Raw genomic sequence first — 72,089 nt, forward strand, 5'->3', positions numbered from 1 at the left:
CAGCACGAGCAAACCACCTGAGCAAATAAATATCCCGCCCCAGTGGGCGTATGCTCGAGAGTATTCTGGTACATGTAGTTAGCTCTGTATTAAACCACAGTGGGCGCCGTTCAGTCCTGCAAAATGTTAATATTTCCCCAGTGGGTATGTGCAATACAGTCAGGCAAGAAACGATAAATCCTCCTGAGAGCGGACACGCTGTTCATATATATATATATATATACATATATATATATATATATATATATATCAGCCAAGTTTTGCAGATTAAGCACCACACGCACTCAGAAGACGTACAGCTAGTTGCGTTTATTTTCCAAAATAACGCTACGCGTTTCAACACCGAAGTGCCTTGCTCACACGTTAACCTCAATTCGTGAGGAACACATTTAAGTATAGACTTCCCAATAGGTAATAGTAAACATAAAAGAAGTACATACACGTCATGTTACAACGGCGGCCATTAATAAATGTCAATACCTCCGTGTGTCTCTATGTAAACACAATATAGTACATGGAAACTGTATGTACCTATGTAGACAGGCTGGTCTATTGGTCATAATCTCTAAACATAAGTAAAATGAAAAGAAAAACCACAGTTAATTAGGCAGTGAATGTAAGAAATAATGAACAGTAAACATCATTGCTCGTATATGTCCGCCATTTTGGAACAGGGTATCACGATCAATTCCACGTAAGGAATGGACCAACCAGTAATCCAGTAAATTTAAATAAGGAAAACACAGGTGGGAAACCGGGATGAGAGTACATGTAACAATGCTTTTTCTTGATACATATTCCCGCGGAGAATTCAAAATTATTTACTCGGTCTAGTGCCCGACAGCGATGACCCACCCATAATCAGTCTTAGGGTGAAAAAACCAGTCTCTACAAAAGGTTTAAAGTAAAAGTAAAAATTCTAGGTCTGTCACAGATTGTTCCTACACAGAAAATAGAGTGCAGGGTGCAATACAAGAAAAGTTTTTTTGAGTCCCAATAGATCATTATCAAAAAAAGTGAAGGTGAGTATCTTATCTTAACGTGGTAGAGTGTTTCTCTTCATAAGATGGGAGCCTTGGGGGGTCAGTGCAGTGCTCAATTAATAAGTGACGTCCCTCAACTTGCTCCTAGAAGGGAAATTACAGAGATTACAAAAATTATTAATATGGTTTAAAAACATTCTAGAAACATAACACATTGCAAGGTTAACTCAATTATCATTTCTCCTTATGTAACACACAAGGGGGCACTAAATTACAGATTAACAAGAGTACAGTTGGCATTAGGACAAAACAGATTCTTTTAATCTATATGTAGATGGGTTGCAAGTTCTTCATCCCAGTTATGTCCCCCGGGGAATTTAGTTTCCAATTCTAATATCCATTTGGATTCTTTTTTCCTCAGAGCAAGCTCACGATTACCTCCCCTTCTGCCCACGTTAACCTGTTCAATCACATAGTATCTCAATAGATCATTATTGGATTGATGTTGGCTTTGAAAATGTCTGGCAATGGGGTACTTGGGATCTTTATTGGTAATGGCCCTCAAATGCTCTTGAACCCTTTTCTTTGCAGTGCAAGACGTACTCCCCACATACTTTTTATGACAAGGGCATTCCAAAACATAAATCACATAGGTAGAGCTGCAAGTTAAAAATTGTTTGATTTGCCATCTTTTGTCATTGCCTGGTATTCCAAGATCTTTAACCATGACACTTCTACGGCACGCCGTACAGTGGCCACAGGGAAAAAATCCCTGAAGTCCTTGAATGTGTTGGCTCTTTTTATCACTGATATCTCCTTTAACCAACATATCTCTCAAGTTACGCCCTCTTCTGTATGTTATACGGGGCCTATTAGTGAGTTTGGGACCTATGATGTTGTCTGCTTTAAGGATTTTCCAATTGTCAGCCATGATTTTTTGAACCTTATTAGATTTCTGATTAAATGTAGTGATGATTCTGGGGGATTCTAGATTGTCACTGGGTTTCTGCTTTGACACTAAAGTGTCTGGTCTCAGGACTGCCATTGCTTTGGTGACTGCCTTAGTGAGTACCCATTCAGGATAACCCCTTTCTCTAAAACGGCTGATGGTGTTGTTTTTTTCTTTTTCATAATCCTCCTCTCTTGTGCAATTTCTTTTAGCCCTGAGCAATTCCCCGTACGGAATACTCCATTTCCAGGGATCAGGGTGGGCACTGAGGGCATGTAGGAGGCTATTGCCTGATGTTTCCTTTCTATGTAACTTAGAAATCAATTTGCCTTCATGGACCTCAATGCTGGTGTCCAAGAATTCAACCCGACTTCTATTGATGTTATAAGTGAGTTGGATGTTATAGCTATTTTGATTAAGTTTGGCAATAAAATTCACCGCTTCTGTTTCAGTACCCAAAATCTTCCTTAAGGTCTTCATTTCTCATAATTTCTTCCTCCCACTTGCCCAAAAAGAGATTGGCAAAGTTGGGAGAAAAGGCTGAACCCATAGCTGCGCCGCGGATTTGTTTGAATAGAACTCCATCAAACATGAATATGTTATTCCGCAGGCATAATTTCATCATCTCGATGATCATAACAGTATGGTTGGTGAATCCTAGTTCTCTACTCTTCAAAAAGTGATAGCATGCTTCCATGCCTTGGGTGTGGTCAATGATAGTGTATAATGCACTGACATCCATGGTTATTAGTATGGAACCCTCTGTCCACACAATGGTGTCTATTTTACGTAAAAAATCTGTAGTGTCCTTTATGTAAGAAGGAAGTTGGATGACATAATCTCGAAGGAAGTGATCAATGTATACTGAAAGATTTTCATTGACACTTCCTATGGAGGATATGATCGGTCTCCCTGGCGGTTCCAAGAGATTTTTATGGATCTTGAGGAGTAAATAGAAAATGGGTAGTTTGGGGTAATCACGTTTGAGAAAACAGAATTCATGCCAAGAGAGGAGCCCCTCTATTTGCCAGTCATGAAGTCTGTTCCAAGTTTCCTCAATACTCTGGTGATATTCATTAGAGTTTGACTTGGTGTAAAAGATATCACCATCAAGTTGTCGTAGGGCTTCCTTAATGTATAGGTCCCTGCCCCATAAAACAATATTACCCCCTTTATCTGAAGGTCTTAACACAATAGACTCATCATTTGCTAGGGAAAATATAAAGTCTTGTTCTTGTTTTGATAGGTTCATGTCCCACGAATTTCTGTTATACTGTTTGTGTTTCAATTTAACCAGTTCTTTGGAAACAACTTCCTGGAAAGTATCAATTGGATCATGTGGCATGATAGGATAAAATATTGATTTAGGTTTAAAATTCGTGCCTGCTGGCCTATTCGTGTTGGTTTCCCTTACCCCCACGATTTGAACATCCTGCTCATTTTCAGCCCTTACTTCTCCCAAATCATATATATCCAATAACAGTTCCTGGTCATTGATGGCAAGTTCAGGAAGGCATATCTCCACCGCCGGTCTTTCCGCACATTGTCTAGGTTTAAGGAGATGCCATTTCTGTAACTTAAGTTTCCTCCCAAACTTGTAAATGTCTATGCGGGTCTCCGAATAGTTAAACAATTCACTGGGGCAAAAAGTCAATCCTAAACATAGAATGCGTTTTTCTTTAAGACTTAGTGTTCTAGAAGATAAGTTAATTATAGTTTTATTTACCATTGTGTCATCCATGATTAACGTCTTCTTTTGTAGCCGCCCCTTTTGGATCCCACCGGCTTTGTATTCTTTTTGTCTTCTCTGCTTGAACTTGAGTCGTCTCTTTTGTGCTCGGCTCTTCCTCTTGCTTGTCCTCGTGGTCTCCCCCGTGTTGGTGTCTTCTGGAAGGATTGTTGTTGTTGCATTTCCGCCTCCTTTTTCCTTCTTGTTCTGAGCACCCGAAACTCCTCTAAAAAAAAAGCCGGTTTCTTGGTAATTTCTATATCAGATGCTGTGCTAGTTGATTGTCGTGAGACATCTGAGTCGGGTTCACTTGCAACAATGGTAGGTGAGCTTTCTCTGTACTTAAATGTGTTCCTCACGAATTGAGGTTAACGTGTGAGCAAGGCACTTCGGTGTTGAAACGCGTAGCGTTATTTTGGAAAATAAACGCAACTAGCTGTACGTCTTCTGAGTGCGTGTGGTGCTTAATCTGCAAAACTTGGCTGATATTGAAATTTCTCGGCGGCGGGGGTGCCGAGATTTACACGCCACCTGACTACGGGAACCAGATCCCAGTAACCTACCCCGGTTCTGAACTTATATATATATATATTACCTACTGGCGGTCGCCAGTAGGTATATATAGTTAGGATTTTTTCTCTATGGGATTTTTGAAAATTCTATGTCTAATAACTTTGGCGTTTGTGGACGGAATTGGCTGAAATTTTCAGCAAAATGGAACATTTTGTTTCTGAGCAGCCACTGGAAATTTGGGGGGAGTTGGTCCAGGGGGGGCCGAGAAAAAAGGGGGGTCCCAAAACGTGTTTTTAACATTGAGTTTTCCATAGGGCGGTTAGCCTCATTTTTAGCCCGAACGGCTGAATGGATTTGCACGAAACTTGGCAAATTTGTAGGGACTGGTAGCCCGATGTGCCTTTTGTAGGTCTCAATATATGTGCTCCAGTGGATTTTGAGAAATTAACGTTCAAAAAAAGATATATATCTAGAGCCGCGCCTGGAGCGCTCCCACGTACGCGTACAGGGGAGCGCTCCAGGCGCGCCACGCGATCTGCGCACGGCAAGCTGATTGGTTCTCGGGTGTCTATAAACATTCGAAACAGTCCGCAGCGGCCGCCATCTTGTGTCTCGGTAGGATTGAGACACAAGAGGTGGCAAAAATCAAAGGGGGAAATGAGCAAGAGGGGGCAGGGTACACACCCCCTGACCCCCTAGGTTACATGTGGGGGCCATAAAAGGCTCCCGCGGGTGAAAAAAAAAATAAAAAAAAATTCGATTTTCGCGGGGGTGAGCGCCCGGTACGCGCACCGGGGAGCGTACGGGGGAGCGTACCATGGAGATTAAAAATGACAGACTTTAAAAAAAATAAAGCTTCTTTTTAAAAATTGGAGGTAGTTCTGAAAAGAACTTTTTTTTTCATTTTGTTGTTTTATATATATTTTTTTTTGTTTTTTTTGTTTTATATTTTTTTAGACTTTTTAAAACAATTTTATATTTTTTTTGTATTTTTTTCAAGGGAAAAACAAAAACAAGGATTCCAAAACTGCTCAACAGGAGCAAAAAAAATTGAAAATTTAGGGACTGGAAGAGCAGCGGTGTTGCTGTTTCTTTAGGGCAATCAGTTCAACACTCTGCTCCCCATAGCAGAGCAGTTCGTCACACTCTGCGCACAAAAATTTGATGCCCGCAAACACCGGCTGAATGTTAGGGATCATTCTTCCACGGGGTGGTCCCGAAGGTGTTGCTCCACCAGTGGAGGTGCTGCCGCCATCTGTTGGTACATTCCGTGCCAGCTCTCTGACACTCTCCCTGGCAAAGTTGTTAGGGTGTCTTCTTTTGACATGCCGGATCAAATTGGCATTGCCAAAACTATATTTTTTCAGAGGATTGCCTCTGGATAAACTACTCCCACATATTTTGCATGTTACTTTGGGAGCGTTCACTTTTTTCTGTCCTTCTGGGATGTCGTAAAATTTCCAAATGAAATGGGTTTTTTTCTTTTGCTGAGGAGGGTCCTCATCCAAAAATCCCTCTGAATCACTGCTGGATGACTCTCTTGCAGCCATTGCTGGAGATCAGAAAAGTAGGAGATAGAGTAGACACAACAGCTCTTGCTCTCTCCAAGTACAAAGCAATAGTGAGAGAAATGGGTGGGTTTCACACAATTTGGAAAAAAAAAAGTTCTGAACCAATGAAAAGTGTTATTTTAAAGTCACATGGTTTGACGCGCTTACGCTACGCGCCCGGGGCGCGTCCCGGGCGTGTATCGTAAGCGCATCGGGGCGCTTACGTTGCGCGATCGTATGCGCTTCCGGGTGCGCTTACGCGGTGCGTCATAAGACGCATCTCGCGGCTACGCGATACGTGTCTTATGACGCAAGGCGTGGCGGCTACGCGATACGTCACGATGTTGTTTTCGTTCTCGACAATAGCGCTTCCGGGACGCGCATTAGTACGCGCCTCGGGGCGCGCCGCCAGATTGCGCTTACCCGTGCGTTCACCTGTCCGCGCCCCGGGAGCGCACTAAAAATAATATTAAAAAAAAATAAAAAAATTATAAAATATAAAATTAGATTTAAAATGTATTATTTTTATAAAGATTTGCTATTAAAAAACCTATGAAATTCACTGAAAAAACCATAGGTTATAGACCATATATAGTTAGGAATTAGCATTTACAAAACCTTGAAAATTCACTGAAAAAACCATAGGTTATAGACCATATATAGTTAGGAATTAGCATTTAAAAAACCTTATTTTACTCACACAAAACCATTGAAATTCCATATATAGTTAGTTGCAGTAACTATATATCGCGCACCCGCAATCCACTGCTGATCATGTCACATATTACATCATTCATGACATGGTCAGTGACATCACTGATGACATCACTGATGACATCTCAAATGACATCACTGATGACATCACTGATGACATCTCAAATGACATCAGTGATGACATCATGACACACCAATACCAGTTACTACATACGCACTCACTGATTCCTACGTCTACACACACATTCACTCATTCACCCATACAATCACTCATAAATACAGTCACTCATTATTACAACACTATCATATGCACTCATACACCTAGTCAGTCCTGTGAAGAATCAATCACACTTCGATTTCCTCATCTATACAGTTAAACACAGAACACCATACTTTTCACACATAAACTAACACATACTTACTCTCTTATACAATCACTGATACAAGTACACATTGATATGCACAGTCACACACCTCCCAGCCAGCCACACACACACTCAGTCTTCCATACATCCACTCATTCTTCAATATGTAAAACATATTTAAACTTTACAAAAACACACAGACACTAGATGATGTCATCAGTGATGTCACTGACCATGTCATGAATGATGTAATATGTGACATGATCAGCAGTGGATTGCGGGTGCGCGATATATAGTTACTGCAACTAACTATATATGGAATTTCAATGGTTTTGTGTGAGTAAAATAAGGTTTTTTAAATGCTAATTCCTAACTATATATGGTCTATAACCTATGGTTTTTTCAGTGAATTTTCAAGGTTTTGTAAATGCTAATTCCTAACTATATATGGTCTATAACCTATGGTTTTTTCAGTGAATATATATATATATATATATATTCACTGAAAAAACCATAGGTTATAGACCATATATAGTTAGGAATTAGCATTTAAAAAACCTTATTTTACTCACACAAAACCATTGAAATTCCATATATAGTTAGTTGCACTAACTATATATCGCGCACCCGCAATCCACTGCTGATGATGTCACATATTACATCATTCATGACATGGTCAGTGACATCACTGATGACATCACTGATGGCATCTCAAATGACATCACTGATGACATCACTGATGACATCTCATTTGACATCAATGACCACATCACTGATGATATCATTCATGTGACAATACAATGCATCTCCTCACATTTTAATATAACCTCTGTTTCACCCAGTGTTAAATACAGAGTATAATTTTTGAAACCATTGACACACCAATACTAGTTACTACATATGTACTCACTGATTCCTACGTCTACACACACATTCACTCATTCACCCATACAATCATTCATACATACAATCACTCATCTTTACAACACTATCATATGCACTCATACACCTATACAGACACTCACACTCTGCCACTCATCCATGGAGTTACTCACACACCTAGTCAGTCCTGTAAAGAATCAATCACACTTCCATTTTCTTGTCTATACAGTTAAACATAGAGCACCTTACATTTTCAAACATATGCTAACACATACTTACTTTCTTATACAATCATTGATACAAGTACACATTGATCTGCACAGAGTCACACACCTCCCAGCCAGCCACACACACACTCAGTCTCCCATACAAATACTTGGACAATCAATCAATAACCCATATAGTTAATCATATAGCTACTGATCAACACATGCAGCAGTTTACAGAACAACAGACATAATGATGCACAAATTAAGACAGTTTAGTCACTAACCCATGCACTCAGTGAGACACATTTAATCACTCACTCATACATTCAGTCATGCACCTACTAAATCCTTCGTCCAGACACTTATACATCTACTCATTCTTCAATATGTAAAACATATTTAAACTTTACAGAAACACACAGTCACTGGATGATGTCATCAGTGATGTCATCAGTGATGTCATTTGAGATGTCATCAGTGATGTCATCAGTGATGTCACTGACCATGTCATGAATGATGTAATATGTGACATCATCAGCATTGGATTGCGGGTGCGCGATATATAGTTAGTGCAACTAACTATATATGGAATTTCAATGGTTTTGTGTGAGTAAAATAAGGTTTTTTAAATGCTAATTCCTAACTATATATGGTCTATAACCTATGGTTTTTTCAGTGAATTTTCAAGGTTTTGTAAATGCTAATTCCTAACTATATATGGTCTATAACCTATGGTTTTTTCAGTGAATTTCAATGGTTTTTTAATAGCAAATATCATAAGCTGTCGAATGTCAAGTACGTGGTAAGTAAAAACATTTTCGTGTTTATGCACACTGATCTGCTTTGAATGCTGCCCCCCACCCCTCATTTCTATTAGGAGTACTCTCTCTTTGCAGATAGTGAAGGGTAGTTAACGCAGCCCTTTGCCCCCTTTGTAATCCGTCGTGCCTGCTTCTCTCTCCATTTGATTGATTGTTCTCTTTGGTTCATTCTCTATTTACAAACAAGCACAGAGTCGCAATACTCTGTTTAGTCTTTGCAGATAGCGAAAAATCGTGTAAAAAAACAAAAGGAATCGAACAAAATCAGTAGGCCACTAATGGGATCTCTTTTTGACCTCGCTAAAATAGAAACATTAGGAACAACCTGTTGAAAATAGCAATGCGTATGTACATAAGCGGCGTTCATTTGTGTTCACAGTACCCCTTGTTGATTGTTTCAATCGAGCATTGAATTGTTCGAAGTTGGTTCTCTTAAGGATCTTCTCTGCCTGCAAACGAGGAAGAATAGGAATATTCTCTCTCCCTTTGCAGATAGTGAAGGGTAGGTAACGCAAGCCTTTAACACGTCGTACCTATTTCATTCCTCATTGATTGATTGATTGTCCGAACATTGACTGTTTGGGAATTAGTTCTTTTTGGAGGTATTCCCTGTTTGCAAATAAACGTAGGAAAATCTTTGCAAGTAGTGAAAGGGTACGTAATGCGGACCTTTCTCCCCCGTTGTAATCTGTCATGCCTATCTACTCCCCACTGATTGATGCACCTGTTTCACCCGGACCATTTACTAGAGATACGTTATCTGGCCCGACCAGAGAGCACCCCTAGTGAAAAGGACATATGCAATAATAATGAAGTGATCACTGTATCCTGTTAACAGAAACTTTAGCATGAAACAACCTGGAAAGAAAAGAATAGGAAAACGAAAATCAGTAGGCCACTGATGAACATGAACTTTTATTAAACAACGAACAAAGAAACGATAACATAACGTAATGATAAAACCTATTAATGTCCTAGAAACAAGAAAACGTTAAAATATGCCAGTGGTGAGAGACCAGAAAAACAGTAAGAGAAACCAAATCACCCCTCGCTGTCCCACCGCCTGCCACGCCAAAAAAATCGATAGACTAGGGAAAATGCAAGTCAGTAGAACATCCGCCCCCACTCTGGAAACTTCCAAGGTGGGGCAGGGTTGCGGCTACGCCCAGCCGGGAGCAGCCCATATAAGGCAGGTCCTGCTGCCACGCCTCGGCCAGGAGATCCTAACGTAGGGTGTAGCCGGAGGAGAGGCCGAGGCCAGCGGGACCCGGCCAGGGGATTGCCTTTACAACGCTGAACAGTTGCAGGGGGGGGGGAATGTCTCCTCGACCCTCCCGTCTCTCTCCCAGTCCGGCCGCGGTGGCCCTTGAGAGTTGCAGGTACTCCCGCCACATGCTCTTCCGGTCCGGCCACCAACGGTCGGGGGGCCGAGGACGACGGGATCCGGCTGCAGCCGATAAACCAAGAAACCCGTTCATGGGGCCAGAGCCAGGGGCGTCCGGCCGACATCTACCGGAAGCCCGGCCCGAAGACGGACGGGACACTTCTTCTTTCTTGAAGAATGGCTGCGACAACACTGGGGGGAGATTTCTTGCACATGCCTCCGACCCCCCCCCCCTCGTCCTCATCGCCTGGTCCGGCCATAACAAATCTCAAGCGAGACGCCGTGGGGTGCACTGGGAGGGAGAGACGGTGCGAACAGGCCTCTCCCGCCTCCCCAGGTGGAGGCTTCCCAGCTGCACCCTCAGCGCTCCAGGCGCCCGGAAAAGGGTTCTTCCACTGTGGCCATGCTGCAACGTCTCGCCCGGCAGGGTGGAGCCCGTCCGCTCATTTGACCCCGCGATCGCCAGTAGCTACCGAACTCTCAAAATGGCGGTCGACCTGGCAAGAGCGGGCCCAGCATAAAGAAATGGCCCGGTCACTGCTTGACTCCACCACCGTAGTCCTCCACGACCTTGAAGATTCTAGAGGAGCCGCGGGAGTCTCCGACCCCCGATGGGGAATGACTGCCATGATCGCCCGTGGAGTGACGAAACTGTATCCGCGGGACGTCGGCGCTCCCATGCTGGCGCCAGCCTCACTTTGAATTACTAGAATCCTGCAGACCTCAGTTCCGGTGAAAGCACAGTGTGACCCGGTAGGAAAAATTGTTGCACCCCCTCCCCTTTTTGACTGATAGTTCAAACCACCGATCCTTTCCTTTGCCCTTTTAACGGAACTTTGGACTGCCTCCCCCTCTTTTACATTTTCTAGAGAAAACAAAACATTAACCACTACATTAGCATAGCAGTTGACACCAGAACTGTTTTCAAATTGAAAACCAACAACATCTTCAACAGAATCCTTTTTGTTTCTGCTGTGACCCTGCTACAGCACAGGCATTGTCCCCAGCAGTAATTCTGCAATGCCGGTAAGAATAGCTGTGGTGCCTACTGGACTCACTCACCCCCGCGGCGCCCCACGCCGTTATTTGCTGGGCGGCAACTTACTAGACATCACTTTCGTGCCATCTAGATTTCAGCGCGTTCTGCTGCCTTGGAACTATTCGCACAACAGACCGCTACTTACAAGAATATTTCATTATTGGTGCTGTCAATTTCAATAAATCTATTGGATAATTCAAAAGAAATTGCCACGGTCTCTTCGTTGTTTAAATGTTTTTACTGTTTTTGTTTTGTTGTATATATTTATATGTTATTAAAGTTTTATATTCCTACTACTTTGTTGGAGTGCTACATATTTTTAATGTGACACATAATTGTAAAAACTTTGATGTACCAAGAGTCATTCCTGGAATCTTCCGCTTCAGGCTCGGTCCCCTCCCCAATCACAATACAGGATGGTTTTCAGATAGTAGGAACGCGTGTGGTGTGACGGATCTCATCGGGTGTGGGCCTTGATCTACTATAACTCCTTTGAAGAGGGGTGATTCTTTACAGCTGGGGCCATAAACTACATCTGCAGGGCTAGCTGATAGCCTGGACAATCGGACACAGAGGAAGAGGAGTGTCAGAGGGTGCGGTAGTGAATAGGGCGAAAGGGAGGTGTCGGGCGGGCACAGAGTGTGATTTTCAGGGAAGAGCAGCGCAGATGGGGGGAGGTTTATTGCCCATGCATAAGACAGAGAGCGGGGGTGACCAGTGCCTGGGGAAGATGCTTGCGAGGGTGAGGAGCCATGCTACGAATCGACAGCGTGCAGAGAGTGGGTCTGGTCAAGACATCTAAAATGGCTGCCGTGCACCACAAAAGTGTGGCATTTCAAAAAAGGCAAGATGGCGCAAACAATGTTTTTCAACACTTCCTCATTTCCTTCAAATCGAACGTTAACAGACGTTGGGGCATATTACCAAAGTTAAGCGATATTTATCGCTAACGATGCTTACCAACGAATTTTTTACCGCTAAGCATCGTCAGAAATTATCGAAGATAAACCTTGCTATTATCAAGGTTTATCGCAAATGCGATAATAAACGGCCGCAATGCATCAATATCGCTAAAAACTCAGCGATATTCATGCATTACCGAGCTAATGCTCTTAGCCATGTTATCCACCTCCCATTGGATAACATGGCTAAGAACTGCTCAGGGCAGGTGTTACTTTTTGGAGATATTCGCGCTTAGCACGAATATCTCCAAAAGGAGATAGATATCTTGCATGTTGTAATGCAAGTTATTGTGGTATATGGAACTCATACCATAATCTCTCAGGAAAGCAGAAACTGATCCTTTTGGGACCGCCTAAAAAGGCCTAGGGGGTAAGGAGTACTCTACTTTGCCCCCTTTTCACGTTCCAAACTATTTTATTTTACTCTCTTCTGTAATTACACAAAATAGCAGCGATAAGATGCATCGGAGACACAGTGAGAGAAAGGAGGCCGGAGATGAAGAAGAGATGTCAAATACACATTGGAGATAATATAGTGGCAGAAGGGAAGTAAATATGAGTAAACTTACCATGTAACATAAAAATGTTGCACTCTATACTATAAGTCTCATTTTATACTACAATCACTTCGCTACAACCTCATAAATTAAAAATAAAAATGAATAATGTCTCAAACAATTTTTGATTTCTAAATATAAATTTATTCTTCAGAATTTTCTAAATTTGAAAGAACTAGTAACATGTCCTCATCAGCAATGTCCTCATGAAAAGTCTGCAATGATGATTCTTGTACCTCTATGGTCTCCAAACATTCGATAAATTCGCCATCAAGAGATTGATCAAAAAAATCATTCAAGTCATCTCCTCCTTGTGACAATATTTCATTATTGGTGCTGTCAATTTCAATCAATGTAGTGGAATCATTCAAGTCATCTCCTCGTGACAATATTTCATTATTGGTGCTCTCAATTTCAATCAATGTAGTGGAATTATTCAAGTCATCTCCTCCTTGTGACAATATTTCATTATTGGTGCTGTCCATTTCAATCAATCTAATGGAATCATACAAGTCATCTCCTCCTTGTGACAATATTTCATTATTGGTGCTCTCAATTTCAATCAATGTAGTGGAATCATTCAAGTCATCTCCTTGTGCCAATATTTCATTATTGGTGCTGTCCATTTCAATCAATCTAATGGAATCATACAAGTCATCTCCTCCTTGTGACAATATTTCATTATTGGTGCTCTCAATTTCAATCAATGTAGTGGACAATTCAAAAGAAATTGCCACGGTCTCTTCATTGTGAGCCATTTTATTTTGAAATTGCTTGCTGTAAATTGCAGAAAAAAATAATCACTTTCATTTATCGTTTTTAGTAATACATAATATAAAACTAACTTTATCAAGTATTTAGTATAACAGAAGGACTGCAAATAAATAACAGAAAACATTTTTCAAATTATCTTCAAGTGTACAACATAGTTCCCCTTACAAATTAACAACTCACCTTTTTAAAAGTAGGAGAAGTGTTAGTACTGTGTAAATCAAACACCAGAAATTCACCACCAAAAATTCCTCACAAATGTACCTCAGACAGTAGTATCACAAAATGGCTGTGGTTTCCTCTCATTTGACATATATACATAACCAATTAACTTTCATCACACACAAATACAAAACCAAACTAACATTTTAATTGGTTCTAAATTTCAACACTTTCAAATGTGTTTTCCCCATGCAATTTTCCATAGGACATTTACATACGTCTACAGCCTGAATGGCTGAACGGAATTACACCAAACTTGGCAAAATGGTACATCAAACCTAAGAGGTCAGGAAGGATCTACTATGCCCCCTTATGGTCATTTCCCCCTTCGCTTTGGCCTCCTCTTGTCTCTCAATCCTACCGAGAGACAAGATGGCGGCCGCTACGGACTGTTTGGAATGTTGACAGACGCCGGAGAACCAATCAGCTTCGCAAAGCTCCGTAACGTGAAAAGTACGCGAAGCGGAGCGCTGTTACAGATATATATCTTTTTTTGAACGTTAATTTCTCAAAATCCACTGGAGCACATATATTGAGACCTAGCAAAGGCACATCGGGCTACCAGTCCCTAATATTTTGCCAAGTTTCGTGCAAATCCATTCAGCCGTTCGATTATTATTATTTTTTTTTTTTTTGCCCCGCGGGGCCCTTTTAAAGCCTCCACATCAAACGTAGGGGGTCAGCGAGGATCTACTATTCCCCCTTATGGTCATTTGCCCCTTCGCTTTGGCCTCCTCTTGTCTCTCGATCCTACCGAGAGACAAGATGGCGGCCGCTACGGACTGTTTGGAATGTTGACAGACGCCGGAGAACCAATCAGCTTCGCTTCACAAAGCTCCGTTGCGCGAAAAGTACGCGTCCTGGAGCGCTGCCCGGTCCGCTGTTACAGATATATATCTTTTTTTAAACGTTAATTTCTCAAAATCCACTGTAGCACATATATTGAGACCTACAAAAGGCACATCGGGCTACCAGTCCCTACAATTTTGCCAAGTTTCGTGCAAATCGATTCAGCCGTTCGGGCTAAAAGTGAGGCCAACCGCCCTATGGAAAACTCAATGTTAAAAACACGTTTTGGGCCCCCCCTTTTTTCTCAGCCCCCCTTGACGAACCCCCCCCAAATTTTCAAGGGCTGCTCAGAAACAAAATGTGCCATTTTCCTCAAAATTTCAGCCAATTCCGTCCACAAACGCCAAAGTTATTAGACTTAGAATTTTCAAAAAACCCATAGAGAAAAAATCCTAACTATATATACCTACTGGCGACCGCCAGTAGGTAATATATATATATATATATATATATATATATTCCCAAAAACTCCATTTGGCCAAGGAGAGATGAGTCGCACTCGGGAACAGCTGATTATCTTTAATAACGCAGGACATGGACTGCTGCGTGTCTCCCCTCAGTGGATTTTATCATATGAACTAACAGGACCATAATGCATTGTTTCTCTCTTTGCAGAGGGTGTCCACAGTGGGTGCGTGCAAAACCTGTGCTAATGTTTAAAAATAAAACCCCAGTGGGTTAGTGCAAAGTTACCGGGCGGGACCTGCCCTGCTTTGTGGGTGTCGATTCGAACTTGATGGAAGCGGCAGCCCTGTACTGCCGCTTACACTTCTTCCTCCCATGTCTTCCAGCTCACACCGGGGACAGAATGGGTCCGTCTTCTCACGGTGGGTTTTACTCACCGATTGTTCGACAAACCGGTAAAAAATCCAAAAATACAGGTAGCACCAAGATCGAGTGAAACCACCGGAAGCCAAATGAAGTTCAGAGGGATTTATTGATCGGCACCCTGCCAGCAGGTACCGCACTGGAAACAAGCACCAAACAAATGTTGCCAGATGCGTTTCAGGACTCCAGTCCTTTCTTCAGTGGCATTGTTGGACGAGTAAGCACACGTGCTGACAGGCAGACATTTAAATTCCAACACCCCGCCCCAAAACCTTGCAAATTCACTGGAAAAACCATAGGTTTCAAGCCTTATATAGTTAGGAATTAGCATTTAAAAAACCTTGCAAATTCACTAAAAAAAACATAGGTTTCAGGCCTTATATAGTTAGGAATTAGCATTTATAAAACCATTGAAATTGCTCCTATATAGTTAGTTGTACTAACTATATTTTGCGCACCCGCAATCCACTGCTGTTGATGTCACATATGACAGCGGGAAAAAAAAACACAATCTAAAAGATTGTGTTTTAAAAAAACCCTTAGAAACTTATAAATCACAAATGTACACTAATCCTTCATTCACTTACTTTTCCTTTAGGCCAAATAGTATATCATTAAGGTCCTTTTCGTTGGAAAGTACTCTGCTGTTCATTAATAAATCCATTTCATCGACTTTCTAGAAGAAAAGCTCCAAGAACATCTGAAACATTTTCATTATTTTCATATACTCCTTTTTTTCAGTCATGACTCTTTGATCATTCCTTTACTTTTCCTTAAGGCCAAATAGTGTCGGGTGTATGAGTATATTTTCAAATTAATTAAAAGAAACTGTGAATTTAATGTTTTTCCGATGTTCTGAAAGAAAGGCTTATACAACATATTCACAATATTTAAGTATTCGTAATTTCATCTCTGACTCACTCATGTTCATCATTTTGTATGATACTGATATCACTTACTATGAGATCCACTTACAGTACCTATATGACAAGTCAATTTTTTATATTATCTTGATCACTTTTACTCAGAATATAATTTTAAACAGCAAACTAACCTTTATTAACTGCTCCCATCTTCATAGGCCAATTACCTTTACTCAAATTTTGGTTCTAAAAACACCAGGTATGAATTTTTTAAGGCAAACATTGTTTGAAAGTCAAATGAGTGTCATTACAGTGGGTCCAACCTTTACAACTTTTTAAATAGCATGTGTAATGCCCTGATGTTGTAGAAGGACCGTCATGATAAATAATAGCTACAGTTGCAAAGGTTCTTCCTGAAATTGATAACTGAGAAGCCACAATATTTTTAATAGAAGTTGACAATTTACTTTCATCAGGTCTACATCGTTGGAACATTAAAATCACATATTTACCATAAGTTTGTAAAAATAATGTGGACAGCATTGCAGACTTACATTGGGTACACACCATATTGTGATCCGCTGCTTTAACTAGATTATTAAAAGGCACTGATTTGCAGTCTGGTAAACTCAAATATATAAATCTTTCAGTGTCTATTCTAGTACTACTTGATAAACTACAGTTGTCGCAGTCATGCTGCCATTGATAAGAAAGGCTAAAAAGATTTTTTATATCTACACCTTCATCTTCCAATACATCAAACATATACATTAAAAATTCCTGACAATCCTGCTGAATATTCTGTGAAAATTGATTTTGACCAGAACATAGAAGATTTCGAATTTCTGAAACACTTTCTATTTTTGCTCTATCACTGCTACATTTCTCAAACACAGAATTCAATAAACAGCAGAGTGTGTCATCCCGATTTTCAGCAATCTGTTCTTGTAAAGTTTGAAGAAAAAAAACAACATTAACCACTACATTAGCATAGCAGTTGACACCAGAACTGTTTTCAAACTGAAATCCAACAACATCTTCAACAGAATCCTTTTTCTTTCTGCTTACAATTACAGTTTCATCGACTTTTTGTCTTTTTGCTACTACCTCACTGCAATTATTCTCATTTCTTCTTTTTCGGCCTACCACACATTTTTCAAACAGAGGATATTGAGGCAAATGTGGAGCATACTCTCTTCTTAACCTATTGTATTCTTTAACACAATCTAGATCTGCACAAATCTTTGTTTCATCACACTCAATCAAGTACAATCCTGATAAAGTTCTGACTCGTGATAATGCCACATATGCCATACCCTCTTTAAACACAGAACTTCCAATGTTCACCAAAGCGCTATCTACACTTAAACCTTGAGATTTATGAATTGTCACCGCATATGCCAAACAAATAGGAAACTGTTTTCGGCGAACATATAAGTCTTTCACAAGCAAAAATCTAGCTGAACAACGACAAATTTGTTCTATTTCGTCAATGCCATCAAATTTATTTTTTTAAATTTCAATTCCATCTCTATTTTTGTAATTCACAAAACCAACAACATGACCCATTGCTCCATTTATCAGACCTCTTTCAACATTTAAATTCCTTCTCAAAATGATGCGACAATTTAAACACACATTCAGAGTCTTTTCAAAACAAGCAGTTTTAGATATAGTTTTCTCTAATGAATCCAATTTTGATTTCAAATTTTCAGACAAAATAATTGTTGCTCCCATATGTTCTATTTTATCTATAGCTTCCAGTTTTACTATCTCTTCATTTTCTAACTTTAACATTTTGTTGTTGAACATGGAACATACTTTCAGAGTTGGCATCAAACATATGCCAGATTTCTTCTCGTTGATTTTCTTAAAAATATTCTCTGGAAGAATGTTTTCATTTGGGTACATATTTGAAATTAATCGTCCATGTAAAGCTTCTTTCCCATGCTGACTTAATTTTCCGATTCTTACATCTTGTAGAATATTTTTATAATCTTCATCCTTTGCCTGCCGCATATTTTGAAGCAGTTCTGCATATTTGAAGTTTAACCATATATTAACGTTTCCAATGCTTCCTAGGCACTTCCTGGTATCTTCATGCGTGAGCATTTTGAACACAGGTTGTCCTTTCACTGGAGTCAACTGCAGTAGATCTCCAAAAACAAGAATGTGTTTTCCTCCAAATAAGACATCATAGTCTGTTCTAAGAATTTCTTGCATTCTCAAATGCACAAAAGCAAGCATTATATTTGAGACCATGCTTACTTCATCAATGATAAGAAGTTTCATTTTCATCAGGACTCTCGAAATTTCGGAACACGCATCTCCAGATAGCTTGTGGTATTGCAATTTGTTATCATGCTCCACTGGCAGCATCAGTAAACGATGTAAAGTAATCCCTTTAATATTATGTGCTGACAGCCCAGTTGGAGCGGTAACAACACAAGATAGCGGTGATTCAGTCCTTTTCTGCAGATAAGTTGCAATTGCTTTAATCAGAAAACTTTTTCCAGTTCCCGCTTCTCCACTCACGTACAGTTGGACAGGCTTAAATGATGTACATGAGCATTCTTTTTTCTCATGAGTGAATCCATGTTCAATCTGTTCTGTGACTTCATCATATATCTGCTTCTGCTCAAGGTTTAGTTGTTTCACCAAATCTTCTAAGTTAACTACATCATCTTGAGCTTGTTCCATAGCTCTTTCCACCTCATCCATGGCAGTGGCAGCTTCATTTTGGATAATTGGTCCTCCTAGTGGCTCCTGACTCAATGAAGTAGAACTCTGACTGTCTTGAGAACTGTCTCTTGCAATCTCTGCAGCAATTGTGGCTTCTTGCTCTATTTCTTCGTTCAACATTTGCAGATAATTTGGAAAAACAGGACATTCTATGGTATCCTTGGTTGCATTAAAAGAATCTTCGTAACAGAGAAAATCTCCAAGTAGTTCCTCTTCTGTACGCCATGGTTTAAAGAGTTGCAAAAGAGCCAAATAGTAAAATTCCCTTTTGTCTGGATTTTCGCAACTCAATTTTCAATGATTAATCAAATGACCGTTTCTCTTTTTCACTAGACATCCTTCACATCCAATGACAGCATATATTCCATTATTGATATCTTTTCTGATGTTCCTCTTATAAATATAGCTTTGCAGAACTTCATAGAGACAAGCGTTCTCAAGGTGAGGACTTCTATTTGGATAGTATGTATCCAACATGTTTGTCTTCAAAATATCTGTACTTTCTGATTCTTTCTCCGCCAAATGCTCTATTTCGTGTACAGATTTCAAAACTCGGTTTTGTGTTGCAGCAAGACCTAGACTCACCCAAATGATGGTTCTAGATTTGGCATAGAGACTTGCTGATGACAATCGATCAGAACATTCATATGCTCCAATTTCTCGATGCGACAACATCTTCAGACTGTAACTGTATAATTTCTTGCTTAGACTCTTTTCATGTGAAATGTCCTCCCACATTTCCTTCAGTTGCCTTTTCTTTTTTTGTGATGTAAGACGTCACATATCGAGCCACAGCAATAGAGTTGTCAGCAACGAACTGAATATCCATGTTAGCATTCCACATGGACAAAATCACTGGTTTGTAGTCGTTGATGTACTTGGACTCTTCGTTTCTTTTTAAATTGTATGTATTTTTTGGTGATTTCCTCGTCACAGTATGTCGCAGAGAAGACATCAAATTATTTACTCTTCCTTTAGAAATCACTGGTCGTGGAAACCCGAAACGACATTTTGTGTAAAACTTGTCCTTGTTTCTGAATTTTCGACGACAGTACTTTCCACAACGATGGGATTGAAAGCGTAAAACTTGTTGCCTTAAACTGTTTTCTTCTGTAGTTTTCGGAACAGCACATGTTGAATACTCTTCAATGAACCTCATCACTGTGTCATCCAAATCTGTTCCAAATTTGGGTGCATCTTTTAATCCACAACAACATATGTATGTGAGGAGCACCTCTCGCTTGATACTCCTTTCTCCAGAAGAAATCCAAAACCTCTCCAAGGGGAGGATTGTTTTTGTTGGTAATAAAAGACATCATAGCTTCAAATCTATGATTGAAATATCTGCATACATTCACTGGATCCAAAGAACACAGTTCTCCAGGTGTTTTGAATTCTATATTTTGTATATTTGCATTTGCCTCTCGTAGAAATTGAAGTAAGTCATCCCATGCATACTCAGCACAGCTAAGAGTGAGGAACCATGTAGGAGTTCCTAAGTTTCTCAGCATACATTTCAATTCCCCATGACGACGGTACCAATGCTCATTTGTACCACGCTGACATGCCATGAGATTCCAAAATATTATCTTGCAGATTCACTTTCTCCATAAAGTCCCTCGTCGAAACATTTTGCAGATGTGCTCCACTTTTCAGTATATGGTTTACTGCATAAGAAAGCCCAGACAAGTCACTTTCATACAGTAGATGAAACAAATAGGGAATGCATTGACGAAACCTTGGATCTTCAGCATATAATCTTACAGTTCGATATTCAGATGCAGGAATTTGAAGTGGTCGATCGTCATATCGTCCACCTCGACCTGTTGGAAATAGTCGTGGAAAACAACGAGCTTCCAAACTTTCTTCCCATACACTAATGGGACTTCCTTTTGCTGCTTTCATTTGAAACAATTCAATTGCATTCCCCATTACTTCTTTGGAATGCAAAGGATGAACAGTATAATGTTCATATATTTCTTCACTTCTAGACACATCAACTTTTTCAATTTGGCCGGCTGAACAATCACTGTCTTCTTCTGCAGCTATTTCCTCTGCTCCAACACATACATGTTTGTAATACTCATTGTTTTTGACTAAATACAACGTTGCCTTTTTGACTTTCCTAACATCCACTAAATCTTGCCAGATTTTCTTACTCTTTGTCGGAACCCCATTAACTAGAATAACTAAAGGTTCCTCTTCTACTTTTTCTATACCAATTGTATAAATATTTTTCTTGAAATCTAGAGGCAAATAAACAACTCTTCCCTTTAATACTCTCTGCAAATCTGAAGGAGGCAATTTCCCTATCTTAGGCTCCATGCGAACAATAGCCTGAAAAGGATGGACACATTGAATCAAAATAGATTCATATGTATTTAAATCCATCAATTCAGGGGGAATGTCTACCAACTCCAGATTATTATGAACAGCTCTAGCAGGCATTCTGTTTTGATTTAATTTATCATAACAATATTTACAAATACGCTGATCAGAACTCAATTCAAAACAATTCTCCACCCACAAATAAGTTGCAAAATCCTTCCACTCGTAATTATTTATCTTGTCACTTTTTACGTATAAATCAACTAATCTAGTTTGATGCTTATAATGAGTTCGTCGACAACACACACAAGTAAAATTCGGCCTTTCACTTGATTTCACCTTAAACCTGGTAATTTCCTGGTCAAACTTTTCTGTACTTGAAATCTGTACATTGTCTTCCACATTACCTTGAATTTCTGTGTCAATTTCTACACTGTCCTCTTTTTCACCAAAATAACAAATCTTAATTTCTTCACAAATCTTCTTCACATCTAATTCAGATCCATGCAAAAGAGCACTGTTTAATTGTTTAAGCTTAAGTACTGGACTTTTTGCATAATACAACGTTCTCACTAATTTCCTCATTTTGTTATGATGCACTGCTAACATCCTAAAATGATGAAAAACACTCTGACAGACTTTTCTAGAGAGACAAGCCAGTGAATGCCCTTGCAAACCTGTGTTTTCTCTCACTCTGCAAGGATCTAACGCTTGCAACATCTTCATTTTCTGTTTTAGACTTTTCTTACTATATGTACGTAAGAAATTACAAAACAAATCAATTGATTCCTGTCGCACACTACAAATACTACTACACTTCCAAGTGTACACTGGACCCTTAGTACTTCTCCCTAAAACTTCATCAGTTAACACCTCTTCTGGTTCTCTAGGCACAAGTTTCTCTTTTTCAATCGGACAACCGTCTTTCACCTCATATGCTCGACCACTGGTGTCAACTGCATGCACTAAATCATTCTCCTGGAAGTAACTCTCCTCATTAAAACATGTCTCACAACTTGAACTGTGCATCAATTCTCCTGAAAAAACTTTACAAAAATTAGTCCGATTAATTACTCTTTTCCATCTACTCTTTGATTTGAAAACAACAATTGTCTTGTTAAGTGTTCTAATTCTATTGATTATTAAAATAAATAATTTTTTCTTAACTTCAAAAGCCTGATCAACAATCTTCTCTACACTTTTCTTTTTCTTATAAAAAGCAGCTCTCTGTTTACCTTTCCTAATGTTTTTTAACAAATTTAAAACCACCCTATTGCGAAACATTCATTTACGAATGTCTCTAAACTGATTCTGCCTTCTATTCCTATACATATTATTCTCTCCTGCTCCAGTAATAACATTTTTTAAGGGCCTCTGCTTCCTTTTCAAATTTCCTCTCTCCTTTCTTTAGCCACATTTTCACCAACATTTTTTTTTTATCTACATATGTTCCGTAAGAAAGACTTAGATGTCTTACCAGGAGCTTTTTTCCTGTTTTTTGAAGTATTTGTTGTAGAGGAGTGCTGTAATTCCGTTGCTGTTTTTGATTTTTTCCACTGATCATCTTTCCTTCTTCTCTGCCTTGTGGGCATATTTCCTTACTCTTGAAATCTTGATTTCAATCTGTGATAAAGAAATAAATAGCACATTATAGACCACTATTACCAAACAACAAAGCAATGACAAAAAGCAAACGGTCTATTGAGGGTTACAGATCAGGTGAGGATTGTCCAGGGGTGCAGAAGAGGTGAGGCCTGTATTGAAGAGTGTAGTGGAAGAGAGGTCTGTCCAGGGGTACAAAGAAGGTGAGGCCTGTGTCTAAGAGTGCAGTGGGGGATAGGCTTCATGAAGCCTACTCCACTGCACTCTTAGACACAGGCCTCACCACCTATGCTCCCCAGGAAAGGCCTCTCTCCCACTACATTCTTGAACACAGACCTCACCTCCTCTGTCCCTCTGGACATGCCTCACCTTATCTGCACAATCTACTTCCTAATCTGAGGTAACACAGGTGACATTACTGTGAAAGGTTGAAATATATTTATTTAATCATACAGACACTATTTATTCCTTCTCAAAAATTTAAAAGTCATTGATTTGCACCAAAATCGTTTTTAAAATAACATTTTAGACACAAAGCGCAGGTCCTATGAACAAGCATTCAGTCTCCATGAGTACAGTGGAGAGGACTGACCTCTTCTGACCCTTGGACAAGCCTTACCTCATCTGTGTCCTCTGGACAGGCCTCAATATATTGGGTATAATTTATGGTAACTGGGTGCAGATGAGGTCACGCATGTCCAGGAGTATAAATAAGCTGAGGCCTGTCTAAGGATGCAGATCAGTTGAAGTCTATTCACGGTTGCAGATGAGGTGGTGATTGTCCAGGGGTGCAGAGGAGGTGACGCCTGTGTCTAAGAGTGCAGTGGGGGATAGGCTTCATGAAGCCTAGTCCACTGCACTCTTAGACACAGGCCTCACCACCTATGCTCCCCAGGAAAGGCCTCTCTCCCACTACAGTCTTGAACAAAGGCCTCACCTCCTCTGTACCTCTGGACATGCCTCACCTCATCTGCACAATCAACTTCCTAATCTGAGGTAACACAGGTGACATCATTGTGAAAAGGTCAAATTTTTTTCTTTAAGCATGCGAACACTATTTATTCCTTCTCAAAAATGTAAAAGCCATTCATTTTCCCCAAGAACGTTTTTGACATCACATTTAAGAAACACAGCACAGGTCCTATGTACCAGCATTCCATGTCACTACTGAAAACTCACTATTTTACAAAATACAATTCCTCTATGCAAAGAAACTCAATGTGCTTCCTACACTGAGTTAACACAGGTAACATCATTGTGAAAGAGTCAAATTGACGCCTGTGTCTAAGAGTGCAGTGGGGGATAGGCTTCATGAAGCCTAGTCCACTGCACTCTTAGACACAGGCCTCACCACCTATGTTCCCCTGGAAAGGCCTCTCTCCCACTACAGTCTTCAACAAAGGCCTCACCTCCTCTGTACCTCTGGACATGCCTCACCTCATCTGCACAATCTACTTCCTAATCTGAGGTAACACAGGTGACATCATTGTGAAAGGGTCAAATTTATTTCTTTAAGCATGCAGACACTATTTATTCCTTCTCAAAAATGTAAAAGCCATTCATTTTCCCCAAAATCTTTTTCACATCATATTTAAGAAACACAGCACAGGTCCTATGTACAAGCATTCCATATCACAACTGAAACTTCACAATTTTACAAAATACAATTCCTCTATGCAAAGAAACTCAATGTGCTTCCTACACTGAGTTAACACAGGTAACATCATTGTGAAAGGGTCAAATTTAATTCTTTAAGCATGCAAACACTATTTATTCCTTCTCAAAAATGTAAAAGCCATTCATTTTCCCCAAAATCGTTTTTGACATCACATTTAAGAAGCACAGCACAGGTCCTATGTACAAGCATTCCATGTCACTACTGAAACCTCACTATTTTACAAAATACAATTCCTCTATGCAAAGAAACTCAATGTGCTTCCTACAATGAGTTAACACAGGTAACATCATTGTGAAAGAGTCAAATTGACGCCTGTCTCTAAGAGTGCAGTGGGGGATAGGCTTCATGAAGCCTAGTCCACTGCACTCTTAGACACAGGCCTCACCACCTATGCTCCCCAGGAAAGGCCTCTCTCCCACTACAGTCTTGAACGAAGGCCTCACCTCCTCTGTACCTCTGGACATGCCTCACCTCATCTGCACAATCTACTTCCTAATCTGAGGTAACACAGGTGACATCATTGTGAAAGGGTCAAATGTATTTCTTTAAGCATGCAGACACTATTTATTCCTTCTCAAAAATGTAAAAGCCATTCATTTTCCCCAAAATCGTTTTTCACATCATATTTAAGAAACACAGCACAGGTCCTATGTACAAGCATTCCATATCACTACTGAAACTTCACAATTTTACAAAATACAATTCCTCTATGCAAAGAAACTCAATGTGCTTCCTACACCGAGTTAACACAGGTAACATCATTGTGAAAGGGTCAAATGTATTTCTTTAAGCATGCAGACACTATTTATTCCTTCTCAAAAATGTAAAAGCCATTCATTTTCCCCAAAATCGTTTTTGACATCACATTTAAGAAACACAGCACAGGTCCTATGTACAAGCATTCCATGTCACTACTGAAACCTCACTATTTTACAAAATACAATTCATCTATGCAAAGAAACTCAATGTGCTTCCTACACTGAGTTAACACAGGTAACATCATTGTGAAAGAGTCAAATTTATTTCTTTAAGCATGCAGACATTATTGATTCCTTCTAAAAAATGTAAAAGCCATTCATTTTCCCAAAAATCGTTTTTGACATCACATTTAAGAAACACAGCACAGGTCCTATGTACAAGCATTCAATTTCACTACTGAAATTCAACCATTATAAAAAAAAATGACACAAACCAACAGCAAAGAAACTCAATGTGCTTCCTACTCTGAGTTAACACAGGTAACATCATTGTGAAAGGGTCACATTTTTTTCTTTAAGCACGCAGACACTATTTATTCCTTCTCAAAAATGTAAAAGCCATTCATTTTCCCCAAAATCGTTTTTGACATCACATTTAAGAAACACAGCACAGGTCCTATGTACAAGCATTCCATGTCACTACTGAAACTTCACAATTTTACAAAATACAATTCCTCTATGCAAAGAAACTCAATGTGCTTCCTACACTGAGTTAACACAAGTAACATCATTGTGAAAGGGTCAAATGTATTTCTTTAAGCATGCAGACATTATTTATTCCTTCTAAAAAATGTAAAAGCCATTAATTTTCCCCAAAATCGTTTTTGACATCACATTTAAGAAACACAGCACAGGTCCTATGTACAAGCATTCCATGTCACTACTGAAACTTCACAATTTTACAAAATACAATTCCTCTATGCAGTAAAAACTTTTTACCAAGCATTATCAAAAAGCATGACACAAAGCAACATTAAAAAAACACAATTTGCTTCCAAATCTTCTCCATAGAGTATACAAATGAATCATTACTCACCTTTACAAATGCTTTAGGAGATTGAGAACAGTGTCAGACACACACACCAATATTTCTTTAGCAGAGCAAAAGGTATGTACTCCAGGCACTGCAACCATGAATGGCACAGAGAACCTCTAATTCTACACACATATTCCTCATAGTAACCAATCAAAACTCTTCCCTCTCTATTTTCAAATCAACACCCTTCCCCCCTCAGCCCTTTCTACCTGTTACCATAGCAACTCCCTCCTCACTGAGCTCTCAGGTTTAAAAGTTTATTCTACAATGTTGCAATTGAACTTAGCAAGGATGTTTGACCTCTCAATACCCCAGCTTATCCAGTGCAATGTTTCTTTAAATGACTTTTTCTTAACCATTCAAATTGCTTCTTTCACAAAAGAGAACCATGCACCCTAACTTTCAGTTTTCAACTATCTGAATCCACCAATCATTGCTTGTGATTCAAGAGCACTAAAAGTCCACAGGTTTTTTTTGCAAACTCCTACTGTTCCAACTGCCATTTCATTTCCACACTTCATCTGACTGTACCAGAACCTCCTCTTACCATGTATTCTGTCTGGATTATTGGACATAGCTACATCCACTGGGCTCAAAGGTATGCAGCTACCAGAAATTTTCACAACCTTGACTTACCAAATGTAGACATCAAATGGATTGGCCAGAGAGGATTGAGATGTCATCAATTGATACCATTGGTGAAAAACTTTTTGCATCTGCCACACCCTCACATCATAATTCTGCACTGTGGTGGATATGACTTAGGCACTTTGACTGGGGTAGGTCTGGAAATGCTTATAAAGGACACCTTTGAGCAATTGATGGCACTTTTTCCTCAAACTGCCTTGGTATTTTCCAATATATGCCAAAGACAGAAATGGAAGTGGTCCAACCAATTTTGTCCACAATTTGAGAAAGCACGGAAACATGTGAATAAATCTGTTTCTGCTTACATGAGAGACTATGGAATGGGTTCAATATACAACAATAACTTGCGTTACAACATGCAAGATATCTACAGAGGAGATGGTGTGCACTTCTCAGATGAGGGGAATAGAATATTCCTCCTGAATATAAGACTGTGCATTGGAACCTACTTGTAGGTACCTAAATCAGCCACAGAACCCAAAAGCTCTTTTCAGGGCTACCCTACCTCTGATCACTCAAAATGATTATTTTTCTCTAACTTTTTTCACTGTTTTTCACCGAAGTACGCTCCCCGGTGCGCGTACCGGGCGCTTCCCCCGCGAAAATTAAAAAAAAAAGGTTTTTTTGGGCCTATATGGGCCTCCTAAGCCCCCCTCAGAAAACCTAGGGGGTCAGGGAGTGTCTACCGTGCCCCCTTTTACCCATTCCCAACGTTGTTTGTCCTCCATCTTGTGTTTCAAATCTACCGAAACACAAGATGGAGGACTCCCGTAGCGCTGCCGGTACGCGTACCGGGGCGCGCACCGGTAAGCGCTCCCAACATTTTTTAAAAGTTCATTTACATAAAAACCACTGGAGAAACTTTCACCAAATATAGAATAGGCCATACTACATACCAGTCCCTACCATTTTCCCAAATTTGATGGAATTCCATTGAGCCCTTTCGCCTGTAGCCCTGTCTAAATATCCTGAGGTAAATTACATGACAAAAACACATCTGAAGTGTTAGAATTTACAACCAATTAAAATGTTACTTTCAATTTCTAGTATTATTTCCTGACATTTGATTGGTTATGTACATGAATATAAATGAAAAAAGAGGGAAACACAGCCATTTTGACTACAACTACCTGAGGTACATCTTGAATGGATTTTCACATTTTTTCTTCTTTACCTCTCTCAAAAGTAAGTGGTTAATTTGTAAGGACCACTTTAAATTAATTAGTAAAAACGTTTTCTGATAGTTATTTATTGTCCCTCTGTTATAGTTATAGCTTGAGATACGCTTCTCTATTATATTTATGGATTAAGTTAGACTTCTCTAGTATAATTATAATTTTACTTAGGCTTCATCACATGCACTTTTTAATAGTTCTACTTCCTGCCTGATACCATACACTGCCCAAAGATAACTTCACTGTTAAAAACTCAGAAGTACCTGTCTGAACTTAAACATAACAGTGCCCTATCTCTACTGATATATTTATTTTTTATGCAATTTACAGCAAGAAAATGGAAGGAGAACAAAAGAAATGTAATATTTCATTCGAAATTATTTTCCAGAACAACCCAGAGGAAGAGATTGATGATTTAGACTTTTTGGATCAGTCTCTTGATCAAGAGTTTCTTAAATGTGTGGAAGAAATTGAATCATGGAATCCAAATGAGGACATTCCTGACGATGTAATGTTGGAAGTGTTATTAAATTTTGAAAAATCAGAGCAATACATTTTTATTATTAAATTAAAAATTGTTCCAGACATTATTCTTTTTTATATGTAATTCATGAAAAAGTACCAAAATAATAATAATAATAATAATAATAATGATAGGATTTGTATAGCGCTAGAAAGTCCGGCTAGAAAAGGAACACTTAAACCCTCATAGGGCATCAAGGCGCTGAAAGATGGAAAGACCAGATAGAAACGACCAGTTTAATAGAGTCCGAAGAGAATGGCAGAACCAAATTCCGTAGGAGCTAATACGACGAGGAAAACAGCCACGTTTTCAACAGTTTGCGAAAAGTTGGCAGGGACGATTGTCTGGCCAGTTCGATCGGAAGCGAGTTCCAGAGCTTTGGAACAAGCCAGGAAAAGGCTCTACCGCCCCATCTCGCCTTGTTGATTCTCGGAACCAGCAGCATATTTTTTGAGGCAGATCGAAGAGATCTGCTAGGGGTATAGGTCTTCAACAGGCCTTTGACCCCTTCTGGACCCGATCCAAAGAAAACACCGTGTGCGAGGCAAAGAATCTTAAATGAGATTCTTGCCTGGACGGGCAACCAATGAAGTTCTTTTCTTGCTGCCGTCGCTGATGAACGTTTCGAGAGATTCAGGACTAGTCGCGCGGCAGCATTTTGGATAACCTGGAGTTTGTAGATCTCCTTCTGATTAATCCCACAGTAGAGGGCGTTGCAGTAGTCGATCCTGGATAACACCAGGGCGACCATCGATTGTTTGCACGCCTCAGGGGATAGAAACGGGGCTATCTTCCTCAGAGTACGTATGATAGAACAGCAGGTGCCGACGGTTCTATTTACCTGTCAATCAAACGATAAGGTGGGATCAATACTGACGGCCAAATTCTTTACGAATTTTGCCGGACGAGGGCATTCGCCCAGGTCTTGGTTCTTGCCAATTACAAGCACTTCTGTTTTCTCACCGTTAAGCTTAAGATAGTTTCTAACCATCCAGGATGCAACCCTCTCCATACAGGTCTTGAATTTTGCCGCACCGTCTTTCCCTGACTGGTTTGCCGAGACAATGATCTGCGTGTCATCAGCGTACGACAACACCTGATAACCAAAATCCCTTATTATTTTGGCTAGGGGGGTCACATAAACATTAAACAAAACTGGGCTAAGCGCTGAGCCCTGTGGAACTCCACATTGCACTGCCATAGTAGGGGACATAAACTCACCCAGCTTCACTTTTTGTTTTCTCAAGTGCAGGAAGGAGGAGAGGAGTTTCAGAGCACTGCCTCCTACCCCTAGCCCCCTCAAACTGTCCACTAGGATAGAGGGGGACAGGGTATCAAAAGCTGCTGTTAAATCCAGCATAACCAGCAAGGTGGTTTGGCCCTTGTCCACCTCAGTTCTGATGTTGTTTACTACTACCGTAAGGGCAGTTTCCGTACTGAGAGATGCACGGATTCCATGCTGCGATGGATCCAGGCAATTTTCCTTTTCCAGAAACGTTGTCAGGTGCCGATTTAGGTGAACTTCCAGCATTTTTGCTGGAGCTGGTAGTAGCAAGATCGGCCTAAAATTTTTTAACACCTCAGGGTTTAAGGAAGGCTTCTTTAGTAATGGCTTCACCACGGCGAGCTTCTACACCTGGGGAAAAATCCCCTCTGTGATGGCACTATTCAAGATGTCAAGAAGTGAAGGTAATAAGGTAGCTCTGCAGGACTTTAAGATTCTCAATGGGCAGGGGTCTAGGGGAGAGCAGGATTTGATAGAATCAAGGATGGAGTTTACTTCCTCTAAGGATAACAGGAAAATTCACAAAGAGAGAAGTAGGTCTGAAGACCTCCATTGTATCTATACAATCGAGATGCGGAAACAATGTCTCACAGTTCGCTCCATTGTTCAGCCTCTGGTTGTGTATGTGCAATGAGGAATGGATATCAGCTATCTTGGTCGAGAAGAAGTCAGCAATGTTATTACAAAACATTTGTGATTCAATCACCGAAGAAGCTGACTTCGGGACCGATAGGGAATTAACGATTTGAAAAAGTTCCCTAGCTGATTTCAATCCAGTTGTAATTTTAATGAAATGGTTCCTTTTTTCATCAATTATTGCTTTTTTGTACTCCTTTAATGCCAGTTTATGTTGTAGCTTCTCAAGCTCATTCGGTCTGGCCAGCCATGCCCTTTCCTTTTGTCTACATATCTGTCGAAGTCCTCTGAGTCATTCAGAATACCAGGGGGCAGAAGGAGTTTTTCTGGCCATATAGCGTTTTTTAAGCGGTGCCAGGATATCTATTGCGTTCTCCAGTCCGTTCGACCAGCATTGCGCAGCACGGTACGGGCCAGTGTCTAGACAGGAGTCGCCTATTGGAAAGACTGATGTCAACGTGTCATTATTGACATTTCGATAGTTTCTCATAACCTCCCAGGGATTTTTGTTGTTTTTTATCAGGTCAGCAGCTACGGGCCCATTCAAAATGAAAGGGACGGCGAAGTGGTCAGGCCACGTAAGAGGGATAGGAGGCAATGTAATCAACCTGTCATCATTCGTAAAAATGCCATCAAGTGTGTGGCTAGCTAAATGAGTAGGGCCAACCACCAATTGTTTGAAGTCATATACCTTCAAGCCTTCTATGAGGGAAATAGTTTCAGATTTTTCAAGATAAACGTTAAAATCACCAAGAATGGTGAAACGTGATTTATTTAACCCCTTCCACGCTGATGATGAGCTGGGCTCATCATGAGGTAGCCTCCTGCTACGCTGATGACGAGCCCAGCTCGTCACGTAACATGCGCTTTTAAAAATCTCCGCGTACGAGCGGAATTCCGCCCGCACGCATGCGGTTAAGAATGGTTCTAATAGTTTAATCAAATCACTGGCGAATGAGGACCGCGGGCCAGGAGGCCTATAACATAAGATACCAGAAAAAGATGTGGATGCATTTAGCTGTATGGAAAAATATAGGGCTTCCAATTTATTAGTCGAGGATGAGAGTGGATCTATACAACAGATGTAATCCTCCCGAGTCCCCCCTCTCCGTTTCTCCCGATCAAGCCTGGCCAGGGCGTACCCTTCCGGGATAGTATCCACCAGGTCCGGGCCCGAGGTTTCAGAGCCCCAGGTCTCTGTAATAAAGACCCAAGGGGGTATATTAAATGAATATAATATAATGTGAGACTTATACTATACTGTGCAACTTTTTTATGTTACATAGTAATTTTGCTCATAGTTACTTCCTTTCTCCCACTATATTATCTCCAATGTGTATTTGACATTTTTCATCTCCTGTCTCCATGTTGTTTCTACTTTCCTGACAAACTATGGTATGGATTCCATATACCACAATAACTTCTGTAACAACATGCAAATTATCTACAGAGGAGACAATCTACATTGAATTTAAAACTCTGCATTGGTACCTACATGCTGGTACTTATATCACCCACACAACACAACAACTCTATGCATAGCTACCCTACCTCTAAGAACTTTAAATTATTATTTTACTGTTTCACTGGGTTTTCCCCATGTGTGTGGGGGATGTGTGGGGTGTGTATGTGAGGTGTGTGTGTGTGTGGGGGGGGTGAGGTGTAGGTGTGTGGGGTGTGTGGGTGTGGGTGGGGGTGTGGGTGTGTAAGGTGTGTGTGTGGGTGTGGGTGTGTGGGGTGTTTAGGTGTGGGTGGAGGTGTTGGTGTGTGAGGTGTGTGTGGGTGTGTGTGTGGGGTGTGTGTGTGGTGTGTGTGTGTGGATGTGTGTGGGTTGTACTTGTAGGTACCTAAATCAACCACAGAACCCAAAAGCTCTTTTCAGAGCTACCCTACCTCTGATCACTCAAAATGATTATTTAACACTAACTTTTTTCACTATTTTTCACCAAAGTACGCTCCCCGGTACGCTCCCCGGTGTGCGTACCGGGCGCTCCCCCCGCAAAAATCGGTTTTTTTTGTTTTTTTTTGTTTTGCCCCGCGGGGACCTTTTATGGCACCCACATAAAACCTAGGGGGTCAGGAGGGGTCTACCCTGCCCCCTTTTGGTCATTTCCCCCATTGTTTTTGCCACCTCTTGTGTCTCGATCCTACCGAGACACAAGATGGCGGCCGCTCCGGACTGTTTGGAATGTTTACAGACACCCGAGAGCCAATCAGCTTTCCGCTCGCGAACTCGCATAGCACGCTGGTACGTGCCCCGGTGCGTGTACCGGGGCGCGCTTATAGATATATATCTTTTCTTGAACCTAAATTACTCAAAATCCTCTGGAGCACATATCTTTAGACATAGCAAAGGCACATCGGGCTACCAGTCCCTACAATTTTGCCAAGTTTCGTGGGAATCCATTCAGCCGTTCGGGCTAAAAGTGAGTCCAACCGCCCTATGGAAATTAACATGGGGAAACACGTTTTGGGACCCCCTTTTATCTCGGCCCCCGCTTGACGAATCCCCCCCAAAACTTTCAGGGAAGGACCGGAGTGCCGGGAGGCAAATTTGAGGAAAATTTCAGGCAGATTCCTCAACCGGCGCCAAAGTTATTCCCAATAGAATGTTGCGATTTCCCTATGGAAAACAATCCTAACTATAACTACCTACTGGCGACGGCCAGTAGGTGATATATATATATATATATATATATATATATATATATATATATATTCACTGAAAAAAACATAGGTTTGACACCAGTTATAGTTAGCTGGAAATGTTACTGACATAAAACCATTGAAATTCCCACGTTATAGTTAGTTGGACTCACTATAACTTGCGCGCCTGCAATGCACTGCTGATGACGTCACATATTACATCACTCATGACATGGTCAGTGACATCACTCATGACATCACTGATGACACCATCCTGGTGACAGAGTGACAGACCTCCTTTCAGTGTAAGGTAACCCTTGAAACACATATTCAAAAATAGAAACTAAAATTTACGAAAAAATGGAGATACCCATACCAGTTACAAGAACCAATTCAGTAATTCCACCATCTATATACACATCCACTCATTCACCAACAGTTCTATATAGACCTATGGTTTTTTCAGTGAATTTAATAGGTTTTTTAAATGCTAATTCCTAACTATAACTGGTGTGAAACCTATGGTTTTTTTCAGTGAATTTCATAGGTTTTGTAAATGCTAATTCCTAACTATATATAGGTTCTCAAACTTATGTTTTTTTCAGTGAATATCACAGGTTTTTTTAATAGCAAATTTCTATAGCTATGAAATGTAATATTTTTTATAATGAATCCTATATTGTAAATTTATGTAATACTATTTTTTTATGTATATTGTTCATGGTTTTTTTTTTTGCCCTCGAGCGCTCCCGGTGCGCGTACCGATGCGCTCACCGGTAAGCACAGTCTTGCGGCGCGCCCCGGTGCGCGTACCGGTGAGCGTCCCGTTAGCGCTATTGCCGCGAACGAAAACATCATCGTGACGTATCGCGTAGCCGCGAGATGTGTCTTATGACGCACGGCGTAAGCGCACCCGGAAGCACCCGAGCGCATATGATCGCGCTATGTAAGCGCCCCCGGGCGCGCACCCGGGCGCACCCCGGGGCGCGTAGCGTAAGCGCGTCGGGTCATGTGACCTGAAAATAACACTTTTCATTGGTTCAGAGCAGTTTTTTTTCCAAATGATGAAAGCCCCCACCTTTTTTCCTCATTCTCACTTTGTACTTTGACTGAGGAAGACCTGTTTGCAGACCTGAGAAATGGCTACAGTAGCAGCAGCAGCAGGAGCCCCTCAACCACCACCACCACCACAAGGACCACCACAACACCACAGTGGTGGTGAAGAAGAAGAAGAGGAGGAGGAGGAGGAGGAGGAAAGGCACTTCCTGCCTGAAGATAATACCCCCTATAAACCTAAGGAGCACTTTGTGTGGGAGTTTTTTAAAATCCCAAGGGGACAAAAGAAAGTAAATGCTGCAAAAGTGACATGTCTCATCTGTGGCACTGTACTTTCCAGGGGGAACCCTGCAAAAAAGTATTCATTTGGCAACCACACAATGATGCGCCATATGCAACGCAGGCACCCAAACAACTATGCTGTGGCAGAGGTCGGAGAACTAACAAGAAACCCTCCCCAATCTTCTCCCAGCACCTCCAAAAGCAAACAACCACTCCATCGGGTCCAGAGACAAGGGAGATGGTCCCAAATATCCAACCCCAGTTTGGAGATTTTAAAATAGTTTGTATATTTTGCGGGACTACAATTTCCTATAGAGAGCAAAGTATCAAACTGATCAACCGTGCTGGAGACAACCACAACTGCAGAAAGAAAGCTTAATTTTTTCCTGATTTTTTTTGCTCCAGTTGAGCCGTTTACAATTCCCCGTTTCTTGATTGTCCCCATAAAAATTACAAAAAAATATAAAATTGTTCATAAAAGCAAAAAAAAGTAAAAAAAATTCAAAAAAACAATAAAAAAATATAAAACAACAAAAAGAATAAAAAAACTGTTCTTTTTAGAACTACCTCCAATTTATAAAAAAATGCTACATTTTTAAAAAACTCTGTCATTCTTTTTTCTCCAGGGTACGCTCCCCGGTACGATCTCCCCGGTGCGCGTACCGGGCGCTCCCCCCCGTGAAAATCGAAAAAAACAAACATTTGTTTTTGCCCCGCGGGGCCCTTTTATGGCCCCCACATCAAACCTAGGGGGTCAGGGGGGTCTACCCTGCCCCCTTTTGGTCATTTCCCCCTTTGTTTTTGCCACCTCTTGTGTCTCGATCCTACCGAGACACAAGATGGCGGCCGCTCCGGACTGTTTGGAATGTTGACAGACACCCGAGAGCCAATCAGCTTTCCGCTCGCGAACTCACGAAAAACTTTTTGTCATTAAATCTATTATCTGCACTGGAAGGTGTCCGAGTAGTCCTTTGTACCAGAACGACTATTGTAACATATATATATATATATATATATATATATATATATATATATATATATATATATATACACACATGTATATATATATATATATATATACATATATATATCACATCAGCTTCTTCTCCTACGAGTCCCGTAGATAAAGACACGGCACAGCAACAGTTAGCTTTCTTCACGATTTTATTTACACACCATGTGCAAAGAAAAGTGCATCAAATGGACGGTCTACGCGTTTCGGCTTCCTGCCTTCAACTGGACCATAGAGTCCCTTGGTCTAGACCTTATTTAAATACAGTGCTGTGTATAAGTACCCTCTACTCTTTCCATGGTCATCTAGACCTCCAACCCTGCATAGTCTGTTCTTTGGCTAGTACATACTCGTGGTCATATTTAATGAGTATTTACAATTCACGTGAAGTACGATTATAAACCCTTTACCACAAATGAAGTATTTACAATCTGATCAAATAGTTTTCTATATACAGTGAACTAATAATAATTTTTGTTCATTTCAGTAAAGTACTACCTTTGTACTGTATTGGAGGGGAGGGGAATTCCAAATTCATTGATAATATTCAGTTTCTTCATTTTTTAAACAAAAAAGCATACAAATAAAAGTAAAGAGATGTTAGTGAAAGAGAAGAAAAGGAAATTGTCCTAAATATATGTATAACATTTCGAATTATGGTCGGTATTAAAACCTGCTATATACAATTATATACATTTAAGGTCATTTTCAGCTCTTCACTCATCTTATTTGTTACTTAAGAAGTATGAGAGCATGTAACAGTTCAAAAGAATGCCCATACAAGGCTTAAAGCAGTCACCACTGGCAGCATCAAAGTAGTGGAGAACGTTAAATCTAAGAATAAAACCAAATCTAAGAAACAGAATAGTAAGCCTAGACAAAAGAAATTGTCAAAAGGATCTCGTAGAGGCAACACGAAGTCTGTGGCAAAAAGACTTGAATGGGATAACGCGACGGAGAATCCTGTACCACCTACGGGGGAGCTTGGATATGATGAAGCAGGCTCCCAGGATGCTACAGCTCGTGAAATAGATGGAGGTGCCTCTAACTTTGAAGTTTTGTTCTCAACTTTAAAACAAATGCAAGGTGAGGCTCGTATCGAGAGCCAAAAGGCAAGGAGGAGGGCTAAACATGCGAGTAAAAAAATGCAATCTTCTTTGCACAAAATTGGCAAATTGTATGAAGAGATGGTCGGAAGAATTTCCGAAGTGGAGATCAGAACAGGAAAATTGGAAGATGATATGGTTACAATACAGGATGCTAGGAAAGACCAGGATAAGACCACCGCCGATATGTTATGGAAACTGGAGGATTTCGAAAATAGGCAAAGGCGCAATAACGTACGACTGATTGGAATCCAGGAAGGGAAAGAGGGGAATGATGCTCGGGGCTTTGTTGTTGAACTATTAAAGGGTGCCCTTCCAGAGTTGTCTGCTTGGGATCTGGACCATGAAATACAAAGGGCACATCGTTTCCCTATGACACGGAAAGAGACACAGGGTAAGCCTCGTGCAATTTTATTCTATGTCGGGAACTTCCTATTATGGGAAGAGATAATTAGTAAAGCAAAGCCCCAATCCAAATGTAGCTATAATGGTGTTGAATTTTTCGCTCGCCCTGACTTTTGCCATACCACTGTGGAAAGAAGGTGGCGAATGAGACAACTTATCACACCTTTTCAGAATATAGGTTTTGAGGCGTATCTTATGTTTCCAGCACGTTTGAAGATCGGCTTAAACGGGAACTTTAAAATATTTCATTCTGAAATCCTTGCACAAGAACACCTCAATTATTTACGAGAGACTAGGGGTCAACAAAACACACGTCATAAGGAGAATACAGAAAATGGTGACCGTACTGTTGCTATCAGGGATGTCCCCCGTAAGAAGCAAAGATAAAATATAAAAATGGAAGAGAAAGATTGATAGCATTAACAGTTCGGGGTGTAAAATTAGACATAAGTGACCACCTATAGCAAGAGTTAAAGATGATCTTTTTTGGATTTTTTTGTGTTCTGAAGGTGTGCAATTGGTTTAGTAAAATGGTTGATACTAGTATTTTCAAGAAACAAAAAAAAATAAAAAAATAAAAAATAAAGGGGGTAGGAATTTGTTGGGCACATATTGGGCACACTGAGTCGCAATGGAAAGTCAGGAGTGATGACGGGTGCGACATCCTGTAGGCAAAGTCGGCCAGATATAGGTCCTTCGGACCTATTTTCCTGTAGGGGGGGTGGGAAACTGAGGGTGGGCAGCCTGGGGTGGGGGAGGTCAGGAACATGGACAGGGCACAAGGGAACTATAAGTTTATTGGAATCTGAAGAACACAATTTGAATCAAATGTATGAGTTTGATGGCCGTATGGAAGACATTACGGACATAAACATGGGATTCTGTTCAGTTAGTGCGTTAGAATTAGTAATTGATAAATTTTTTAGGTTGATAAATAAAAGCAAGCAGTTAGCCGATAGTATCCTGGTAAAAAAGTATGTCTGTTAGACTAGTGACATGGAATGTATGTGGTCTAAATGATGCTCAAAAAAGGCAGAAGATAGGAATACGGCTGCGACAAATGAATGTAAACTTTGTATTTTTACAAGAGACACATATAATGAGTACTCAGGAATTTTGTCTTAACCAGTTGGGGTTTTACTTAATAGTTAGTTCTAAACAAGGGGCAAAACAAAGAGGGGTAGCTATCTTATCAAGGAGTAAAAATGTAGTTACAAGGAGAAAATTAGAAGATCAATGGGGGAGGTGGGCTATGGTCGAGATTCTATTAGAAGGAGTATGGACAACATTGGTGGCGGTGTACGGCTCTACTCAGGATGATCCAGAAATTCTACAGTTTCTGGATTCTGAATTGGCAGCCTGGGCCCCTCGGGTTATCATAGGAGGAGATTTAAATATTAACGGGGCGGAAGGCCTGGGACTAGGTACAATAAGGAAGTATAACGGAAGGAAGAAAAAAGTTCACAAGGCCCTTATTGACCTTTTGGAAAACAATACTCTGCGAGATGTTTGGGAGACGACTAGATCAGTGCAACCAGGTTACACATATTACTCTGCACCGCATCATATATGTGTTAGATTAGATTATTTTCTGATATCCAATGATTTAATTAATATAGCAAAAATTGACAGGCTTCCCCGGATACTGAGTGACCACAATCCCTTAATTCTAACGTTAATGCAAGGAGGGGGAATAAAAATAAGGAGGGAATGGACTTTCGAAAGGGGACTTCTTACAGATGATGATTATATAAAGCATATGTCTAAATGGATTAATGAATTTTTTGATTATAATAGAGGGAGTGCTGCGGTCGGCGTAATATGGGATGCCTTTAAGACAGGAGCTCGTGGTGAAACATGTAGTTATAGTGCCTATAAAAGGAAAACAGAACGACTGCGTTATACCGTGATAGAGAAAAAAGTATTAGAAGCAGAAGAACAGCTCAATAAATGTGTAATAAGGGGAGAACCGACTGAACAACTTATAATAGATCTAATGAAAGTGAAAAGTGAAGCAGAGGAGGAACTTGCAAATAGAGCAGCAAAACAATATACAGTTAGAAGGGAGAGATGTTATGAGTTCAGTGAGAAAGTAGGTCGGGTTCTCGCTATACGCACTAGGCAGATAGCGGCAGAAGGGACCATTAAGGAGATTAAGGATGAAAAGGGACTATTACATTCAGACCCAGAAGAGATTCGGGAAGTATTTAGGACATTTTACCAGTCACTATATGACGATCAAAACCCCAGCACCGCCGAAAGAGTAGATTAATATCTTCAGAATATTGAGGTCAAAACTATCTCCTCTGTAGATGCAGATGAATTAGAGATTATGTTGGATAGTATTGAGATCAAAGAGGCTATGACTGCTTTACCCTCGGGAAAGGCTGCTGGCCCCGATCAGTTACCTATTGAATTTTATAAAACTTTTTGGGGATGTTTAGGACAAGCTTTAACTCAAACGATTCAAGCTGCGCAGAGCGGTGAGTCCATCCCCAAATCTTGGGGAGGCGCAGATATAGTCTTAATTTTAAAAAAAGAGAAGCCCCCGACAGATCCAGGGTCGTATCGCCCAATAACTTTGATGAATAATGACACTAAAATATACTCAAAAGCATTAGCTGTAAGATTCGCTAGAATAATAAGTAGTTTGGTTAGTGACAACCAACATGGTTTCATTCCTGGAAGAGGGACGACTCACCACACCAGGAAAGTTATAACTCTATTCGATGCTGCCGAGGTAACAGGAGATCCGATGGCAGTAATGCTTCTGGATGCGGAAAAGGCATTCGATCGGGTCTCCTGGTACTATCTGTGGCAGACCCTAGTTAGAGCTGGGATTAAGGAAGGCTATTTGAAAGCACTCCAGACTTTGTATAAGGAACCGGTCGCAGCATTAAGAATAAACGGGGGCACTACAGGACAATTTAAGATTAAGAGAGGAACTCGGCAGGGTTGCCCATGCTCTCCTTTATTATTCGCCATGTACATGGATCCGTTAATTCGCAAGATAGAATCAACACTAGAGATTACCCCACTCTGCACAGCTCTTGGGCCATGTAAGATACTCGCCTATGCTGACGATGTTGCGGTGATAACACCTTGCCCTACGGAAGCAACTACATTGATAGAGGCGGAGGCCCTAAGATTCGGACAAGTCTCAGGGTACTCATTGAACGCATCCAAAACCCAAATAATTAAAAACTTGTGGGCCCCCTGTGATGATGGACGAGTGGTATCAACAGGGAAGTACTTGGGAATTAATATTACGTCAAACCTAGATAATCTGGTGGAAAAAAATATTGCCCCAGTAATTGATAAAGCAAGGAAAGATTTAGATCGTTATGAGAATTTACATCTGTCATTAGTAGGTCGAGTCAATATTATTAAAATGTTGATTTTACCTAAATTTTTATATCTTTTCAGGGCAATACCTCTCTTAATAGATAATAAATGGTTTAAAATCTGTGAACACATGATTAACCGGTTTATCTGGGCAAGAGGTAAAACTCGAAGGGCACAGAGGTATATGTCACTTCCAAGGGAAAGAGGGGGATGGGCATTACCAGACCTAAAGTTATATTATTGGGCTGCAGCATTGCAAGGAATGATGGGATTAATTGGAGGAGCAGAGAAGGATGGCTGGGATAAGATAGGATCGCTTGCTATTTATGGTTTAGTTTTGGGCACAAATGCTGAAAATATATTTTTGAGATTTACTGAAGAGAGCTACTTTAAAAGAACACGATTTAAGGTAATCACGGCCGCTTACAATATATGGAAGGGATTTTCTAAAAAGGTCGGAATAGGGAAATATAACGCATACACCAGATTAAAAAATAACCCTTCACTCCCCAATGCCGTGTTTTCAGGAGTGGTATATCAAGAATGGGAAAGACGGGGGATAGGTAAGATTGGGGATATGCTAGATGATAATGGTCTGCTGCAGTTTACAGATTTAAAAAATAAGTATATGTTAAACACAAATCATTTCTTTAAATATCTACAAATAAGAAGTTGCATACTAAATAAAAAAGGGGGTCCACTAGGTTTTGGGAGGAATATAATGATGGATCTTATACAAATCGGTCATGACTGTACTATAAAGAGATTCTATTTAGAGATGACAATGTTAAAGAAAGATGACCTCGAGAAGTGGATAGCTAAATGGTCCTCAGACTTAGATATAGATAGAGAAAGAGATATTTTCACTGAATCACTCGAGATGGGAAGTAAGTTATTGTGTTCATCATCCCTTCAGGCCCAGCATTATAAGACTCTGTACCACTTGTACTATACGCCATGGAAAATTGCCCAGTGGGGGGGTTTATCCGGAACCACTTGTTTTAGGTGCGGCAGTATGGAGGCTAACTTGATACATATTTTCTCGACCTGCCCGCACCTAGATAAGTTAAAACAGGATATTGGGAACTTTTTCCGTAATGCTCTAGAAACAACATTAGAGTTAACCCCGGTAATCATCTTGCTGGGGGTGTATCCCAATGTGCAAATAAACTGCAAATACTTCTTGTTTGTAGCAGATTGAATCTACATGTATCAAGTGTATATTGTAATATGTCTCTATTCAACCAATATTTGTGATATGTGTTCTTTGGGAAAAAATCTCTCTTTTTTTTTTTCTTCTCTTTATTTTTTCTTTTGTATGCATCTCATTGTGCCTTGTACATGTAATCAAGGGGGGGGGGGGGAAATGAGGGGAAAACTTTTCAATAAAAATACTTTAAAAAAAAAAGAAGTATGAGAGCATAGTATCTGTGAAGTACTTTTTCAAACTTGTTCTCTGTTACCTCTTATTATGGATTTAGTTGTTAATTCTCACCTTCCCCAATCATTTCTTATAATCAGTTTAGATTTCTAAGCTGGACTAATTTCATTGTGGTTACAGGTATGTACTTTGTCCAACATCTAAGGTTTCAATATATACATATATACAAAATTCCACATAGTTCTACAGTGACGGATTCCAATCTTATTCTTTCATCTATGTTATCTATATCAATTTTACAAATGTACATGTAATTCGGCATCCAAATTGTGGCCGAACGGTTCCTCTGTTCCCATACTCAATATCATCCTGGATTCCAGGCGTCTTAGTTGTACCATTTGATCCCCGCCCCTCTCTGGGATTTTGCTCATCTTGATCCCCGAGTACTTCAGGAGGGCGGGATTGCTCTGATGATGTTGAGCAAAATGTGCGGCCATCGGGTAGCACGGGTCCTTGTTCTTAATGGCCCTTAGATGCTGGAGTATTCTCAGTTTTAATTTATTCACAGTGCTCCCGATATACAACTGTCCACAAGGACACTGTAGCCTGTAGACCACACATTTTGAATCACATGTAATGTGCTCTTGGATGGTTTCCATTTTGCCATTCTGTAATTTATAGTTCTTGATGTTAATTCCATGTTCACAGGCTTTACATTTGTGGCATTTCCAGAAGCCTGGTGTTGTTAGCCATGTCTGTTTCCTCTCTTCCCTTAGTTCCAAGTGGCTCTGTGTTAGTATGTCCCTTAAGGAAGAGGTCTTTCGGTACGTGATACTTGGGTTTTTTGTCAAGGTTTCTTTTAAAGTGTTATCTAAAAGTAGGACTTGCCAATGTTTCTGAAGGGCTTTCTTCATATTGGTACTTTGGTTGTTAAAGTCCATAATGAGTCTGGTTGTCTCATTCCCTTTACTTATCTCATGTTCCTGATTAGTTTTTGGCCTCTTGTTTTTCGGAGTTAGTAATTCATCCCTCTTTTTCAGATGCATCCTACTTCGTGCAGATGAAATTACTTCTTTTGTGTATCCCCTTTCTAGGAATCTGGCACTCATTTTCTCTATTTCTTCTACTAGATCTTCCTGTTCGGAACAATTCCTTTTCGCTCTCAACATTTGGCCATAAGGTATACTCCATTTTAGTCTAATGGGATGTCCGCTATTCGCATGTAAAATGCTATTAAATGCGGTTGGCTTTCTGTGGATTTTCGAGCAAAGTTTTTTGTTTTTCACAAATATTTCCACATCCAGAAAGATCAGAGAATGAGAGCTGATTGTTGACGTGAATCTTAAGTTGTATTTGTTATTGTCTAGAGATCCGATAAAATTTTCCAATGAGTTTTTATTTCCGTCCCATATGACAAACAAGTCGTCTATGAAACGACACCAAAGCTTGATTTTTGGCCCCTCCGGATTCTCTTGATCTTTTTTATCACGTCGCTCTCCCACGCCCCCATCAGAAGGTTTGCATAGGTGGGTGCAAATGATGTCCCCATAGCGGTCCCCTGCTTCTGGAGATATATCCCCCCCACAAACAGAAAAGCATTATGGGTCAAGCAGTAGCGGAGCATGTCAAGTAACATGATTGTATGTTCCAATAAATTCACAGAACGAGCGATGCAACATCAATTGTCGCCATTAGGTAAGATGGTTTCCATTCACATGTGGTGATTTTTTGTAAAAAGTCCATTGTGTCCCTCAGAAATGAAGGTAGGTTTGTCACATAATTCATAAGAAAAATGTCTATGAATCTTGATGTAGATTCCAAGAGGGATCCTATTGAACTCACAATTGGTCTCCCTGGTGGGCATTCAAGTAACTTATGAATTTTCGGTAGAAAATATATAGTTGCCATGATTGGATTGTCTGTTTTCAGGTAGCTATACTCGTCAAAATCTAATAGACCTCTATCTTTCCAGTTCAGTAGCATAGAATGATACTCATTTGTCCATTCTTCCATAGGGTTTATAACCAACTTTTCATAGTGTTCCTGAACTTTCAATTGTCTATTCGCTTCCTCAATGTAATTTGAAACATTTTGTATGACAAGGTTGCCCCCTTTATCCGAAGATTTAATGATTATCGATGTATCGTTTTTCAATTCCATCATGGCTGTATATTCTTTAGGAGACAGATTTTGTTTCTTCATTTGTCCATTTCTTACAGATTTATCCGCAATTTTTGTTATTTCCTCGACCATAAGTTCTTGGAATAGATCCACTTTATTGCCTGGTGGAAGTTGCGGGCAGAATTTTGAACTTATTTTCAACCCGCTATTACCTCCTAGGTTTGTCGCTATCCCAATGTTTTTACAAAAATCAATTTCCATTTCAGGAGTTATTGTGTTGTCCTCTTGGCTGGTGGAGGGGGTTTCTTTGATTGATGCTAGAGTTATCATTGCTGTTAAATCTTTTTGTGTGACAGTTGATGTAGGTTCATTTGTTTTCAAAACATATGATTTTTTGTTGCTTTGGTTTTTTTCGGCAAAATATTTTTTCAATTTCACTTTCCTGCAAAATTTGTAAAGGTCAATGCGTGCATTGGGTGCATTTATAGTTTTTGTTGGGCAAAATGAAAGACCTCTATTTAAGAGTTTCAGTTGTGTATCCGACAATTGTTTATTAGATAGATTTATAACTATGTTGTTGGATATTGACATTCTCTTTTTTATAGCTACTTTTGCTTTCCTTTGCCTCGCTTTGCTTTTACTTCTTTTTCCACCCCTTCTGGTTTTTGGTTTGTCGGGGGTTTCTTTGGTGGACGCTGTTCCCTTCCCCAAGCATTGGATCTGCCTCTTCCTCTTTGTCGCGTGACCATATGTGCTAGCTTGATCTCCCCCCGAAAATCCAATGGTGTTGCAATGGATTCTCTTCAACAGAGCTCACTTCCGAGCTATCAACCTCCTCCGTTGGTTCATTGGTTCTATCCGTGTTTTTATCCATGGCAACATGACTTCTTAAGGTGTCGTACTTACGTGCGAATGTATAAATTCGTCCGTTCATATAGTCCAACCTATCCCTGGTGAACTTATTGGCCTTTCTCTTCTCCACCTCCATTTCATGTTTTGCCACCTTCTTTTCCATGTTCTCAATTACCTCTTTACTTTCCTCTGATGTTTGGATATCCGCGAGTTCTGATTCTAGTGCCGTTATTGTGCTCGTGATTTTTTCTAATTTCCTCTCGGCATGGATGATTAAAGTTCACATTAACTTGAAGGAGCATTCATTTGTGTCTGTCTGCCATAGTTTTATCAAGTCTGTATCCAAGTCATTTAAGGTTGGCATTATAAGAATCCTCAGACCTCGTGGGACCTTCTTGTATTCAATATATTTTTCTAAAGATGTTTTTTCCCACCATTTATTGATTTCTTGGATTCGCTGTATTTGCAATTCTCTAACTATGTTGACAATTGTTCTTTCTTATGTTCTTTCTCCTCTATCCCCTTTAGCATCAGAGGTCATTAAGGGGGGATTATCATCATTCAGAAGCTCGCTCGCCCTTAGTTGGCGATTCCTTGATTTATCTGCCATTTTTTTGAACTATGCAGGGTTGATTTATTAAATTTCTTGTTGATACACTGTTTCAATAGCCACATGTGTGTTGTTTCTTGTGATTTTTTAAGGATAATCAGCTCCCTTCTTCCAAAAGTATGCTGAATCCCCGGAACGTGTCTGTTGCTTCCTGTTGAACACACTGTGTTCACTCGGTTTCCAGTAATGCTGCACTGCCCCTTTAAGGAATTTTTATTGTTTGCCGATGACGTGTATTTTCGGCTTCCTTTCCGGGTGACTTACTAATCCTTCCCGCTTAACTCGGGTATGACCAGGCTCCGTGCATTCAAGGAGAGCGTTCCTATGTAAAAGAGGATTTGATTCTCCTACGTTTAATCATACGCTACACCCCGGCTTCACTCACAGGGGTTTGTTTCCCGACAGGCGGCTGTCCCCTCACCCCGCCCGAACGCAGCCTCCGCCGCGTTGCAGAGTCGAGCGAAATCGACATACACCCCGCCGGTTCACTCACCCCTGATTCGGTCGCCTTTGCACTCTCCTGCTGATGTCTTCTTACTGCGAATCTCCCCGCAGCCTCATTCACCGGAGCACCCGGCTTGCAGCAGAAGCGTCAGTCGTTTTCCTCCAAAATAGAAATCACTGGATTACGATCTCCCAATCCTTCACGACCGCCTCGCCTCTTCCTGGAGTGCCTGTGTTGCGCGTTCCAGTGCACACGCCAAATTTCACATCAGCTTCTTCTCCTACGAGTCCCGTAGATAAAGACACGGCACAGCAACAGTTAGCTTTCTTCACGATTTTATTTACACACCATGTGCAAAGAAAAGTGCATCAAATGGACGGTCTACGCGTTTCGGCTTCCTGCCTTCAACTGGACCATAGAGTCCCTTGGTCTAGACCTTATTTAAATACAGTGCTGTGTATAAGTACCCTCTACCCTTTCCATGGTAATCTAGACCTCCAACCCTGCATAGTCTGTTCTTTGGCTAGTACATACTCGTGGTCATATTTAATGAGTATTTACAATTCACGTGAAGTACGATTATAAACCCTTTACCACAAATGAAGTATTTACAATCTGATCAAATAGTTTTCTATATACAGTGAACTAATAATAATTTTTGTTCATTTCAGTAAAGTACTACCTTTGTACTGTATTGGAGGGGAGGGGAATTCCAAATTCATTGATAATATTCAGTTTCTTTATTTTTTAAACAAAAAAGCATACAAATAAAAGTAAAGAGACGTTAGTGAAAGAGAAGAAAAGGAAGTTTTCCTAAATATATGTATAACATTTCGAATTATGGTCGGTATTAAAACCTGCTATATACAATTATATACATTTTAGGTCATTTTCAGCTCTTCACTCATCTTATTTGTTACTTAAGAAGTATGAGAGCATGTAACAGTTCAAAAGAATGCCCATACAAGGCTTAAAGCAGTCACCACTGGCAGCATCAAAGTAGTGGAGAACGTTAAATCTAAGAATAAAACCAAATCTAAGAAACAGAATAGTAAGCCTAGACAAAAGGGGGGGGGGGGAAATGAGGGGAAAAACTTTTCAATAAAAATACTTTAAAAAAAAAAGAAGTATGAGAGCATAGTATCTGTGAAGTACTTTTTCAAACTTGTTCTCTGTTACCTCTTATTATGAATTTAGTTGTTAATTCTCACCTTCCCCAATCATTTCTTATAATCAGTTTAGATTTCTAAGCTGGACTAATTTCATTGTGGTTACAGGTATGTACTTTGTCCAACATCTAAGGTTTCAATATATACATATATACAAAATTCCACATAGTTCTACAGTGACGATTTCCAATCTTATTCTTTCATCTATGTTATCTATATCAATTTTACAAATGTACATGTAATTCGGCATCCAAATTGTGGCCGAACTGTACCTCTGTTCCCATACTCAATATCATCCTGGATTCCAGGCGTCTTAGTTGTACCATTTGATCCCCGCCCCTCTCTTGGATTTTGCTCATCTTGATCCCCGAGTACTTCAGGAGGGCGGGATTGCTCTGATGATGTTGAGCAAAATGTGCGGCCATCGGGTAGCACGGGTCCTTGTTCTTAATGGCCCTTAGATGCTGGAGTATTCTCAGTTTTAATTTATTCACAGTGCTCCCGATATAGAACTTTCCACAAGGACACTGTAGCCTGTAGACCACACATTTTGAATCACATGTAATGTGCTCTTGGATATATATATATATACACTCAATATTTTTGTGAAAGTTATTTTTGAGACAATATTCTGGTGTCATGATATTGTTATTTTGGATATTCTGCTATATACCTAGGATTAGAACATGTGGTGCTGGAAGTAGGGATGTCGGTGTGGGGTTACAACTTCATATATCCTTGATGGAGTTCAAAAAGGAAAATCAAGATTAAAGAAGCCTTTATTTATCAGTTGTGAAGCATTTACTGTGCATTTATGTACAAACAGTCTCATGAAAGCTTCAAGTGGGAGTCGCAGAAGACGCAGAAGACCAGACATTCTGTTACACAAGCACTCATCACTAGGAGGCTGAACTATGGTAAAGCACTTTAAAGTGGAATCTTGAATCAGCTCCTAGTTAGACTCCTGACCATCCAAAACGCTGCTGTAAGACTTACACTCGACCTCCCATGCAGGGCCGGACTTGCCATAGTGGGCACCGGGCAATCCCCCGGTGCACCGCACGGGTGGGGGCCAGTTTTGGGCCGCTGGGGGCCGTTTTGAAATTGGCCCTGTCACAAAATCGGCCGAGAAACCGGCCCCGGCAAATAGCTCGGCGGCACCTCCAACTCCCCCCCCTCCCCAGTGGGGAGGGGAGGGGCCGGCCGAGCACTTTGCCAGGGCCAGTTGTGGTTCCGAGTCCGGCCCTGCTCCCATGTCGAACCCATATCTCATCCCCCTTAGAGAGCTCCATTGGCTCCTCATTAACAAACACAACAGTTCAAACTGCTCATGCACACATACAAAGTCTTACACAACACTGGCCTAGTATTCCTCAACGACCGCTTAAACTTTCACCAACCTAACAAACACCAGTTCTCACTCTTGGTTGCACACATCCCCCATTCTGAAGAGCGGAACAGGAGGTTGTTTTTTTTCATACATCACACCAAAAACATGGAACGACCTCCCACAACACATCAATGCCTCCTCATTACTTCTTGAGTTCTGCAAAACGGTATAGAACTGGCTCTGAGGGAACACTCACCAACACACCTGTTCAAGCACCTGGATACCCTCAAGGGTGATGAGTGCAGTATGCAAAAAGACATAACATAACATGCAGCAGCGGCCCGTCCATGCGAGATGAGGTGCCACCCCCCACCTTTTTCCACGGAAGAAGAATGTCTGTCAGCCTGAACAATGGTCAGCCTGACAGACAGTCTTCTTGTTCAGGCTAGGCAGGCAGGAGCTAGACATTCGCTAAATATGCAGGCTCCCGGATGCCTGAGCTGAGCCTTGCCAGGCTGAGGATTCCACAGCCCTGTGTGCATGACCCCTTCAGCCTGGCAAAAGTGCCTCGAGGCCCTACTCATCATGATGAGGGGAACGTCACCTATTGCCTTGCAGCTGGGCGCTTCAGTTTTAAGCCCTAAAGTCCTCATCACAGATTGGGGTCAGTCGTCTCACTGACCCAATCGCACTCTGTGACGAGGTTAAAACTGCTGCCTTCCCTTGTTGCCTGACCTAAGGAAGGTCAGTCAATGAGAGAAGGCAGCAATCCCAACTCTCCTGGGACCTCCGATCCTTCCCTCTCGGAGATTTGCAGTTAAGGTAAGTTTTATGTCTTTTTATATTTGCTGCATGCATGCGTATATGTTTGAATGTATATGTATTTGTTAGTGAGTGTTGTGAAAGGCTGTGTGTGTGCATGTGTGAATGCATGGGTGTGAGTGAGTTGTTTGTGTGCGTGTGCGCCTCTACGCCCCAACCCCCGGTAAAATGACCAGCCGCAACTGATAAACATGATACATTTTAGGCAGCTTTGTGTGACAAAGTACTGCTTATTCTTTTAACATGTAGAACTGTGTTTACTATTTCTTTCTCTAATGCATGTTTTGGGTATTTCGTACTTTTTACTTGGGATACTTTGCTTTCCAGAACTTTATTTTACCGCAACTATAGATAAAGACGTGCTTGATAGGAAAACACAAATGTTTCAATATGTTCATCACCAACATGGAAAGTATAAACAAATCACGTAAGTCAATTGATGTCATGGCCAGTATCCCTACTCTGTAAATTGTTCCTGCATCACTGACTCCCTCGTGGCCATTTATCATGCACGATGCACTCTGCCTGTGCGGTCTGTTTTTGCTGCTCTCATTGCAAAATACAATGTTTCAGTAGGACTTAATTAACGCCTCAAAAATGAAAGTGACCTTTTGTAAATGGCTGAGAAATGTTGCTGATTTCAAGCGGCACAATTACCTCCAAGGCCAATATTCTGGGATCAATATGCTACTTGCAGTGCATGGAGTGTAAATATTTTATATTTTTTAGGGAAAGAAGAGCTCCTTTAATTAGTACCTGTAAAGAGAGTGATGTGATTAGCTGATAAGTCTGGCAGAAAATAAGATGAAATGCATCGTTTTGAGGGCTAGAGGGCGAATGATTTCTCTTCCCAAGGCATTTGTGTCTTTCCTCACCTTAGGCAGCGCACCATCTAATAAGCTATGCAAAGCATCGCTTCCTGTTAATAATTCATCTCCCTGGGTTTAGCTTTGATTGATCATTAGCTATTACATTTAATAAGAAAATGTAAAAGGTTGTCGCGTGTCAAGGGGAGCAGGCGAATGCTTTTTTTTTTTTTGTCGAGACAAGGTTACTTTTTACTGTGTATTTGTCAGAGGGCATGTCAAATACTACTTTGATTGTTTTCTGGGCCATTGGGAAGATGCCATGACCTCAGCCTGCATTATAATTACACCCTTTTATTTAAAAAACTGTTTAACATTTATGCTTATTAATATGGGCGACAGAATCCTAATCCTGATTACAGCCTGTTACATTTACAAGCAAGGACAAGGAGCGCGAGGGGCTGGTTCTTTAAGTTACTTCACAAAAGGAATTCTGAGAGTTCATAAGGGATGGGGCATGCTTCCGACCTTCTTGTCAAAAATAATTGTATTTCAGGATTGAAGACGAAAATAGAAAAAAGAAGTACGGAGTGTCTTTTTGTGAATGTAGACTAACATGGTCTGTTATCAGGTTTTTTCCATGGCCAAAAAGGTGATGTCACAGGTAAAAAAAAATTGAGGTGGAACTACCAAGGTGCTGTCGAGTAAGTTTGTGAGGAACCATGGGGTTTTCTTAGTACCTTTGAACAGTCCTTTGATTATCTCCGCATCGATGCCATTTTGTTTACGCACTGCACTGGTATCATATAATATGCAAAGGTTTTTGGTGTTATCCTCCGCTTTATGGATGCATCTTCCTTGTAACTGGAATTTGTAACTATAACTCTTTTCCATTAAGAAAAAGAGGTATATGGAGAATATATCTAATAAAAATATGTAATTATTGAAGATAAGAATATCTGTGTGTATAGTTTGTGAAAATATCGTTATATATAATTATGGGGCATATTATCAAGACAGGCATAAAGTTATTGCCGTTTTAGCGGCAGAAAACTGCAGATAAAGTGGCGATAATGGGCTTGATAATATGCTCTATGGAATTCCAGTTGAAGCCCATGTTAGATGTGAAGACATCTAACATGGGCTTCGATTGGAATTCCATAGAGCATATTATCAAGCCCATTATCGCCGCTTTATCATCAGTTTTCTGCCAATAAAGCGGCGATAATTTTATCGCCTGTCTTGATAATATGCCCCATAGTTTTATAGGCTCATTTATTTTCTTGTAATGTGTTTCATTTTAGTTGTATGTTCATTTCAGTGTTAATTTTTTTTGTTATTTGTGCAAATTTACGAAATTATTTTATTACTGAATATAATGAATGTATTTGCATTGATGTTATAGGAGCTGGATGTTGGGATTTTAGGGAAAAGATTGGTGAGATTATTTAAAATGATGACAGACTATTAATTTACCCTTATGTACATTTTTATAAAATGTATCAATGTATTTATTAAATCGCTTAAATTATTTTAAAAAATATTAATTTCAATTTATTTCAAATTCCCCAATACTTTTCTAGATTAATGCAAGTTTTCTTACATTGGTGTGTGTGTAATTTAATACATTCTGAAAATTTGTAGGATAATAAATAAATTAGTAAATATATATATATATGGTCATGTGAACAAGGCTCCGTAGAGCCGAAACGTCTTTGACTTTTTTCCTGCAATTAAAGAACTAACAGTACCTAACTGGTCCGTGTCCGCGTCCTGTTTGCCAAGTGGAGGAATTCCTGGGTGTTTTCAGGAAGCGGAGAGGAGGATATATATATATATATATATATATATATATATATATATATATATATATATATATATATTTATTTGTAAATTAAGAAATTACTTTAAGCCTCATTGTGATGCTGGTCGGACCAGCTTCCTTGGTCCTGTGGGAGGCGGTCGGACCACCATGGTCTTGTCAGAATATGTGTACTCTGACTGACCGCTGACAGACTTCTGACTCTGACAGCCTTTCTCGGACCCCCAGCTCATTGGCCATAGAGTGATGTCATCAGTGATGTCATTTGAGATGTCATCAGTGATGTCATGAGTGATGTCACTGACTACGTCATGAGTGATGTAATATGTCACGTCATCAGCAGTGCATAGCGGGCGTGCGAGTTATAGTTAGCTGAACTAACTATAACGGGGGAATTTCTATGGTTTTGTACGAGTGAAATGTCCAACTAACTATAACGCCCCTGAAACCTATGGTTTTTTCAGTGAATTTTTAAGGTTTATTAAATGCTAATTTCCAACTATAGCGTGCCTGACACCTATGGTTTTTTAAGTGAATGTCATAGGTTTTTTAAATGGTCATTTCTAACTATAACGTGACTGGAACTTTTGGTTTTTTAAGTGAATTTCATAGGTTTTTTAAATGCTAGTTTCTAACTATGCCCACAGAGGTAGGACATGTGAAGGAAGAAAAAAAAAAGTACAGAAAGAAAAAAAAGAAATGCAAAAAGAAGCAACAGAAGTCCTCAAAGATGAAGAAAAGTGCAGGAAGAAGGAAGACGTGCAGAAAGAACAAACAGAGGAGCTGAAAGAGGCCTTGTTGCAAAAGCATCCTGTATCATCAACTTTTTCAGATGGGTACTGGTGGTAACTGACTCTGACTAACCAGTCCTAGAGCCAGTGCAATGCTAAAAGACACTTAGAATACAGAGAAAACACCTACATACACTAGGGAACACTATGGGTTGGGGTACCCTTGTGATTACCATGGCCTCCTCTGTAAGACCCTAGTACATATTAGGGCAGGGGGATTAAAACTACCTCTTGTGCGAGGGGGAACATGTAGACATTGAACAGCATTGGGCTGAGGGATGAGCCCTGGGGGACGCCGCAGATGATGTCGGTGGCCTCGGATCGGAAGGGTGGGAGGCGGACGCTCTGGGTTCTGCCGGAGTGGAATAACTTGGTCCAGTCAAGAGACTTCTCTTGGATTCCGGCTTCTAGGAGTAGTGTCTTTAGAGTGCGATGGCAGACCGTCTCGAAGGCGGCTGACAGGTCCAGGAGGATGAGGGCTGATGTTCCGCTGTTGTCTAGTTGGTGCCTGATGTCATCTGTGGTGGCGAAGGGGGCTGTCTCGGTGCTGTGGTTTCATCTGAATCCGGACTGGGACGGGTCCAAGATGTTGTTGTCTTCCAGGTGGCGGGCCAGTTGCATGTTGACGATTTTCTCGATGACCTTTGCCGGGAACGGGAGCAGGGAGATGGGCCGGAAGTTCTTGAGGTCCTTGGGGTCCGCTTTGGGCTTCTTGAGGAGGGCGTTGATTTCAGTGTGCTTCCAGCTTTCTGGGAATGTTGCTGTTTCAAAGGAGATGTTAATGACCTTCCGTAGTTGGGGTGCAATGGCTACGTCTGCTTTGTTGAATACATGGGGTGGGTATGGGTCAGACAGAGATCCTTGTGTGTCTCGTCGTCGTTGATGTTGGAGCAGGAGGTCAGGCGGTTGGCGCTGGTGGTGTTCACAGGGGAGGTGGAGTCTGGTGTAGTAGGGGCGGTCATGGTGTTGAAGCTGTCGTGGATGTCAGCGATCTTGCGGTGGAAGAAGATGGCTAGTGAGTCGCACAGTTCTTGTAAGGGGGGGGTGTCATTGGCGTTGGCGCTGGGGTTGGAGAGTTCCTTTACGAGGATGAACAGCTCTTTGCTGTCGTGTGAGTTGTTATCCATTTGAAGGAGGATCTCTTGGCTAATCTGATGAGCTGGTGGTGTCTGCGGGTGGCGTCCTTGTGGGCTGTGTGGTTGTACGGTGTGCGTTCGTGGAGCCATGTCTTCTCCAGTTTCCGGCATGCGCATTTAGAGGTCTGGAGCTCGTCGGTGAACCAGGTAGCTCTCTTGTTGGCGTGGCTGTTGGAGGGTTTCTTGAGCGGGGCGAGGGTTTTGGTGCAGTCGTCGATCCACTGTCTGAGGTTTCGGGCTGCGGCGTCTGGGTTGGTGGGTGGGTTCTTGGCGAAAGAGGTGATCAGCTGGTCTACGGTGACTTTGCTCCAGCAGCGGCGAGGCAGCTGTTGGGTGCAGTGGTGCATGATTGGTTTCTTGAAGGTGAAATGGATGCAGCGGTGGTCGGTCAAGTGTTCGGTGTTCGGAGTTCGGTGGTGTGGTCGAAGGCAACGTGGGAGCCTGTGGAGAAGACCGGATCCAGCGTGTGGCCGGCGGTGTGGGTGGGTGCGGTGATGAGTTGTCTGAGGCCGAGGTTGGCGAGGTTGTCGATCAGGGTGGCGGAGTTGGCGTTGTTGTTGTTCTCGAGGTGGAAGTTCAGGTCCCTGAGAAGATATAGTCCATGGAGGTGAGTGTGTGGGTGCTGGCGAGGTCATTGAAGGAGTTGCTGAACTGAGCCCGGTGTCCGGGGGGGTCTGTAGATGAGTGTTCCTCTGAGGGTGGTGCTGAGGTCGGTGTGGATCCGGAAGTGCAGGTGTTCGGCGGTGTTAAGGGTGTCATCTGCGTCGGTGGCGACCTTGAGGGTGGGCTTGTGGACGATGGCTATTCCTCCTCCGATTCCGTTGTCGCGATCCCAGCCTGTGATCTTGTAGCCGTCCGGGATGGCTATGGTGATGTCAAGTGCAGAGGAGTTGTTCCGCCAGGTCTCGGTCAGGAAGGCCACGTCTGGGGCGGATGTGTCGAGCAGATCCCAGAGCTTGACGGCATGTTTGCGTGTGGAGCGGGTGTTGAGGAGTATGCAGCGGAGGTGGTTGGGTCCAGTCCTTGGAGGTTTGGTGGTTCTGTTGCAGGTGAAGTTGCAGGTGTGGCAGGAGAAGGGTCCGTGGATCCATTTCGGGGCGGCTTGGAAGCACGTGTGGTTTCAGCAGGCGTTGAGTGCTTGGAGGGTGCTGGCGTCGTAGTGGATTCTGGTGTTGTGGCATTTGCTGGGTCCAGGGGTTCTGGCGCTGGGTGCGGTCCAGGCGCGGACAGGCGCAGACGGGCTTGCCTTAGGCGCGCCCGCTGCAGGCGGCCACTGTGCGGCTGCTTGTCGGCCTGCATATGAGGTGGCTTGGGTGGGAGGAGCAGCTGGGAGGCGGAAGCGGGGAGGCGAATGGGTGTGCAGGGGCGGCGGGCCGCAGGGAAGCAGCGGCGGGAAAGGGACGGATCGGGAGCGGAGGGGTGGCAGGGGGAACTGGCGCACAGGGCAGAGTGGAGGGAAAAACCCAGGAAACAAGGAGGCGAGCAGCGGCATGGGGGCAACCTGCCTGCGAGCAGGGTCAAAGGTCACAAAAAATCGCAGAAAGGTCACAAAAAACGGGGGAAACGAGTGGCACAGAGGCAGAAAGGTCACAAGAAAGGGCAGAAAGGTAAAAATTATTGGGAAGAAACGAGTGGCACAGAGGCACAAAGGTCCCAAGAAAGGGCAGAAAGGTCACATAAATGCAGGGGCAGCTAAGCAACGGAAGGCAAAATGTGCAGGGAGACACGGGGGCAGCAAGGGAAAGAACGGGCACAGGTGGTGCTGTGCGGAGGGGGAGCGACCTACCTGGAAGGGTCAAGGGTTGCTCTCCTCACCTCGCAGTGGCCGGCCTATATGGGGAGGTGAGAGGGAGGAGCAGCTGGGTGGCAGGAGGTGGGGTAGCGAATGGGCAGTCAGGGGGGCGGGGCCACAGGGGATGCAGCGGCGAGGGTCGACGAAGGAAACAGAAGGCAAAAGGTCACAAGAATACAGGGGGAAACGAGTGGCACAGACGCAGAAAGGTCCCAAGAAAGGGCAGAAAGGTTACAAATAACGGGGGGGAAACGAGTGGCACAGAGGACAAAGGTCCCAAGAAAGGGCAGAAAAGGTCACAAAAACGGGGGGGAAACGAGTGGCACAGAGGCACAAAGGTCACAAGAAAGGGCAGAAAAGGTCACAAAAAACGGGGGGAAACGAGTGGCACAGAGGCAGAAAGGTCAGCTGTGTGAATGTTGGGCTGATTGTGGGAGCTGGCGTGCTTTTAAGAAAGCACTCAAGATTGAGGGCTGTAAGCTTAGAAGCGTCGTGCAGTTGGAAATTCTTTGATAGTAATGAATGAATGCCATTGTGGTCGCAGTTCTCACCTGTGAGAAAAACCTCTGTATCCTCTTTAAGATATGTAAATAGGATAAACCACTGGTTGTGAATAAACGTGCTACTTTGTATAATCACATACAACATGACAAACAACATGTAGACCTAGCAGACACAACGACACTATGTACTGTTGGAACAGTGGCTAGCCATGTGCACAAACCAAACATGGCGTGGGTGGCACCTCTGTCACACAATGCAGAATGCGGGGAGAGATAGGAGCAAAGTAGGCGCGATGGTGGCAAGTGATTCTCGATTATAAAAGTATACAATGCAAAGTGTTGAGGGGATGTGCCGGACAGACTTGAGTATGCAGACCATAGACATGTCAACATACACTGATGGTCTATTGAGTGAAGTAGACAGTGGACGCAACCATGATAGTACAGTCAGTAGGGAAGATTACGGAAACATAGCGCGTACATGCCCCCTCCCCCCCAAATCTTTAGAGTAGTGGGCTGGCTCAGCGTACATAAGGCTAGCGTAGGGGTATGAATAAAAGGCATGTTCTGTGGGTGTGGTTTTGTTCCAGAATGGCGAACGTGTCTGCCAGGTCTGCGCAGCTTACACCACGAGGTACTCAGAAACCTTCATGGCCGCTGTGACGCATATATGCCACACAGTTCACCTTTCGACACCGCCATATGTGAAAGAGGGTCCAACACGTGCCGGCGGAAGCTCCCGGGACAAGGTCTGCAATCTCGGAAGGCTCCTGAGATCAATGCTGGCTACCACAGCACAGGCACATAGCGCCCAGCCTGAGGCCCAGCACCTTGGAGTGATCTGTATACTACTAACACAGTAATCAAACAGGTACCAACAGTGGAACGGGGTCTTGATCCCACAATGGACGATGTTAGAACTGCATCTGAGAGTGGAGACGAAGGTACTCCCTTGGACCAGGTGCAACCAACTCTAGATCCCAACAGTGGAATGGTTTCTTGATCCCACAATGGAGATGTCCGATATTACTTGCTGCTTGGTTTAACACAACTCCCTCCGTTGAGGTGTATCAGAGTCTGTGCTTTCATAGCTACCTGCCACACATGATTATTGGGTTTAATTGACTGTAGATGAAGGACTACACCGCGGTACAGCAGGTCTGAACAGTGAAACGGGGTCTTTATTCTATGATTGAGGATGTCAGAAGGTAAAGTCTGTGATGATGATTTCTGTCTATCCCCTCCAACTAGGTGCAACAAACTCTAGGTCCCAACCGTGGAACGGTGTCTTGATCCCACAATGGACAATGTTTGAACTACATCTGAGAGTGAAGTTGAAGGTACTCCCTTCGACCAGGTCCAACCTACTCTAGGTCACAACAGTGGAATAGTGTCTTGATCCCACAATGGACGATGTCCGAAATTACCTGCTGCTTGGGTTTCACACGACTCCCTTCGTTGAGGCGCACCAGACTCTGTGCTTCTGTAGCTAACTGCTTCACATGAATATTCTCAGTGAAACAGGGTCTTGATTCTATTACTGAGGATGTCAGAAGTTAAAGTCTGTGATTATTTCTGTGTACCCCCTCCAATCAGGTGCAACCTACTTCATGATTTCGAATCCAACGGCACATGACTGTGAGGCGTTAATGACCACTGCCTCTGGCCTACACTGCGGTCAGCAGGGCTCACAATTCAGACCAAGTTGTGATTTTTTAACTACAGAATCCTGTAGTCAAGTAACCACAACGTCTATTGAAATGTACACAATAACCTTTTAGTATACTTGCTTGAAGAACTTTTTTTTAGATGAGTTATAGATTTAGTACAATGACCAAATTCTTCTTGGTAGTGGAACAGAACACTGAATAACAATCTACACTGTGGACAGCAGAGATCGCAATTTGAATTGTTTTGATTTATTTATTGGAGAGTTTTCTGTAATTTATGTTGTTGTATTTTGTGAAGAGGAAATGCGAAAAAGTATTCATGGATATCTGTGTGACTACTGTCTTCAATTTACACTGCAGACAGCAGTGTTCACAATTCAGATCAAGTGTCTATTGTAGATGACGCAGTCTTGTAGGCAAAAGACATTGCTCCAGTGCACTCTGTCCGCACCACGCATACGCATAATCGCAGGCTTCGCACACGCTTTTTGTTGCTTCGTGTATGGCAAACTGGGCAGCTCAAGTCAACGCCATGTGGCTGTGGGACCTTGCTGACTGCTCTCTCTGGCCTACACTGCAGACAGCAGTGTTCACAATTCAGATTGCGTTGCTATTGGAGATGATACAGCACGCATCATCATCTGTGCACATGCTGAATGCTTTTGATGTGGCTATATGAGTGCACTAGAACTGATGGACCCTTTATGATACAATCTTTTTGTGTCTTATTTCAGATCTATTGCTTGTGTCTCAGTTTATCACAAGTTGTGGTTCTTTTACAATAGAATTTTTTCTGTATTATTTCGCATCTACTGTCCCTACCTTACTGCAGCACAAACTATTGACTCTTTTATTCTTTTAGTATTGAATCTCTGTATGTGATCCAATGATTACTGTTGTAGTTGATGCTAGCAGCAACCATTCTCTGAGGGCTGGTTTACACTCACCCTACACGCATCCATCACAGATGTCACTGGATATGTGATCCTGGTAATAAAAAGGTGTTGAGCGCACAGGCCCGTACCCACTTCCACTATCTACCTGTGTCCTTGTGTTCATTATCTATGCATGATACTGCCTCCGGGCCGTACCACATTATATTATGCTGTGGACAGCGTATGCACCCTTGTTACCTCTGGCAGTGGGAAAAACTTTGGTTATGTAACTTCTAGGTGCATGGCTATCACAGGTGGAAGGCTAATTTACAGACCATGAATATTGATGAAGATGATGGCTGTATGTTGTGTGTAGTGTAAGATACGTGTACATGGCAAAAAGTTTTCAAAAAAGCTCTCTAAGCAGAAGAGGTGTGACTCATCAAATACTGTACAGAGAATGACTCAAATGGGTGGCGTTAACCAACTTCTACAAAGGGAAATGTTAGGAACTAATCAAATGCTTCTTTTAAGGTCACATGGCAATCGTGCACTCAGCGCGCAAGGAGACCGCACCAACGGCATTTTGAGAAAATATATTTACTATAATATAAGTTTATTACACTTAGAAATATATAAATGTTTAAAATATTTTAGATTATCGCTTGCTCTCATATACACTTTAAAGTTATTTGGATATAGTTTTGAGACATACAAAAAATAAGGGAATGGCGTAGCCTGCGCAACACCATACATCTATGACATAACACAGGTCCTGGCAGTGGGCCCTCGTCGCATACGCAACGCGCAGCGGGCCAGACACCATACGTACATGACGTACCGTGTGGCTTGGTACTGCGTACCCGTCGGATACCAAAGTAGCAGCTAGCGCGATCTCATACGTATATGTTGTTATGCGGGATGCGGTGCCACAAACCCATCGGATACAAAATGCTCATCATTTACGAGTTTAGCAATATGGCGGATAGGAATAAAAAAAATTGAACAAATATAGGTTTTATAAATATTAAAATATGAAATTAACATTTAAAAAACCTTCGAAATTTACTGAAAAAACCATAGGTATTACAGACGTTATGGTTAGGAATTAGCATTTAAAAAACCTTTGAAATTCACAGAAAAAAACATAGGTTTCAGGGACGTTATATTTAGTTGGACATTTCACTTATAGAAAACCATAGAAATTCCTAAGTTATAGTTAGTTGAGCTAACTATAACTCGCGCCCCTGCAATGCATTGCTGATGACGTCACATATTACATCATTCATGACATGGTAAGTGACATCACTGATGACATCACTGATGACAAATCAAATGACATCACTGATGAAAAATCAAATGACATCACTGATGACATCACTGATGACATCATCCATGTGACAATCTAATGCATCTCATCATACCCTAATATAACACCTGATATATATATATATATATATATTCACTGAAAAAACCATAGGTTATAGACCATATATAGTTAGGAATTAGCATTTACAAAACCTTGAAAATTCACTGAAAAAACCATAGGTTATAGACCATATATAGTTAGGAATTAGCATTTAAAAAACCTTATTTTACTCACACAAAACCATTGAAATTCCATATATAGTTAGTTGCACTAACTATATATTGCGCACCCGCAATCCACTGCTGATGATGTCACATATTACATCATTCATGACATGGTCAGTGACATCACTGATGACATCACTGATGACATCTCAAATGACATCACTGATGACATCACTGATGACATCTCATTTGACATCAATGACCACATCACTGATGATATCATTCATGTGACAATACAATGCATCTCCTCACATTTTAATATAACCTGTTTCACCCAGTGTTAAAAACAGAGTATAATTTTTGAAACCATTGACACACCAATACTAGTTACTACATACGTACTCACTGATTCCTACGTCTACACACACATTCACTCATTCACCCATACAATCATTCATACATACAATCACTCATGTTTACAACACAATCATATGCACTCATACACCTATACAGACACTCACACTCTGCCACTCATCCATGGAGTTACTCACACACCTAGTCAGTCCTGTAAAGAATCAATCACACTTCCATTTTCTACTCTATACAGTTAAACATAGAGCACCTTACGTTTTCAACCATATACTAACACATACTTACTCTCTTATACAATCATTGATACAAGTACACATTGATCTGTACAGAGTCACACACATCCCATCCAGCCACACACACACTCAGTCTCCCATGCAAATACTTGGGCAATCAATCAATAACCCATATAGTTACTCATATAGCTACTGATCAACACATGCAGCAGTTTACAGAACAACAGACATAATGATGCACAAATTAAGACAGTTTAGTCACTAACCCATGCACTCAGTGAGACACATTTAATCACTCACTCATACATTCAGTCATGCACCTACTAAATCCTTCGTCCAGACACTTATACATCCACTCATTCTTCAATATGTAAGACATATTTTAACTTTAGAGAAACATAGTCACTGGATGTTGTCATCAGTGATGTCATCAGTGATGTCATTTGAGATGTCATCAGTGATGTCATCAGTGATGTCACTGACCATGTCATGAATGATGTAATATGTGACATCATCAGCAGTGGATTGCGGGTGCGCAATATATAGTTAGTGCAACTAACTATATATGGAATTTCAATGGTTTTGTGTGAGTAAAATAAGGTTTTTTAAATGCTAATTCCTAACTATATATGGTCTATAACCTATGGTTTTTTCAGTGAATTTTCAAGGTTTTGTAAATGCTAATTCCTAACTATATATGGTCTATAACCTATGGTTTTTTCAGTGAATTTCAATGGTTTTTTAATAGCAAATATCATAAGCTGTCGAATGTCAAGTACGTGGTAAGAATTTTTTTTTTCGTGTTTATGCACACTGATCTGCTTTGATTGCTGCCCCCCACCCCTCATTTCTATTAGGAGTACTCTCTCTTTGCAGATAGTGAAGGGTAGTTAACGCAGCCCATTCCCCCTTTGTAATCCGTCGTGCCTGCTTCTCTCTCCATTTGATTGATTGTTCTCTTTGGTTCATTCTCTATTTACAAACAAGCACAGAGTCGCAATACTCTGTTTAGTCTTTGCAGATAGCGAAAAATCGTGTAAAAAAACAAAAGGAATCGAGCAAAATCAGTAGGCCACTAATGGGATCTCTTTTGACCTCGCTAAAATAGAAACATTAGGAACAACCTGTTGAAAATAGCAATGCGTATGTATATAAGCGGCGTTCATTTGTGTTCACAGTACCCCTTGTTGATTGTTTCAATCGAGCATTGAATTGTTCGAAGTTAATTCTCTTAACGATCTTCTCTACCTGCAAACGAGGAAGAATAGGAATATTCTATCTCCCTTTGCAGATAGTGAAGGGTAGGTAACGCAAGCCTTTAACACGTCGTACCTATTTCATTCCTCATTGATTGATTGATTGTCCGAACATTGACTGTTTGGGAATTAGTTCTTTTTGGAGGTATTCCCTGTTTGCAAATAAACGTAGGAAAATCTTTGCAAGTAGTGAAAGGGTACGTAATGCGGACCGTTCTCCCCCGTTGTAATCTGTCATGCCTATCTACTCCCCACTGATTGATGCACCTTTTTCACCCGGACCATTTACTAGAGATACGTCATCTGGCCCGACCAGAGAGCACCCCTAGTGAAAAGGACATATGCAATAATAACAAAGTGATCACTGTATCCTGTTAACAGAAACTTTACCATGAAACAACCTGGAAAGAAAAAAATAGGAAAACGAAAATCAGTAGGCCACTGATGAACATGAACTTTTATTAAACAACGAACAAAGAAACGATAACATAACGTAATGATAAAACCTATTAATGTCCTAGAAACAAGAAAACGTTAAAATATGCCAGTGGTGAGAGACCAGAAAAACAGTAAGAGAAACCAAATCACCCCTCGCTGTCCCACCGCCTGCCACGCCAAAAAAATCGATAGACTAGGGAAAATGCAAGTCAGTAGAACATCCACCCCCACTCTGGAAACTTCCAAGGTGGGGCAGGGTTCCGGCTACGCCCAGCCGGGAGCAGCCCATATAAGGCAGGTCCTGCTGCCACGCCTCGGCCATTAGATCCTAACGTAGGGTGTAGCCGGAGGAGAGGCCGAGACCAGCGGGACCCGGCCAGGGGATTGCCTTTACAACGCTGAACAGTTGCAGGGGGGGGGAATGTCTCCTCGACCCTCCCCTCTCTCTCCCAGTCCGGCCGCGGTGGCCCTTGAGAGTTGCAGGTAGTCCCGCCACATGCTCTTCCGGTCCGGCCACCAACGGTCGGGGGGCCGAGGCCGACGGGATCCGGCTGCAGCCGATAAACCAAGAAACCCGTTCATGGGGCCAGAGCCAGGGGCGTCCGGCCGACATCCACCGGAAGCCCGGCCCGAAGACGGACGGGACACTTCTTTCTTTTATAATGGCTGCGACAACACTGGAGGGGGATGTCTTGCACATGCCTCCGACCCCCCCCTCGTCCTCATCGCCTGGTCCGGCCATAACAAATCTCAAGCGAGACGCCGTGGGGTGCACTGGGAGGGAGAGACGGTGCGAACAGGCCTCTCCCGCCTCCCCAGGTGGAGGCTTCCCAGCTGCACCCTCAGCGCTCCAGGCGGTGGCATCCTAACAACTACAGTGCTGCACAGTTTCGGAACGACCTAGATAACGGTTCTTCCACTGTGGCCATGCTGCAACGTCTCGCCCGGCAGGGTGGAGCCCGTCCGCTCATGTGACCCCGCGATCGCCGGTAGCTGCCGAACTCTCAAAATGGCGGTCGACCTGGCAAGAGCGGGCCCAACATAAAGAAATGGCCCGGTCACTGGTTGACTCCACCACCGTAGTCCTCCACGACCTTGAAGATTCTAGAGGAGCCGCGGGAGTCTCCGACCCCCGATGGGGAATGACTGCCATGATCGCCCGTGGAGTGACGAAACTGTATCCGCGGGACGTCGGCGCTCCCATGCTGGCGCCAGCCTCACTTTGAATTACTACAATCCTGCAGACCTCACTTCCGGTGAAAGCACAGTGTGACCCGGTAGGAAAAATTATTGCACCCTCTCCCCTTTTTGACTGATAGTTCAAACCACCGATCCTTTCCTTTGCCCTTTTAACGGAACTTTGGACTGCCTCCCCCTCTTTTACATTTTCTAGAGAAAACAAAACATTAACCACTACATTAGCATAGCATTTGACACCAGAACTGTTTTCAAATTGAAAACCAACAACATCTTCAACAGAATCCTTTTTGTTTCTGCTGTGACCCTGCTACAGCACAGGCATTGTCCCCAGCAGTAATTCTGCAATGCCGGTAAGAATAGCTGTGGTGCCTACTGGACTCACTCACCCCCGCGGCGCCCCACGCCGTTATTTGCTGGGCGGCAACTTGCTAGACATCACTTTCGTGCCATCTAGATTTCAGCGCGTTCTGCTGCCTTGGAACTATTCGCACAACAGACCGCTACTGACAAGAATATTTCATTATTGGTGCTGTCAATTTCAATAAATCTATTGGATAATTCAAAAGAAATTGCCACGGTCTCTTCGTTGTTTAAATGTTTTTACTGTTTTTGTTTTGTTGTATATATTTATATGTTATTAAAGTTTTATATTCCTACTACTTTGTTGGAGTGCTATATATTTTTAATGTGACACATAATTGTAAAAACTTTGATGTACAAAGAGTCATTCCTGGAATCTTCCGCTTCAGGCTCGGTCCCCTCCCCAATCACAATACAGGATGGTTTTCAGATAGTAGGAACGCGTGTGCTGTGACGGATCACATCGGGTGTGGGCCTTGATCTACTATAACTCCTTTGAAGAGGGGTGATTCTTTACAGCTGGGGCCATAAACTACATCTGCAGGGCTAGCTGATAGCCTAGGACCGGCCTGGACATTCGGACACAGAGGAAGAGGAGTGTCAGAGGGTGCGGTAGTGAATAGGGCGAAAGGGAGGTGTCGGGCGGGCACAGAGTGTGATTCTCAGGGAAGAGCAGCGCAGATGGGGGAAGGTTTATTGCCCATGCATAAGACAGAGAGCGGTGGTGACCAGTGCCTGGGGGAGATGCTTACGAGGGTGAGGAGCCATGCTACGAATCGACAGCGTGCAGAGAGTGGGTCTGGTCAAGACATCTAAAATGGCTGCCGTGCACGACAAAAGTGTGGCATTTCAAAAAAGGCAAGATGGCGCAGACAATGTTTTTCAACACTTCCTCATTTCCTTCGAATCGAACGTTAACAGACGTTGGGGCATATTACCAAAGTTAAGCGATATTTATCGCTAACGATGCTTACCAACCAATTTTTTACCACTAAGCATCGTCAGAAATTATCGAAGATAAACCTTACTATTATCAAGGTTTATCGCAAATGCGATAATAAACGGCCGCAATGCATGAATATCGCTAAAAACTCAGCGATATTCATGCATTACCGAGCTAATACTCTTAGCCATGTTATCCACCTCCCATTGGATAACATGGCTAAGAACTGCTCAGGGCAGGTGTTACTTTTTGGAGATATTCGCGCTTAGCGCGAATATCTCCAAAAGTTGGTAATAGGAGATAGATATCTTGCATGTTGTAATGCAAGTTATTGTGGTATATGGAACTCATACCATAATCTCTCAGGAAAGCAGAAACTGATCCTTTTGGGAACGCCTAAAAAGGCCTAGGGGGTGAGGAGTACTCTACTTTGCCCCCTTTTCACGTTCCGAACTATTTTATTTTACTCTCTTCTGTAATTACACAAAATACCAGCGATAAGATGCATCGGAGACACACAGTGAGAGAAAGGAGGCCGGAGATGAAGAAGACATGTCAAATACACATTGGAGATAATATAGTGGCAGAAGGGAAGTAAATATGAGTAAACTTACCATGTAACATAAAAATGTTGCACTCTATACTATAAGTCTCATTTTATACTACAATCACTTCGCTACAACCTCATAAATTAAAAATAAAAATAAATAATGTCTCAAACAATTTTTGATTTCTAAATATAAATTTATTCTTCAGAATTTTCTAAATTTGAAACAACTAGTAACATGTCCTCATCAGTAATTTCCTCTTCAATCATCTCATCTGGAATCTCCTCATTAAAAGTCTGCAATGATGATTCTTGTAACTCTATGGTCTCCAAACACTCGATAAATTCGCCATCAAGAGATTGATCAAAAAAATCATTCAAGTCATCTCCTCCTTCTGACAATATTTCATTATTGGTGCTGTCAATTTCAATCAATGTAGTGGAATCATTCAAGTCATCTCCTCGTGACAATATTTCATTATTGGTGCTCTCAATTTCAATCAATGTAGTGGAATCATTCAAGTCATCTCCTCCTTGTGACAATATTTCATTATTGGTGCTGTCCATTTCAATCAATCTAATGGAATCATACAAGCCATCTCCTCCTTGTGACAATATTTCATTATTGGTGCTCTCAATTTCAATCAATGTAGTGGAATCATTCAAGTCATCTCCTTGTGACAATATTTCATTCTTGGTGCTGTCCATTTCAATCAATCTAATGGAATCATACAAGTCATGTCCTCCTTGTGACAATATTTCATTATTGGTGCTCTCAATTTCAATCAATGTAGTGGACAATTCAAAAGAAATTGCCACGGTCTCTTCATTGTGAGCCATTTTATTTTGAAATTGCTTGCTGTAAATTGCAGAAAAAAATAATCACTTTCATTTATCGTTTTTAGTAATACATAATATAAAACTAACTTCATCAATTATTTAGTATAACAGAAGGACTGCAAATAAATAACAGAAAACATTTTTCAAATTATCTTCAAGTGTACAACATAGTTCCCCTTACAAATTAACAACTCACCTTTTTAAAAGTAGCAGAAGTGTTAGTACTGTGTAAATCAAACACCAGAAATTCACCACCAAAAATTCCTCACAAATGTACCTCAGACAGTAGTATCACAAAATGGCTGTGGTTTCCTCTCATTTGACATATATACATAACCAATTAACTTTCATCACACACAAATACAAAACCAAAGTAACATTTTAATTGGTTCTAAATTTCAACACTTTCAAATGTGTTTTCCCCATGCAATTTTCCATAGGACATTTACATACGTCTACAGCCTGAATGGCTGAACGGAATTACACCAAACTTGGCAAAATGGTACATCAAACCTAAGAGGTCAGGAAGGATCTACTATGCCCCCTTATGGTCATTTCCCCCTTCGCTTTGGCCTCCTCTTGTCTCTCAATCCTACCGAGGGACAAGATGGCGGCCGCTACGGACTGTTTGGAATGTTGACAGACGCCGGAGAACCAATCAGCTTCGCAAAGCTCCGTAACGCGAAAAGTACGCGAAGCGGAGCGCTGTTACAGATATATATCTTTTTTTCAACGTTAATTTCTCAAAATCCACTGGAGCACATATATTGAGACCTAGCAAAGGCACATCGGGCTACCAGTCCCTAATATTTTGCCAAGTTTCGTGCAAATCCATTCAGCCGTTCGATTATTATTATTTAGTTTTTTTTTTGCCCCGCGGGGCCCTTTTAAAACCTCCACATCAAACCTAGGGGGTCAGCGAGGATCTACTATGCCCCCTTATAGTTATTTCCCCCTTTGTTTTGACCTCCTCTTGTCTCTCGATCCTACCGAGAGACAAGATGGCGGCCGCTACGGACTGTTTGGAATGTTGACAGACGCCGGAGAACCAATCAGCTTCGCTTCACAAAGCTCCGTTGCGCGAAAAGTCCGCGAACCAGAGCGCTAACCGGTCCGCTGTTACAGATATATATCTTTTTTTAAACGTTAATTTCTCAAAATCCACTGGAGCACATATATTGAGACCTACAAAAGGCACATCGGGCTACCAGTCCCTACAATTTTGCCAAGTTTCGTGCAAATCCATTCAGCCGTTCGGGCTAAAAGTGAGGCCAACCGCCCTATGGAAAACTCAATGTTAAAAACACGTTTTGGGACCCCCCTTTTTTCTCGGCCCCCACTGGACGAACCCCCCCCAAATTTTCAAGGGCTGCTCAGAAACAAAATGTGCCATTTTCCTGAAAATTTCAGCCGATTCCGTCCACAAACGCCAAAGTTATTAGACATAGAATTTTCAAAAAACCCATAGAGAAAAAATCCTAACTATATATACCTACTGGCGACCGCCAGTAGGTAATATATATATATATATATATATATATATATATATATATATATATATATATATAAAACATATTTACTTTGTATAGAAACACATAGTCACTGGATGATGTCATCATATCTATATATATTTATACACACATACATATATATGTATATGTATATGTATGTATATATATGTATATACTAGCAGCCCGCCCCAGCGTTGCCTGGGGCAGAAAGGGGCTGGGGGCAGTACACCCGCTCCCGCCCGACCCCGTCCCGTCTCCCTCCCGCCCCCACTCCTCCCACCTGTCCCTCTGTGCACCCTCTCCCGCCTCCCGCCGCCGACCCCCTCCCGTCCCGACTCCCTCCCGCCCCCACCTCCGCCTGTCCCTCTGTGCACACCCGCCCGCCTCCCGCCTCCCGCCTCAATTTCAATAAATTACCTGAGCTGCGATCTTCACTTCACCGCCGCTCCTCTTCGCCATGACGTGCCCGCGCTCCTCACTTCACACGGCAGCTCCATGTCTCTCCTCCTCGTCATCACGCACGTCCTCATCACGCAGGTCGCGGCCAGCGCTACGTCACGGCCAGAGCAGCGTCGCGGCCGGCGCTACTTCCAGGGCACTACTTTGTTTTGAAACTTAATTTTTGTAATTTACTTTTTTTTTTAATTTATATAGCCTATGTCCATCTACACCCCCTGACATTTTCATAGATGTATCGGGTGTGTAGTTTGGCACTGTGGTTCCCGAGTTTACCTGGCCAAAAGGTGCAAGTTCTCTCTTTATAATAGTAGTATAGATGTATACACGAATAATGTTTAGATAAATATATATTAATGTAAAGTAACAAATAGTAGTGGGGTTTAATTTATATTATATTAAATTTATGTATTAAAGTATTTACCATACACTCCCAGCCTCCGCTTGGAGCCGGCAGAACCTATCTTCCGTCGAATGCTGAAAACCTATCTGTTCTCCTCATAGGTTTCTCTGTGTTTTTTCCCTCGTTTTCCGACCACCCTCGGACGAGTCTTCTTTCCTCTCCTGTTTTTAGCGCGGGGACACGCCGGGATGGCGTAATCCATGCGCTCTACAAATGTCCTTATTATTACCTTAAACTCTATTTATATTTAAAAAGACGATATTTTTTTTTATTTTTGGACTATGTTAGTGCAAATGATATTTTTCCAATATTTTAGAACTTTCCATAATAAGTGTTGGACTTGGCCCTTTTGGCAGGTTCACCCCGAAATTTTTCGCATTGTCCTAGCCTTTTTCTGTACCCTGATGTTGGTGATTTAAGGCCTCTGGGCACTTCAGCACTGTAGCTCAGTGTGAAGTGCGTGCACTCTCTGAGTGTGTGTGGCGAGATTGGCCTGCCCTCCCATAGGAATGCATGGAGGATATGTGTGTCCATGGTAATTCCTGGCATGAGAGGAGTGCAGGGGCAAGTGTATTATTTATAAACTCTTGAGAATAAATGCTGTGCAATGGTGTGCGCTGATTTATGGTGACTGGTGGATAAATGCCACTTTTAGAAGTTGGCATTTCTGTGTGCTATGTGTCTGACTGCCTGATTTTAATTGCCTGTCTGGCTTGTGAATGACATGAGCTGAGTGGTGTGGGTGGCTCCAGGAGACAGGGTGAGTCAGCCCAGTGATGAATAGAGAGATCTGCATGTAGATGGGAGGGAGGAGTTGCACCTGGGACCTGAATAGTGTTGTGCCTTCCCTCCAAAAGGATGGCTCAACCCCCTGTGGCGTGTCTGATCACTGAGCCCCCACCTGACAAAGGGGAGAGGAGCTGGGCAAAACAAAGTGCTCCAAATCCCCCCTAAACCAGTTCTGACTGGTATCCCCAAGCCCTGTGCTGTGACACAAGGGAATTTCCTAATATAAATATAAGGGCTGTGACCCCATGAAAATGTTCACTTCTTGTTTCAGAGGGTCCAGGGGGGGCTGCCATGAGGGCTTGCCTCCTTGGGCCCCGCATTGCCCCTTGATGCCAAGGAGGACTTTTGGGACCCATTTCTTCTGCTCATGGCATCCCAGGACCTTCAGAACTTTGGGCAGCCTTTTTGCGCACTGGGAGTGCTTTGCTTGGATTCCCCTGTTGAGCACTTTGTTTCCATAGCTGCAGAGCACTTGGTTTGCCCTGAGGAGGGGCACTTCTGTTCTCCCCTTGCAGCGCTGGGTTGCGGTCATCCTCGAGGGAATCCTGCTTTTTCTGATGTCATGGCGGGTGCCCATCTGGCGTCACGGCTGCATTGAATTTTTTGGAGAGCGGGTGCCCATCCCACTCTTCTGCTATCCTTCAATGGCGGGTGCGCACCCCGCATGTTGCCTGGTTTTGTTTTGTTTGAATGGATGTGGGAGCCCACACCGCGCCTCACCATCACGGCCCGAGCAGCCACAAACGGAAGTCAGGCGCACCTGCCTGACTCAGGGCGGGACCTCGCGGACGTCATTTCCGCCTTCCTCCGGCGGGGGAAGGTGACGCTGAAGTCTGGAGCCCGCAACCTGTGGTGATGGAGGCAGAGGGGGCGCGAGGCACAGTCCGCCTTAGTGGAAGCACAGCTGAAGCCTTCCCAGCGTGAGGAGAGCCTCCCAAAGACCAGTCCGGTGAGTGTGGGCTCCGGGGGCGCATTGTTTGTGCCGATTGCGGCACTGTGATGGTGTTGGTACTAAGTGGTCACGCAAGAGAGCAGGCCACTCCAACGAAGAGGTCATATTTGTTTACAAGGGCCCCGAGGAGCCCGTGCTGTTCCCCATACAACTTACAGGTCTGCCATGGCCACAGCTACCCCACCTGTTAGAGGGCAGCTGCGATGAAGAGGGCAACTATGTTAAGAGTCCCGGAAAGGGGGCTTAGCGGGCACGTGTGGTGCCAGTACCTTGTCTGCAGCATTTTGAGGGCAATTCGGCTGAGAGAAGCCCAGTGGGGCTGAAGAGGCACAGATGTGCCAGGGCCCCTTTATTTTGTTGGTCTTCAGCTGTACCGCACCAGCGCGGGCAGCTGCAAGTTTTGTCCAATAATTCAGAAGGCACATTGAGTGCCCAGGCCTTTTCTTCATTTACAGCTGCGCAGCAATTAGTGCCAGCTGCACCGTTTAGGCTATTCTTTCTTTGGGGCATGTTGTGAGTTAGGATTGAGAGTGATTACTGGTTGTACGTTTATGCTATGTCCTACTTGTACTAAGTTCGCTTTGTGATGGTTCTGACAGTGTTACAGTGGGCCCTGTCAGGTGTATATAATCCCTTGTAGATACGACCTAGTGCCAGGTGGCACCATGTATATTATGTTGGTCTAATGTGTTATGAGAATACAAAGGCTATTTTTAATATAACCTTGTGTGGCGTTACTTTTGTAGTGTGCCTGGGATGGTATCTCTGTGTGCGTGCGCAAATGCTTTACACATGGCCTCCGGAATAAGCCTGACTGCTCGTGCCAAGCTACCAAGGGGGTGAGCAGGGGTTATCTTCGGCGTGTAACTCCCTTGCCCTGACTGGAGTGGTGGTTTCTGCCTGGCTTTGGCGCAAGCCTTAGCCAACCAGAAATCCCATTTCTAACAATAAATATATGAGCACAATATTGTAGCGAGGAACATTTTTGACTCAATATTTTTGTCAACGATATTGTTCACTATAATATTGTGTCAGTCATCCCAAATTTCACCCAAGCCTACATGTGAACCTACAGACCAGTTCAGTCTCCAAATGTACTCATAGTATATAGGGGCTTATTAGGATAGCGGATTTTCCGCATCCTCTGGGCCGGCGGAAGCCACCGCCGGCCCGGAGAATGCGGAAAATCCGCTGCGGACCCACCAAAGACCCACCGCCACATTAGGATGGCTGGTGGGTCCTGGTTTCCGTCCGCTGCTTTTCCGCCGCGGTTGGCTTACAACCGCGGCGGAAAAGCTCTAATATGGTGACGGTGTCTCTCAGACACCGTCAGCCAGATTAGGATGGGATGTGAAACATGCTTTTCCGCGGCGGCTTTTCTGCCATGGAAAAGCATGTGTAACTTCACCGGGGGGCCCGTTGCGGGCCCCCTAGGTGAAGGGGGGGTGGGGGTGCACATGGGGGGTACCTATGGTACCCCCCTGCATTTGTATGCGGAAAGCGGCAGGCACCGACTGGTGCCTGCCTCTTTCTGCATACAAATGCAACACCTGCATTTTGTACATTGCTGCGGGTGCAGCTTGAAGCCGCACCCGCCGCAATGTTAGTAATAGAGGATGTGACCGCCAGGGTGCCGGTCACATCCTAATCGCACAGGAGGGAACACCGCAGCCCATGC

This window comes from Lissotriton helveticus, chromosome 5_1, assembly GCF_964261635.1.
Source record: "Lissotriton helveticus chromosome 5_1, aLisHel1.1, whole genome shotgun sequence".
NCBI classification, from domain to species: Eukaryota; Metazoa; Chordata; class Amphibia; order Caudata; family Salamandridae; genus Lissotriton; species Lissotriton helveticus.